Here is a 72,089-nt window from a genome sequence, read left to right as displayed (position 1 = left end):
ATCCTGAATTCGAAGTAGCCTAAATGATTTGCTGTTAGGTCGATGGTGGCCTTGATAACCTAGCAAAATTCGTGTAGAAAATGAATCATTTTTTTCCCATTTAAATATAATTATAGGAATAAGAATTTAAGAAAAGCGTTCATATAAATTAATTGAAATAGTAGAAGACAGAAATTAGAATCAGATTCATTATTCATCACAAATTTTATTTTAATTAAATCCTCTGTCCCTTCCTTCCTCTAAAGTTTTTTTGATGTTTTCATGATAAAAAGTTCTCTTAAAACGATGTATTTTTATGGAAAAGCTGAAATTTCTATAATTTGACTTTTAATTTCGTTATTTTTTTTCTAATCTCATTTTTTCAAGCACAAAGGGAACTGAAAAACAAAGCAAGGGTTCATTTATCGGTATCATAGGTAACCAATATAAATTTTTATAATATCTACTAATTACAAAGAAGAGCATTTGCTCCTAATTTTTGTTTTTTGGCGCTCTACATGGTAAAGGAATCGATCTAAAACTGCACAGTTTTTATGATACTTTTTATATATATTTTGAAAAGAAATGGACAACTTTTAAAATTTTATTTAAAAAATAAGCTAGATTTTATCATCTTTTTACAAAAGATTCCAAAAATATTATTTCTCAGAATCAATTTTTAAACCGCTTTAAAATTATAAAAAAAACTTCTCAAATATAAAAATATAACTGTCGTATAACTTTTTCTACAATTTTGACGATTTTAAATTTTTTTTCCATGATTTTTAGATTACTTTCCATTGTTGCTATGAAGTTCAAACTGTTTTCAGTGTTCAATTAAATATTTATTATTTTTTTTTCTATTCTTGTAAACTAGAGAAGAAAAAATTTTCTTTAGTGTCTGTGAAGTTTGTATAATGAATAAAAAAATAAATTCACACGATACAAAAATAGATTACTTAAACAGGTACATTTTTACTATGATGATACGGTAAATATTGGTTAAGTTCATGTATATACTAAACAAAACAATAGCAGTTAATAATACAGATTTTATACTAGTTATAATTTGATGTTAAAAAAAGCTTTGATGAGGGAATCATGAACATCAAGCCATTCAGTGTGAGAAGTTGAATTGCAATTAAACACTAGTATTTCCTGAAAAAAAACAACAACTTGTTACCGTGTTTGAGATCTTACTATTTTATCCTTAGGCTTTCCATATTTTATCAATTCCACCGAACATTCGCCATGTAAAAGAATCTGACTGTGGAAAATGCTCTCTCGCAGTTTGCTGAAGGGGTGTCAATGCATCCGGCACCAAAATTATAAGGTAACCCCCCCCCCACGTAGTACCCAAATTCGAAGTATTGCTTTCACGGGACAATAATATATAGAGAGATAACATGACAAATCAGCTCATCGCTAAGTGCAACAACTAAAATAGCCCATATTTTATCTGCGCTCAATCGCAAAATAAAGTCAAAAATAACATATAATAATAAAGATGAATGTATGTGCTGCCGTTCTACAGCCTAGAACGTTTGACCTACAGCTAATAAAATTGGCACACATATACCTTAGATGGAGAAAAAGTGAACATTGGGTGGATTTTTTTTGAAATTTTAATTAGTATTTTAAGTGATTAAAAATTCAACCACATTTTCAGGTTTGCCACCACAATTTCTACACATATTGTTGCATAAAAGTAGTAACTTATACTACTATTATTATTTATAAGTATATTTGCACCATCTCACTCAAAAAGTTTTATAAAATGATATCAATTTAATAGTCGTACAAATTATTCCTTATTTTTGGCAATTTTTTAAAATATTCTTTTTTTGGTCTAATTTCAACAATAGATCAATAGCGTTGCATTGAAATTCAACCCTTTTCCTTATTTCATCAAATATTTAATCGCGAAATTTTCTTCCATTGTCAAAATTTAATTAAAAAGAATTATTAATTAATGTTAATTCCTGTACAGTTTGCAAAGCGAATGAAATAATACTTTCATGATTTGTTGATTACTGATTTTTTTTGCATGAAATCATCGACTTTATGCTGTTTCATACGCTCGATAAATTTCAAAACAGGAATAAATGGCACAAATACATCTTTGTTAATGGCTAGAAGTCTGTATAACAACTGTTAAATTGCTTCTAATAAAAGCTTTTTATTTTCACAAAAAAATTGTTTATTATATGTTTACAGGCTGAAAGAGAGTTTTTAAGACCCAGTTTTTCAATTACATATTAATTTTTTTACAGTTTTTTTATTGGAATTTCCTACCGTTATATGTATGTTTATGATTTTTACCTTCGTATGAGTAATATAAAGAAAGTAAATAAGTCGCCAAAAAATTCGAATGAGAGATTTTGGCGAATATCTACCTTTCAGCTTCATGAGTTTTAAAAACACATTTTTAGAAAATTTCTGTCTGTCTGTAACGAAGATAATTCAAAAACGTTGTGAACTAGACGGCTGCAATTTACTATACGATCTTTAATCCAAATTTCTACGAATTTTGAGTAAAATCTATTCTGAGTAACTCCTTCTATCCGGCTGTACGAATATAATTTAATACAGTAATTACAAAACGGCGAGTGATTGATAAATAAAATTCGGTGCACAGATTTATCATTAATAGTGTAGACACCTGTCAAATTTTCAGCCAAATCTTACAGCGGGTTGATTATCTGTCGGTCGGCACTTTCAGAAACATGTAAGCGCGATAATTCAAAAACGAAACGACTTAAATATACAGGGTGTTCATTAATTATTGTCTTGGTTTCCGTACCTCATAACTTTCGAATAAAAAATATTACGCAAAAACCGATTGCGTATTCGTAAATTACAACTCAAAGAATTTTATTAATGGTATAAAGTGTAAAGCTTGCACAATTTGCACTTTGTAGGCATTCAGCTGAAGGCGATTATGTATTCGTAAATTACAACTCAAAGAATTTTATTAATGGTATAAAGTGTAAAGCTTGCACAATTTGCACTTTGTAGGCATTGAGATGAAGGCAATTATGTATTCGTAAATTACAACTCAAAGAATTTTACTTGGCAACAATGCGATCTTAGCGCATTTGCTTTACACTTGAATATCATTAATAAAATTCTTTGAGTTGTAATTTACGAATACGTAATCGGTTGTAATTTACGAATACATAATCGCCTTCAGCTGAATGCCTACAAAGTGCAAATTGTGAAAGCTTTACACTTTATATCATTAATAAAATTCTTTGAGTTGTAATTTATGAATACGTAATCGGTTTTTGCGTAATATTTTTTATTCGAAAGTTATGAGGTACGGAAACCCCGACAATAATTAATGAACACCCTGTATAACATTTGACATATGATTTTGTGACTACAAGTGCAGTTTTGTGCCAAATTTTTGTTTCAATCGGTTGAGGAAAACTTAGTTAAGACACGAATTCGATTTTTGGTTAATATTAATGAATGCCAGGGATTAATCACCGAATATCTCGCCAAGAATGACACGATAGATTCAGTAAAAATGTGTTGATATTTCGTAATTATGCCGATGCCGAGTAAAAATTCTCTGATATGACGAGTTTATTATCTTTATAAATTTGTTTTACTTTTCAATCAAGATTTTAAAAAATGAATGAAAGAAAATTAGATACCTAAATTCGTACATCTGGCAAAAGCAACTTCAGTTTTTAAAACAAAATTTTTAAAACAAAAATCCTAGAATGCTGGCATTTTTGTAAAAAGGAATCAGAAACAATTTTGTTTCTTATTGTATTATCTCTTCATTTATAATAAACTAGCTAAATGACAAAACATTTAGTTATTCAATGAATTTCATAATTTAGCATATTTGATGAAATGTAATATTTAACAAACAGGCAGCTTAATGAAACATATGCTTAATAGGCAAAAGCACTCACTTGTCCAACTGTGTAATTTCTCACAATGATCCCAAGTCCATATTCGCCGCCTGCCTCGTTAGGTCTCGGTTGTTTTAAATGGTAAGCATCTCCACAGACACCGCATTTTCCTCTGTTAATAACGGTTTGCACCTAGTGCGAAAAATAAATATATTTTAAGCAGCAGAAAAGAAATAATCAAAATCAGTATTTCTCATTAGTTATTTTCAAAGCTGTGTTCAGAAAACCATTTTTTTTTGGGGGGGGGGCGTTAAATACACACAATTTTCGATATAATAAAAATAGTTATAGTTAAAATTCAGAAAGTAAAACATTTTAGATTAATTTAGTTATTGTTAAGTGCCGTTTCAAAACAGCGCAAGAGTTATTGTGGGAAGGATCTTAAAATTTTGTATCTAGGTTAGAAGACAAAAAAGACATCTGAATCGACACCTTCTTTCCATATTTCTTTGCAACACCAGCGAGAGGATATCTGACCCCGATCGATTTAACAAGTAACCAAATCCTTTTATTTTGGGATAGTTTCATGGATGTATATTCCGAATGTGGAACCCTCTCGTCTCGAAGGCGAAGCCTTATGTACTCCCATGGCACCACGGACTTAGGGGATCGAAAATCAGTATTGGTAATAACTACAGATTTTAATATCAGCATAAATACTACAACAGACTAAATTAATTGCAAGTTAGTAATCATCAATAAAATAAAAAATGTATTATGCTAAATAACAGATTATTTTTAAAAAAATTTGACAAAGAGTTATCCAGGAAAATTAAAATAATAAATAATGAGACTACAAATAAATCTATCAGCAAGAATGAAAATCTTTAGGTACAGATTCTAATTTAATTAAAGATAAAGGAATTTTGCAGCGAAATTCAGTAGGATAGCATATTTATGTAATCATCAAAAATGAATAAAATTGCTTTCAATACTTTTTAGAAATTATTTCCTGATTACATACATATAAAGTAAATTTTAATAACTTATCTTGGCGGCTATTTTCAAAGCGAATTTTATGCATCTCTCAATAAATCTGTTATTGATTCGCCGATCGTAAAATCGTTAAGAATTGGACAAAAATAAAAATGTATTAAAATCTTTTAAAAAAACTCATTTCAAATTTTAAACGTTTTTATTTAATATGATTTATTTCATTTTTTGTAATCGAATCATTCATACTTTGGAATCGAATTTTTATACATTTTCTGATGCATTAAAATTTTCAAATTCCATACAGGTGAATGTTTTTGGTGATAATACTCTGTTTCAATATTTTTCATATTTAATTAATAATTAATAAACTAACTTAAATCGATTTTAATTCCTTATGATTGTCTCTATCTATTAGTGAATTCGAGAAAATAATCATTACAAGATTCTATAATAATTATGAATGATGCAAACAATGATTAGGTTGAAAAATTCTGTTTTTAATACAATAATAAAAAATATCTTAAAAAAAAATTCATTTCGTGTGAAAATAGTAAGGAAAATTAGTATTAAACATAATTTTTTCTTAAAATTAGTATTAAACATAATTCTTTTCTATCTTGGTAACATTATTTTACTTCCAATTAATTAAAAATCTTATATCTAACCTTTCTTCGTTTCCAATGTTATTGGCAATTATAATATTAAGCGAAAGTGGGTTTAAAAAATCTTTATTAACATAGAATTCTATACCTAATAGATATAATTTATTTTAGATAGAAAATAATTATTTTCATTGCATAGTTAGAAACTTTCATTGCACAGAGATAACTTGAAAACTGTGGAGTGAAAAACAGATTAAAAATCAGTTTCCATTTTATAAGTTATTTTGAGACTTCTAATTTTCACGTGTAAACCAATAATGCATGCACTTAAATTGCGAACATATTCTTTTGAATCTGAATTTAGTACTTAAATGAAGTATGATTAAAAAAAAATTTATAATTTTGATGATGCTGCAGCAATTATTTGGCTTTCAATATATTTATCATTGAAAAAGTACTCTTTTTTTGTTCTTATTTTCTTAGACATATTCAAAATAATTTTAGAATCGACAAGTTTGAATATTCCGCATTATTTTCTAATCAAGACTGAATCATTAGTCAGAATCTTGGAAAATAATTACAATTATTTCAAATACGCTAGATTTGTTTCAAGAAAAGATATCAATAATTTTGATTTTTTTGAAGTAAATAATTATGTTTTCAACAATTTTATAATTAGTTCAACAAATGATGAAAATTTTAATGGGGGATTTTGATGTTAATAAAAATAATCTTTTCAAGATCCTGGCTTTCCTACGATCTTGGAAAATAATTACAATAATTACTGCAAATTTATTGCAGTATTTTCAGATTGCACTTTTTATATTTCGAACATTTATATTTAATTTCACAACTCACTCTATATATGTTATTATAAAAATAGGATTTATTTCTAATATTTTAAATAAATTTGTTCGTAATTCGATACCAAATAAGTAGTAAGTAATAAAGAAATTAATAGGATTTAAATAATATTTCAATCATTTAATTAATTTAGGTATTTAGTGTTTTTCTATAGTAGCTTTCAAATTTGTAAAAGTTTTCTTACTAAAGGTAAATGATTTGCGAACCATAACTTAACATTGGAAAAGAATGAACAAATAATTTTTAAAAATAAAAAAATAGGGAAGTCTGTTTACTAAATTCACCGAAGAAAACAAGCATATCCTTGACCTGAAACGTCCTATTGATGTGAGTACTTACAAATAATCCACCACAGAAGAGTTCATTATCGTTGTAATTAGGAGGGGTGTCGTAACCAAAGCGCCACATGGAGGACCTAGAGGGTGGTTCAAGTAACCTACCATGGCCTTGAACTTGTACCGTTAACCAACAGCATAAAATGAAATAAGTCAAATACCGCATGACAAGGAATTTCTTATACTTCACAGTTTTTAATGTACGGAATGAGCTTTTTGAAAGAAATCGACAGAAAATGATAGAAGCAAGAGAATTCTTAATATTTAAAACTTTATCAGCCAGGTGGATTAAGGCAGGATGTATTGAAAATCGTAATTCGACGATGCGTATGTTCTGTATTATGATAAAAATGATATTTTTAGAGAATGACGTTTTTTTCTTTCTTTTTGACTGATAAAATACTTCGTTGCGATCAGTAATTAACTAGAGAGTGAAAGCAGAAGTTAAGATCATAACGTTGAGAATAAAATAAAATAATTTTCAATAACTCTACTTCTACTAAATTTATCATTACATTAAATAATTAAAAATTATTTTTTGGAAATAATAGATTTTTTCCGTGAAACTTTTAGATTTACCTATAGTTATTTTTTAAAATTGGTATCTTCTTATCCTGGACTGTTGCCTGTAGAGAGTAAATAGTGCCGAGTATGTGGCATTGGTTCCTCCTTCCAGATAAATAGTCAATTTCTGCTTTGAAGAGTTCTAAATATACGAAAAAATATTGCTTTTGAAGCGCTTTTCTAGACTAACACAAAATGAATAGATTCAACTTTCTTCTTTTCCTACGCTACTGATACTCTCTTTCTGAAAAATGCGCATATGATGTATTTTTTTCAACGATGGACTTTTCTGATACATAAAAGCATAGTTTTCTTTACCTTTAAAGTCATTTTACTCTTTTACGATTTCAGCTTTACCTTTTACTCTTATACAATTTCAGTTTTACCTTTAAAGCCATTTTACTCTTTTACAACTTCAGCTTTACCTTTTACTCTTATACAATTTCAGCTTTACCTTTTACTCTTATACAATTTCAGCTTTACCTTTTACTCTTATGCAATTTCAGCTTTACCTTTTACTCTTATGCAATTTCAGCTTTACCTTTTACTCTTATGCAATTTCAGCTTTACCTTTTACTCTTATGCAATTTCAGCTTTACCTTTTACTCTTATATAATTTCAGCTTTACCTTTTACTCTTATATAATTTCAGCTTTAAGTTTTACTTTTATATAATTTCAGCTTTATCTTTTACTCTTTTACAGTTTCAACTTTAACTCTTATACAATTTAAATTTTAATTCGAACTCGAACATATCGTTTCAGTTAAAATAGCAAAGGAATTAACAACCTTTACATTTGGTTACCGCCAATACGATACTATCATTATCGGGAACTGAGAATAAAATGTCGCCATGCATCCTAAAATACAACTGTACACAAACCAAAAGACTTAACTTATGTTCGGACAGACAGACTTCTTATAAATTAATCTGGTTGAAATTTTGATAGAAATCAATCGATTCGGGAAAGAGATTGAAAGATATCGTTCCATCGTTCTATCTCAAAACATTTAAGAGCTATCTTGTTCACAGACAAGTATTAATTTTAAAAATGTGTTTTTCGGATTCAAGGAGATCTGACACGTGGGGATCGGATTTTTTTGACGATTCTAATATTTTATTTTTTGTATACGAGATTGTGAAAATACTCATCCACAGATTGTTTGAATATTTTTTTTAATATTTATAATGTAAACGTTAAAATTAAATATACATGTAATAAGGACAGATAGAAGTTAGTTTGAAAAATTTTATTTTGAAAAGGCATCTTTTTGCAAAATTGTAAGAAACTAATCAGTATAAGGCAAGTATTTCTTTCTCCTCAATTATTTTATTCGGCAGACAATTTTACTGGATCATAAACACCCAGATTCCTAGTTTCGATTCTTAAGGGGCGTTAAATTCCTCCTGCCAGGGCTGTCGGATTTGTTAAGACAACCCTGCTCTGTGGTTGGGAAATATATTGCATTTTTCTTAAAAGAAGAAAATTATCCTCTTATTACATAGATCAGAAAATTTAATTAAAATTAATTAAATTTTAATTTAATTAAAACTAATTAAATTTAAATTTAATTAAAATTGTTAATTTAATTAAAATGAAAATTTATCATTTATTATTTAAAAATGTATAATAAGAAACATTTTACTTAAACAATCATATTATTTTTGAAAAATTCAAAAGAAGTTTTATAACATCTGACAGAAATTGTAAATTTTGAATAGGAGGCAATGAACTATATCATTTGGGTGCATATCATTTACTCCCAATAAATAGAATATTATTTATCAAACGGATCTTCTTTATCAGTATCCGTAAGAAAATTCTTCAGAGAAAAGAGATAAAAATTTTGCATTCATCTTTTTGTTCATATAGACACATTACTGATAAATGACTCCATGAAATATGACAAACAAGTTCAAATGACACATTTATGACATTAGGTAAATACATTGAGGAGTTGTCAAAAATGAAATAATTTTATATAACGACGTATTATTAGAATATTTTTTTTTAAGAATGTGAAAGATTTAACTGGTTAAATATTCTTAATTTTTTTTTCAAGCATAAGCATGTTGAATATTTTAATTAAGAGAATCGGAAAGTTATATCTACAAATTAATTTTATGTTTGTTTCAAGAATTAGCTTCGAGTTGGATAATTAAAATGAAAACATTTGAAAAATCAATTTAAAAACATTATGTTTATATTTTTCAATAAAATGTATTTTATAAGGTATTTTTTTGGATTCGAAGAGAAATTTTATTATAGATAAAGATGAATTTGTGAAAATAATTTTACAAGCTTTAGTGATTCTATTATCTGATTTCAATATGCCAAAAAAAACAACAACAATAATCTACATAAGAAATATTATAATAAAAACAGGAGAAATTAGAATATGTTCCTTCCTAAAAGGTTTTTAAAATGTTGCAAATTATTACAATCGGAATACACTAAGTTAAAAGTTACTTTGATTTACTAGTTGAAGCGTACATATAATTCAAAATTATAAATGTGAACTTCAAAATTTGTATCCTTTATATGGAATTCCTCCTTTCCGTTTAGATTCAAATAGATTCAAATAAATTCATTGGGCCATGAAAAGAGAATATAAGCAAAACAGAATCTTGAAAACTTTTTGAGTTTAACGGTTTAATATATAGATAAGAAATGCAATTATTTTTGCACTTACACTATAAATAAAAAAAAATGCCTAAACCTATTTTTGAATAAATAAATGAAAAACAAATAAATAAAGGAAATATTAATATATATTATAAAACACTCATTTCTTTTTGATCTAGAATATAATTATAAATCAAAAATGCTATCAATTATGCAGCACTTAAGTTGTTATAATAATCTGTTAATTGTGTAAAAATCATTTGATATTAACTTATTTAGTAAAATATTAAAAATAAATTTAAAAAAATTTATTTTTAAAATCAGTTTTATGAAATAATTAATTTAATTTAAAATTAAACTTTAAATACATTTCTTAAATGCTGTTTATTTAAAAATTAATCTTATTTTCCAAGTGGGTAGATTAGTAACATTTTTTATTTTATAAAATAATTAATTTAATTTAAAATTACAATTTAAATACATTTCTTAAATGCTGTTTATTTAAAAATTAATCTTATTTTCAAGTGAGTAGATTAGTAACATTTTTAGATTTCATAAACAATGATGTATTCTCGGAAATTTTCTACTAATAATAAAAGAGAACATTTGTGTATGTGTGTATGTGTTGGCTCCCCACTAGGCAAACTATTTGTCCTAGAGCTGTCAAATTTGGCCCAAATATATTATGAAGAGTGGAAATGTATATTTTTAATCGATTTTTTTAAACGGTAATTAAAATTTAATTAAAAATTAAGCTAGAAATCGGAGTGTTTTCTTTATAATTATCATAAATATCACTGACAAAACTGATTTTTTTTATAAAATTGTGCTTTTTTTTGTTAGAAAATATTTAGATACAAATCACATACTAACTGATTACATAGGAATATTTTTCAATCTTACATACATTCTAAGTAGCCATTTAAATAAAAAAAAAATCATGAATGCATATTTAACATTTTATTTGAAACAATTATAGTATTAGTTTTACAGTTTATCCATCATTACTTATATTTTTGAAGTTAAGCTCAGATTTTACCATGGTGAAATCGGGTCCGAGATGGCGCTATATGACATTGTCAACATGATAGCAAATCAATAAAGACTCTAATTAATAAAATGTGTTTTTTTTTGTGTGTGAAATCACATTTTTAAAGGAAATATACCTATATAAATAAACACTAAAAAGCAAATATATTCAGTATAAATACATAAGTAAAACAAATAAAGCAAAATGCGAGACTTGAAAGAAGGACCTCAAAACATGAGTCATTTATGTTGTTCTGACCATTATACTGCACTGTTCACACTTCGAAACGGAAATTGAATATACTTATTCTAATATAGTTATAAAAAAATGTTTCTTGTGTGGGCAAAATCACGTTTTTTTCTCTCCCAGCTATATAGATAAACTTAAAAAGCAAAACCTTATCTAATTATAAAATTTGATCCGAATCGTTAGAACCAATTCTGAGATGCACGTATAAAATTATATCTGTAAGGGTTGCTCTTTAAGATACATACGATCTGTTTACGATAGCCCTTTCACGACTAGAGTGTCATATATGCATTATCAGCGAACATCTCTCACAGCCGGGCGTACTGTGGTGGATTGGTATGGGCGAGGATACAACCTTGGACATTGTGGTTCGCAGCCTAGTAACATGACCACAATACAAAATTAATTGTTCGTGTTTCGTAGTTGTTATCTGGCTTATAAGCTTTTCACCACAGTACTCTCCCTCCAGTGAGTCGGAGGTGAGACGAACGATATGGCTGTTGAGTGGCTTATAAGCTTTCACTACAGACTGTCCCTCCAGTGAGTCGGAGGTGATACGAACGATATGACTGTTGAGTAGTGATGTATTAGCTGTTGATTCTAATGCGCCTGTAGCCAGTTGAGTTGCGCCAAGAGTTATGGCGAGCGTGTGTGGGTGAGTGGTTGCTGATGCTGCGTCAAGTGAGTCTGACGACTTTGGTTGCGGATAGATGGCACCACAACAGCTGTACGAAGGTTGAAGGTTCATCGTCCGAGGTCACCACTGTGGCAAATTTATATGAGCGAAGATAGAACCTGGGACCTTGTGGTGCGCAGCCGAGTAACATGACCACAATACAAAAGCAACTGCCAGTATAGCGTAGCTGTTAACTGGCTTATATGCTTTCATCATAGTACTATCCGTGCATTTCTGGATATCGAGCTCATGGGACGATGATGCATATGCGCATTTTACACTGGGACAACTTTTAAACGCCACTAAATGGCTCCCTGTGTCCATTACTTTTGAAATAAATATAGTTTTAGTATCCTGACTTTCAGTTAGCTCATATTCTGCCATCGGTATTTCAATCATCAGCTGTTACGAGAGGGGGAGGGGTAAAGTGATGTAAATAAACAGATCTGGGTTGCGTAACTTTCCACTTGATAGAATCATTCTCGTTTTGATCTCTCTCCGAATTCTTTTCTCCTTTTTTTCTTATTACTGTGTAACCGTAACTAGTCTTTTTGGGTTTTACTGTCAGTCACATTTCGCACACTTCTGTTTATATTACGGAAAGCCTTGGTTTCGGTTTATTACGGCAAGGAAACCCGATTTGTCAGAGGAAGTATGTGCTCATATTATGAATGAACTAATAATCTAAAAAGGTAGAATAAATGACGGCGTTAGGACATTAACTTTATTTTTTGGGAGTTTTTTTCAAAGTTAGGCTTAGCGATGCAAAACAACCATCCTGTGGGATTCCTTTCGCGTTCGCTCCGTTCCAAGCGTGCGTCTGGGATAGAAGCCTCCCGTCCCGAAACGGTTAGACATACGAGATATAATTGGAAATAACACAAAAAATATTCCAGGCTAACCAGCTAGTAGCCGAAGGCGGCTGATAATAAGTAAAAAAATTGCTCCAATAATAGGATATATGTATGAATAAATAACAGATATGCTATTCATAAAAAACACCTTATTTTTCAAATTTTATTCTAAATAACAGGCGACTGAAAGAGAAAAATTTAATAAAATATTCGCCTGATTTATTTACATGTAGGAGGTCTAGTGACATTTCAGATTTCCAGATGAATTATGAAACATTTTTTTTTCTTCGAAGGCAGTTTTCCTTTGCGTGAAATCGCCAGGTTCAGTCTGAAGAAGGGAAAGTTATGCTTTTAATTCTGGAAACAAAATAAAAAGGAAATAAGAAACTTGCGTGCCTTTAAATTTATTTCTACCTCCCATGCGTTTACCATTAATGTCTTGGCGACAAATAAAGTTCTCAAAAGAGGGAAAAATTCTAATGTAATTTGTCTGCTCTATTATTGCTCCGTTAACTATTATCTTGAGAAGTTCGGGTTATTCAAACAAATAATAAAATTGATTTAACCCAAGTAAAGGAATTAAAATTTCATATTGTTCTTTTGATTGTTTTTCGGGAGGTTTATTTTAAGAAAAACAGAAAGTAAATAGTATATTTATCAAAAAGTATTTATGATAGTTGTTAAAATAGGTAAAAACACTGTTTATTGGTTTTGAAAGTGTTTATTGAAAAAAAAAATGTGTATTCAGTTTATTTTCTGTTGATACTGACATTAAAAAGAAAATGGGATTTTTTAAATACGTTTCAAATGTTTCGAATAAATATAAATGCCAAAATGCTTTTTCTTTATTTATGCCATTGATTAGAAATGTTATTGTATAATGGAATTATATTAATGTGAAGAAAATAAATAAAAAGTCATGAATTTTATGGAGGAAATTGTGATTTTATCTAAAACAGACTATTAGAATATAAATCAATGCTTATTGGTTTAAGACCCATGTTTGATTATATTGTGTCAAATATATGATGGATGTAAGGCATACAGTAGCACATAAAATTGTGGAAATTCTAAAATATTTGGAATTATTATTAAGGATGATAAAATTTAATGATAATAATTCCGGATGAATTCTTACAACTGCCAAAATGTCTTGAAATTTTATAACAGATACAGAATGCCTCCTGAAAAATCTTCTCAGATCTCTTCTAATAGAGTTATTTTAAAGCATTTTTGAATAGATTTAAATATTTTTAAAAAGTTAGCCAACGCTCTTTATTATACAAACTAAAAACAAAACGTATCGTACTAAGCGTATCGTAAGCGTTTTCGTAAGAAAATAACCTATTCGTATGAAAATATTCGATGTGTATGTGAAAGCGGTGTTTTAAAAATACCAGAAGATATGAGAATGAAATTTTGTAAATTGTTTTATCACAAGAATTGTATATGACTGTAAAATTTAGATTTTGTAAATTGTTTTTATCACAAGAATTGTATATGACTGTAAAATTTAGATTTTGTAAATTGTTTTTATCACAAGAATTGTATATAAGTAAAATTTAGATTTTGTAAATTGTTTTTATCACAAGAATTGTATATGACTGTAAAATTTAGATTTTGTAAATTGTTTTTATCACAAGAATTGTATATGACTGTAAAATTTAGCAGCAAGCATATGCGCCAAAAAATTCACTTCTTATCAATTTTTTCATCCACTTTTACTTTCCAAAATTTGTAGATTTCTTACAAATTTTGAACTAAATCTATTTAAAGCAAGTGTGTCTGTCTGACTGTTATATTACAAATAGACATGGTAGTTATAAAACATAGAGAGCTAGACAGATTAAATTTGGTATACAGATTTAGCATCTAAACTGCAGATCTTCATCAAATTTTGAAACAAATCAGTCTAACGGTTAACCTGTTTATCGGCCTGTACATTCTCATATATGTAAATTCTATGACTCATAAGCGGAATGACTAAAATCAGTGAAATTGGGTTTGTTATCTTGCGGCTGAACTATGGTTCCTTCAATTTTGGTTTCATTCGATTAGCAAAAAGGCATTTCAAAGCATTTTCGCACGGTAGATTTAGTAAAAACGTTAGATTCACGTCAAACATCTATATTTCACAATTATTGTTCGCTAATGCTATGCAAGGCATTTATGGCCGGTATCTATAATTTTATGCGGAGGTAAGAGATAAAACTTTATTTGGAACTTATACGAGAAAGTTTTAGGGAGACAATTCACACTTATTTAGATGAGATTGCAATAATTTAGAAACACGGTGATTTAAGATTAATTTTAATATAGAATCTTTAAGCCAATCTATTGATTAGTATCAAAATTTGGATCAAATCTATCAACCTGTAGATTGTCTACATTTCTGTCCGTGCGCATGCAAGCTTGATAACTCAAAACTGCTACAAGCAAGACAGATGATGGTTTAGAGTTATATTTGAGATTTATATCAAATTTTGGATTAATTCAATAAGAGTGATATAAAATGCACTCTGAATTCTCTTGTTTATATGACAAAGTGGAACATAAAAACTTTTGTAAACCATAATTTGTAAATATAGGGAAAAATCAAAAAAGAATACTCCCTCTGGCTAAAAATTAAAAACATTTTTTACTTACGTAAATTCGAAACATTTCTTATTTTTTTTTTAATACGAGTCCACTTTAAGCATTAAAAGAGTTCTTTATAGATATATGAAGTATTTTAAAATGACATTTATTCATCAACATGTATTTTTAACTTAGATCTTTTAATACTTATAAATCTTTATTCCGGTTTTTATTGCTAAGCTCAAAAATATACCTCAAGTCTTCACGCTCTATTTGTATAACAGCTATAACTGTAACAAATTATTACATGAATTTTAACAAGCTAATATTATTAGAAGTTTCATCTATTTTAAAATAGCTCAAAATGTCAAGGAAAAGATTGTATGCGAATCCTATTATTTTTGAAGCATGAAATGGAGAACTTCAGAATTATTTACCATTCAAACTGCTTTTCGGTTTTTTACCAAGGTGATTTTAAATCAAGTGAATTTCTTTTTGATTATTTATAAATAAACCGGATTTATTTGTTGTTAGCAAATGATTGTAAAGCCCGTCAATTATTTTGAAGTAAGAGTTTCACTTCTTTCCCAGGGTTTGTTTTATATCTCCATAGTTTATTGAGAATTTGTTATTACATGAGACGAATTGTTTCTTTTTTGTAGTTAAGATTATTTTTCTGACTGTGACATTGAGAAATCTGACATTATGTACCAGAAAAAAATAAAACAGAAAAAAATAAACCCCATTGGAATCAACAGTCTGTCTAACTATTGATTCCAATGGGGTTTCTTTTAAAATATATGCAGACTTTTAAAGATTTTTTTTATCAATTTAGAATAAGCTCTCGGTGCTGTTCTTGAATTTAAATTTTTGAAATTTAAATAACTTAGAATAAAGTAAAATTATAAAAGAGAGTTAAGATGCGTAAAATTAGCATTAAATGAAAGCAGTTTTCATGTTAATTAATACTCACAATATCTAGATTTAATCTGTATTCTGAGAGTGTTAGATTTAGATCTAATACTTAAAAAATCAATCACACAGTCATCAAATGACAAATGGCATTTAGTTCTGGAATTTATTGTGCACTTTAAGACGGAGAGAGAGAGAAATAATAATAATAAAAAGACATTACGTCACAATCCAATCATTTAAAACTGTTACTATGATGCTACGTTAAATTAACTTTGTTGCGATTGGCACAATAATTTAATGTTTGTCTACAAAATGATAGCTAAATTAAAAAGAAAAATTCAGTGTTAATTTTACCTTGGTGTTATTTCATTAGGAATAATCTGCTGAATTAATTAAATAAAAAAATAATTAGATCAACAAAATTTACATTCTTACAATGGTAAAGTAATTTTTAAAAAATGATCATTTTCTTTCTTTGAAGAATAGACAATATTGTATTTGGGATTAATACATTCAAAACAATTAATCATATATTTGTTTGTATTATTTCGTAAAATATTATCCAATTTGTGTAGAAAGCAACAATTATTAACACATATCCGATATTTGTATGACATTAATTTTGATATTAATTAAAACTAAGCTATTAAAACTGAGTTTATTTAAAAAATTGCTTCATTAAAAATTAATGAAATAAAACTTATTTGTGTGCCAATATTTGTGCTCCAATATTTTAAGTATATAGCAAAGATTCTGCAGTTTTGTGCACTTTGAATTGCATAGCATGAACCATTGGAATTAATGCCACCAAAATAACTGTTCACATGTTTAGATAATACTCAACAAAATAATACAAACAATTCGTGATGAGAACAACAAACGTTATGACATGTTTACTATCCGTATGACATCATTTTTGCCAACATTTACATGGTTTTATAGTTACAAATAAAAAGATAATCTACATCATCACTAAAATTTGTTTTAGCACTAGAATTCTAAATAACTGCATTAAAAGAAAAATTCTTTCCAGTAGCTCTATGAAACAACGTTGTTGACCTCAACAAAAATCCATAGATTTCCCAACCTTAATTTGCATAAATACAAACGGAAGTCATTCCGAACACTTCTGAAGAAAATCTGGAATATTTATTCGAAGTAGGCATTTTTTTTTTCTTCTTTCAGAATATTTCACTTTCGTAGAACGCTATTACTTTTCCCCCAACAACTTGTTGAATATTCGGCAGCTTTGACGAGAAATTCCACCGCTGTAATACCGCACCCTATATTTTTATTTCCTAGCATTGTGATGCTTCTTCCTTATTGCGGTGAATTTTTTTTTTATTTGTTCTCTTCCCCTAAGGAGGAAATAAAACAATCTTTCGGTCACCTGAATTTATTTATATTCATATTCCACAGAAAATAACGGATTGAAAAGTCCTTTTTTCGGTTGTGCCTGTTCTCATGAAAATTGTTTTTACTTGTTTTTCTTCCACAAAAACGAATCTCGGATTTTTTTTTCTTCTTTTATTTATAAGTTTTACCCCATTTGGTGGTGGCACTTGCCATGCTTACTGAAGCGTCGAGTGTTCGAAATTTATGGGGTCCCTTCGGATGATTCTTCGTGCACTGGATATGCCAGGTGATCGACCAGTCGAATCGCCGAATGGGAAAAGGGTGAGCTACTATAAATACGAATTTAACATATCCTTCACTTCGTCAATGCGATTAGTTGATCACAGCTGAAAACATGTGTCTGATCCCTTGGAGTGCGATAAATTTGCTCAGGTAATAACGGTGTTTGTTTCTGGATTAGATGATACGAGGTGAGTGACATCGGGATTTAGCTGCAGAATATCGGATCCGGCAGTTTTAAGTTGAAATATATATATATATAAAGCAAGGAAAGAGGGGGTGTATTTTACTTCCGTATTTGTTATGGTAAAGAGAGTTACTTGAATTGGAAGAAATATCGGATCAATAAATGTTATTTATTAATCAAGAGTATAGACAATGCTATTTTCAATGGTTTTTCATAATTAAAATCTAAAATTAAAAAATATATATTAGGATTTAAATTTTTAGTTTTAGGGATAAAACTAATTAGTTGTTGATAAATTAAAAATAGCTCTATTTTTGGGAAAATTTACTTAAAAACAGGATATTGCAAATAGTATTTTAATGATCTTAAACGAGCTGGTTTGATTTTTTAAAAAAAAATTTGGAGGCAATGACGATTCAATAGTCAAGACGGCGCATCATTTTGACGTTTTATTTATTTATCTTTCAATTTTGATTGTTAAAAATATCTACAGAATGATAAAAAGATGAAAATTAACTTTTCCGGGAAATTCAACTTGAAACATTTATATATATATATATATATATATATATATATATATATATATATATATATATATATATATATATATATATATATATATATATATATATATATATATATATATATATATATATATATATATATTGGAGCAATAAACAAGCCCTAGTATTAGTTGAATAATTTTACATCGAATTACTTTTCTGAGTGCAAAGGGAAAATTGTAAAATATTAGTTGTTCTGCCACTTTGGTTTGAAATCTATATATAAAGCAAGGAAATGGGCGTGCTGTATTTTACTGAATTTTATTTCGTATTCTTATTGCTAAGTGCTTAAAATGAAAGAAATATCAAATTCAGTATATATTACTCTTTTTCAAAAACTAGGAGAGAAAATATGAAATGTATTTTGATCATTAAAAGTTAATTATCTTTAAACATTATTTTATCAAAAGATAACATATATTAACGAATTCTAAAAAAATTTGGGCCTTTTTAATAACCATTTTGAAAAAAAAAATTAAATAAAAAATTTCAGCTTAGCAAAAATTGGTTCAAATTTTTTCTATGAAAGGAAGAATTCATTATTCGTAAAATTTTATTCAAAACTTTCTCTTAAAAGTAAATGCATGGCTCAGAGCAAGAGCAAAATGAATGTGCGACTCAAAAAAGATTTTTTGCAATATTTAAAGTATGTATTTTTCTGATATTTGTAGATAAATGCGATATTGTTGATGATCTTATGATTTGTACTTCATCGTTGTTAAATCTCTGCTTAATAAATAGTATTTTTAGCTTAAACATATCAGATTAGACACATTGAAAATCAAAAAAATTGTACCAAACATTTTTTTTTTTTGCCTAAATACATTTGATGTTCAAATAAAGATAATTTGAAGAAAAACAATTCTACTTGTCGGTAAATAAATGTACTTTCTGGGTAACAATTCAGATCAAACAGAAAAATATAAACTTTTATGCCAAAAGCATCTTTACAACAATTCTTTTCAGAACGGAACTCATTAGATATAACACGGTAACATTTTTTTTTTGTTTAATTGAAATAAATAAATATATATTTGACTGTAAACTTTATCAATATTTTTCAAAATATTTGTCATATATTTTTTGTAAAATAATAAAATAATTTTGGATATTACAATGTTAGATATTTTTTTACTAAGTATATCTGAATATTTTCTAATTATTATATGAATTATAAATTTGCTGCCTAAAAAATTCTAAAAAATTCAAATTTATTTTAATAACATCAATTTTTTTTTAATTTACTAATCTCAAAACTTTTGTATCATTATTATACTGCTCAGAAAATACAAAATTTCTGCTTTTATTTCAAGGATATCCAAAACAAATTTTCATCTAGTAAAAATACTTAATCCTAAGCGGTATCTTTTCCGAATGTATATGTTTTGTATCTTATGTGAGCTTTAAATCTCAATCAGTATTCAAAATGACAAAAGTCGATGATCATCAAGCATTGATTATTGTGTATTTTCTAGATTTATGTACAAATCTAATTTTATATGAGTGGTTTATTTTTACTTTTCTATAAAATTTATTAACATACTTAGACTCAAAATAAAAGTAATGTTTTTATTATATTACTTTTATCATTATTTATTAATTTCAAACGCTTTTTTTTAAATAAAAAAAATACATGTAAGTGAAAAAAAATAAGGTAATAGAAAAAATATTTTATTATAACAATTAAGGATATTTAAACTTAAAAGGTATAAATAACTAAGAAAAAAAAGCGAAATTTCCATTTTGATATTATAAGTTCATGACAGGTGTTTTAAATATGAATAAAATATCATGCGCTATGAAATAAAATAGTTAATGAATAGTTACTATATTTTATAGGCTATATACTTCATACGCTATACTTTAATGAATTTCTCAAAATTATTCTTTCTTCAGCCTTATCTGTCTCTGCATTACTGGATGCGTCTTCAATTCTGAGGAAATTAAATAAAATTTATAATAATGATTTTCTTATATTTTAAAATATTTAAAACATTTTTTTATAAAATTACCAAATAATATTCAAAATTGTTCAGAGAAATGCTTCAAATCATTTTAATATAAACTTGAATGAAAAATTAAAAACTAAAATATATCGAGTATTACATTTAAAAAAAATGATGTCTTAAAAATTTAAAAATCTTATTTAGCTTCTTAGTGATTAAAAATTTTTTTAAATCAATTTTAATATTCTCATTTTATAGAAGATTTTAAATAGCGTTTAAATATATAGTTTTATTTATGTATATACGTACACAAAGATTCATAGATGTAAACTAATAATTGACGAAAATGCTCAATAGACCTTACAGCCCCCTTAAATAGTGACTCAAAAATAAAATAAAAATAACATGTCTTAAATTTTTTACAGTAAAGAATAATATATAATTTCTTTACAGAGTGCACAGCCCCTTTAAAGAATGATTCAGAGATAAAATTGTTTAATATTTCTTTTTTAAAAATAAAAATAAATGCATAATTATCATTAATTACTTCCATATCTCTCTGTGCATGTATTTCATGAGCGACGTGCAATACAAATATCGTATACTACAGGAAATTGACATTCTAAAAATTATTTTTCCTTTCTCAAATATTCCCTAATGACCCCTAAAGTGTCAGAAAGAAAAGAGCCATCATTGAGTCATTGGTCCCTCCTAAGTCACAGACCTACCTAACAAACTGTAACCGCAAAATCAAGATCGCCGTCGGGGGTGGGATCGTCTAACGGAAACTCTATATTGATGTTCTTTTTTAATATATTTGTGAGAATAGGATGCCGCTGATAGTAGAAAAAATTTTCCAGGCATGTGTCACGCTTACTCATTCATCAAGTTCAAAGCCCTTTCTTGAAAATTTCGTGTTTAAGGTGATTTTAAGTTTTGTGTTGAGATTCATGGAAGACAACAAGAGAGGAAATACCAATGAGTTATAGTTGCTATATAAAGTGTTTTCTGAAATAAATGCATGTATGTTTACAAATAAAACTGCTAGGTGAAACTGCTTTGTGCAAGGACAGGCTTGTAAAGTTTCAGTAGTGCTTTTTAGGTAAGTTCTACAAATGTAAGTGACTTGAAAAGTAGATAGTTTTAAATAAATATTTTGATACATTTCTTTTATTTTAGAGTTTAATATATTTATATTTTACTGAGATCTAAGCTAATCGAAGCAAATAAAACCTGTTATATATGAACTGATTTTGTTTCAGCTTGCTAAATTAAAAAAAAAGATTTGTGGCAACAATTATGATTTGAATTTAGATTTTAAAATAAGTTCAATAACACTCTATATTTTAAGGCTTAATCAAGGGAAAATATTTATTGTTTAGACTTTGTTTCGTAAAGTGTGTTGAATTTTCAAAAATAAGGATAATATAATATAAAATGAAAAAAAAAATCTGTGTATAGTTAAAGAATTATGTTAAAACATATAGATGAAAGGGATTCTTCGAAATTTACCATAAAGTCAATACTATATCATCATCATCAATTACCAACAAAAATAAAATTCATTTAACATATATTTAATTTTGATAAGTAATTTATTATAAGTAATAAGTTTTTGATAAGTATATTTCAATAAGTTATTGCAATTCATTCCTTTCTTATATATTTAAAAGATGTGGTTGTAGTACATGATATTATAAGAACAAATGACTAATTATTGAAACTAACTGAAATGAAATTTACATCTTTAAATTACTTTTCTGGATAAAAATTTAAATATTTTTATTCTGACTTTATTTCATCTGCAAATTCATTTAATTATAATTTGCAATGTCCGAAATACTTTAAACTCATCACTTTAAAATTCTTAACTTTAAAGGCTTAAGATTTTTTACAAAAATTTTTAACCTAAACAGAAGCAAGAATAAAGCTTAAAGCAAAAAATAAAAAAAATTCTTTGCAATAATAGAATTAATAATGATAAGTAAAACTGAGAATAACGATAAATGGTGTTTATTTTTTAGAATATCACTATTTTCTTTGTACAGAAATTTTATGTTAAATCTCCATTGAAAAAAGCTTACAGATTCTACTGAATTATTTTAAGATTAATTAGTAATTCTAAGATGTTCACTATTAATTCAATGATTTTTTTTATTTTTAACAGACCAGCACCATTTTAAGAACGAAATACCTGCTTCACAATGCAGATGGTTTTGTGGACCATTATTTCCATATGGCTGCAATTACCGATCTTAGTGTGGAGCCATGCTCGCTTGATGATACCCCCATCAAGATCCAGCATGTGGAGGTTGGGCTTTCCAACTAAAAGAAATTTCAATGACAATGCTCTTTACTGTGGAGGGATACAGGTAAGAACTCATTTATTACTCTCAGGTAAACGCATGAATTACTTATGATAAATCACTTTTAAAAAAAGCTCCATATGTTGTGAGATAAAGTGAAAACATATATTTGAGGTCATGAAATTTATTTCGGACGTTTTTAAATCCATATTTGTAAACAAAAATAATATCTTGATTTCAAAGATTTTATTCAAGTTGTCGATTCTTTTGTTATAGAATCTCCTGTGACAATGGTTAATTAATCCTTAATTTTCATATCTAATTGAATCTTAGGGTCACAGGAAGAGATTTTTGAATGAAATGTAGTCTGGAAAAATTTTTATACTCAAAAAGGAAATCGTATGAAGAAGAAGGGGAAAAAATGATAAATATCTCGTGAAGTTAATACTGGAATTTCCCAAGTTTAATATTTTTACAAGATATTAAAAATATCAAATATATTATAAATATAAACCTTTAGAACATTTCCTTGTAACCTAAGTGAAGGAAGTTTCTAGATTATCTTACCTATTAATTATAAAAACTATTTTTACAAATGAAAATTAATATGAGTATTCGACATTTTGTTTTACGAACAAAGAATACGCGATGCATAAGAATGGATTCAAATACATAGTAACTCAATTGAATCTCCCCACAGACTGTGGGAGACAGTAAACAATGCTAATTGAAATTTTGCCAGAATTAAAATTATTAATACACAGATAAAATATATCAATACATATTTTTATATATGAAAATTGTTATGAATATTCTTTTGAAGATAAAAGAAATGAATAAAAAATTCATAATATTTGTATCGTACATATTATTTGCATCGTTCTTATCGTCTGTGGAAGACACTAAAATAGATAAAACAAATGATTCTTTTTTATATAAATAATCAAAATTTCTAAATATATTTTTTTTTTACAAAAATTTAATTTTTAAAGCATTTTGATGAATTAGGATCAAATACTACAGAATGAATTCTGTCACTGGAAATTAGTCTCGAGGAGCTTAAATATGATAAATTATAGCAGCATTAAAATATAAAAATGGCATGCATCTTAAGATTTTTCCCTCAAAATTTCTATCTCAATTATAAAATGATGCTGATGTTATACTTTTATAGCACTTTTACTAACAAAGCAAGTTCAGGCTTGCTTTGTTGATTGTGATTTTAACAAAATATATAATGTATATATTTTGTTGTAATCGCAAAATATGGCTCTTTTGTATCCTCCGTATTGCTTGCGAGAAGCATTAAACAATGTATTTGAAAAAAAATTTCATGTCGATGAATCTTTTTTTAGATTTTAAATTATATGGATGAAATAAGTTTAAGATTCAAATATAAAGGATTAAAATTCCTATTCATCCCTCCTGCCCCCCCCAAACCTATATTTCTTTTGTTGTGCGAATAAACATGAATTCTCTCCCTTTTAAGTTATAAAAAAGACACTTGTTATAAAAATTAAAGACCCATACATTCAAAATGTTTCCTCGCAGAATCTACTATATTTACTAAACCTTCGAGCAGCAAACAATTTAAGAGAAGAAAGATGTGATTCAGTTATCTGGGCAGTTTTTGATGTCTAAATGGAATAGATCTGTGGCGAAGTTGCGATACGCGAGGATAGAACCTGGGACCCTGTGGTTCGCAGCCGAGTAACATGACCACAATACAAAAGCAATTACTCGTGTAGCGTAGTTGTTAACTGGCTTATAAGCTTTCACCACAGAACCTTTAGCCACTTAGGTTCTTTCTACAAGGATCATTCTACATGGAATGAAACAAATAATTTGAATGAATAGAGCAGGGCAAAACATTCAAGCGAAGTGATTCTAAAATTACTTTCGCAGATTTCTTAACCAGTGAGCGAGCATTCTTGTGTTAGGAAACAATCTTGCTATGTTTTCACATATTCTGGGCGTTTTTCCTTCAATGTCTTGTTAAATAGATAAACTATTATTTGTATCGTTCATTATTGGTGGTTTAATTGGATTTCAATGTCTTGGATTTTTTTTTGTACTTTACAATTTTTCTTTTGTGTATTGGAATCATTATTTTTAAACCACCAAAACCACTTTTTGCAAATTGGACTCAATAAAGTATGTTCAAAATAAATATTTAATAGTAATGAATGTGTTTCTGCTACAGTTTTCTTGAAAGTAACTTTTTCGCAAATGTGGTTTGTTTGGCATAAAACTCAACATGTTTTCTAAGCCAAAAATACATTTTAAATATAAACCAGAGGTTTCACTAATTTATAAAGATTGTTGTCAATCTTTCCAAATACTACTTTCCCAGTTTATCAGCAATCTACAGAGCCTCAATAATATTTTTCATGTGTGTTGATGAAATTGGAACCCAATATTCTAAAAATTAATGAAATTCGGATTTAAAGTTGGAATCAGGATTAAGGAAATTGAATGCCATAAATCAAAAACATATTAAAATATTAAAAAGACATGAATGTTTTGATTAAAAAGAATCCTATCCTACTTTCAAAATGATGCTGATTCTTTTATTTATTTTCCGTTAAGTAAAACATTTGCTTTATTTCCTTTGGCAATTGTAATTAAAAAAAAATGTACAGTAAAGTATGGTAGTAACAGCCAGGATCATAGTTACTTTATGTAAATCTTTTTTATACCATTGTGAAAAAGTATTATGGCATTATATTGATAAAAGTTATTTATTTATTATTTTTAAGATTCAGTGGCAAAGAAATGGCGGCAAGTGTGGTATTTGTGGAGATCCTTACAATATGCCCCACCCAAGAGAAAATGAAGCTGGGGGAAAATACGGCGAAGGTATAATTTCCGGACATTATTCACCGGGGCAGGTAAGTGACATTTAAAGACATAATTTTTATCTTTTAAAATATACGAAAACAGATTGAAATTAATTTTATAAGACGAATATTATAAATACTTAGAATTGTTTCTTAATGAGATATTTATGTATATTGCAAATGTTATTAAAAACCAAATTAGAATGGCACTGAAACGAAAATTTTTAAAAAATAATTACAACAATTAAAATCAGGAATTTGAATTTGTAGATATCACCATTTTAGATAAATTTGTTAAATTTCAGAACTTTCAAATCCAAAGAGCCTTTTTTTCTTTCTGAAAGCCTTTTAAATAAAATTAAAGGTGCAAGATCTCAAGGTTTAACAATAATACAAATAAAAAATAACCTTGTTAAATAAATTAATTTTTTAAAGAAATTTTCATCATCTTCAATACAATTATTCCTAAAACAATGGTCATTTTCGTTCTTTCAGATTATGGACGCAGTCGTTGATGTCACTACAAACCATAGAGGCTACTTCGAATTCAAGATCTGCCCCAACAATAATCCAAAGAAGGAAGCAACGCAAGAATGCCTGGATAAATATCCTTTGAAACTGGCTAATGGCGGAGGAACAAAATATTATATTGGAAATAAAGGAAATGGAGGCATAACTGTGAAACTACAACTTCCCAAAGGACTTTCGTGTTCACAATGCGTTTTTCAGTGGACATATGTAGCAGGTATTTGATACAGAATTGATCTCTTACGTAATTAAGATTTATTAATATCAGTGACATTAATATGAAATAAATTTTTTTACATGTTTATCATATTTATGTAATGATATCTCTTAATTTAAATCCAAATTAATTCCCTAATTTTTAAATTAACCCATGTTAATTTCATTCTAAAATGTTATATTATTTACTGATTCAATTTCCACTTTTTTTTATTTATATATTTCTAATACGCGCTTAACAAAATTGATGACCTCGTGATTCCCGCACTGGGAACGACGGGATAAAAATCTTTAACATCTGCACATCTTTTTAAAAAGATACCTAAGATTCCCTTGCCTAAATCGACATGTGACAAAGAAATGCCTATCAAAATCTTATAGTAAAATCACTTAAATTTCTATCTCGTTTGTGCATGTGTCACGATGTAAACTGACGCAATGTCTTTTCCCTTCTTCCTAGTGCTTAATATACCTATCATGTTTCCATTTCATATAAATGCCATTTAATTAGTCTGAAATTAATAAATCTTAATTTGCAATATAAGATTATATATTATATATATATATATATATATATATATATATATATATATATATATATATATATATATATATATATATATATATATATATATATATATATATATATATATATATATATATATATATATATATATATATATATATATATATATATATATATTGTTTTAGCTTCGTTTTCAAAATATTTCTTACTTTAGATTGGTTATATATAACCTTATATTTGAAAGTGAAGAATTTCTGATTTTTTTTTAGTTCACATAATTTAATTATTTTAAAAAACAATATGAAAAGTGAAGAATTTACAAAAAAGGAATGAAGCTGTTAATTAAAAATAGTATTAAGAAAAAAAAGGAGGAAAAAATCAGTATTGAGATACATTAATTTATTTAGAGAAACAGTACAAACAAAATTTGAACAACGAAACAATAAAAGTTTTTCATTGCTACGAATGAAAAAAAAACATTTCATATCTTATCCTATATATTTATTTAAACCTCCTTCAGTTTGAAAGAATTTATTAAGCATAAATTGAATCAATTGATTTTATTACAGTTCGAAGTAAAGGGTAAAATATAGTTAATAATTTACCTCTTAAGTGTAGCTGTTTCGTTGTTGCCACTACTTGTGAAGTGAATCCAAAGAAGTGAATTCGTCTTTAATTTAGTTTTGCTAAACCGTTAACATTTTTCAAGCGATTTTTTAAAGAACATTTTGTTCCTTTATTTTTAAAGTTTGTATCAAATGGTAGATATGACAGTTAAATTTTGTTCTTTGAAAGTTAAATAAAAAAAATACTTTTCATGACGAAACTGTTTTCCACGTTAAAAAAAAGCTAAATTCCATATAAGATGGATTTTCATGCATTTGTGAAGGAACATACAAAAGATATAAATTAATCTTAAGATTATTTCTAATGTTTCTTTTACTTTATTTTACGATAATCTTTCTTTAATCATTTTATTTCATTTAGTACATTTTTTGACTTGATTTAATAAATGTGAAAGTTACTTTTTGTTTTCTAAGATTTAAACCAAAATCAAAAGGAAAAAGAGATTAAAAAAAGCTGCTTCTGAGAAATAGGTCATTTAAATATTCTTCTTTAAAGAAAATTCTAAGTAAGTTTTTGTTCCATGGGTATATATAATTATTAAAAATGGTTACGCTGTGGGTATATTTAAAAAAGTAAAAATTCTTTCATAAAATATAAAATAATTTAATCTTACATTTTTAAGAAACGGAACATTATCAATTTGAGCAAGTATTTCTATATTATTCGACATCAAATTCTCTTTGTAAAAAATTTAATAAAAACTTTACCATATAAATCTATTATTATTTATGCAGATTAGTAAATTTCAGGTAAAAATAAAATAATATATTTTTTCAGGCAATAACTGGGGCCGATGCGAAGATGGCCAGTCAAGACTTGGATGTGGACCCCAAGAGACATTTAGAGGTTGCGCAGACATCGCCATTGGAAAGAGCTACAACAGCTTTCCTTACTCGCCAAATCAAAATGACATTAGGAACAAATACTTTGACTTTTCTCCTTTTTCCAAAAGTACAAAGCAAAAGTACTCGAAAGACACTTCCATTACAAAATACCCTAAGTATGCCTTGGAAATTTCAAAACAAAGCCAAAGAAATAAAAGCACAAATACCATCAAAAGCAAATATAGCAATGCAAAAATTCCAACACATCCATCATCATGGCTGAATCTTCAGTTTGGCGAGAAACCAACAACATCGCCAAAATTGCAAAATGGAACAAGCCAAAAACCAGCATTTTTGTGGAAGTATCAGCAACCTCAAGCTTATTTTAATACTTATAGAGAAACACATTTTTCATCAATCCAAAATACTGCTACTTTGAAACCGGATGAAATCTTTTTCTCAGGTTTGTCTAATTCAGACACTCATTTCAAAGAATCGGATTTGAGTAAACTACTTCAACAAGAAGATAAAGAGATTCGTCTTTTAAAGTTTTACTTGCAGAATCCGAGAGCGTCGAACAGCCACAATGTTACTAGAGGATTTACTTTGAATGGAAGGAGTTACAAGGATTTTTGGTTTTTGTAGATTAATTTAGATTGGGAAGGAGGGGTTTTTGCATAGGGTTTTAAGCCTGTCAGGAGGATTATTGTTAAATGAGTGTAAAATATCAATTTCAGCTTCTATGATAAAGCAAATGAAAGATCACAATTAATATTTCACAACGGCAACAAATATCTGCAACTTCTGGAAGAAGAATTTCATAAATCGAGAAAATAGGATCAAAATATTAAGTACAATGATTTTATGGCATTGAAAGGTAATTTTATAATAAATATTGAAGTTATGTTACTTAAGATTGAAATCATATAAAAAAATTTATATACACAATATTTGAAAATAAGTTGTGTTTACATATAAGTACATAATTAACTATTTTCTATATTTTTTTATTTTAAATCCTAATAATTTATATGATTTAGGGCTGTTTCTGTTTATTTTAGCATCAATGCAATATGCACAAAGAATTAACGAATGTGCCGAAAATGTATATCGTCTTTTATAATGAGTATATATTATTGTATATAATTTGTGAAATAAAATATGAAACTAAATCATTTGTCGATTTTTTTTATATAATAAACTTACACCCTGCTTTTCTTAGCAGATATCTCCCAATCTCTACATCTTTAAAGCAATTTATATAAATCCCCTATCAAAAATATCTCTCATTATGATGTTTTTTCTTCTAAAATGGCTTAATTCATTTTCTTATTTTTTTGTATTGTAGATATAGTAAACAAAAAACAAAGAAAAAAAGTAGCGATTTATGTTTGTATTAACTTACTGACATAACATCGTCATGACATATTGACATGGCGATTTGTATTTGTATTGACATATAACATGACAATGAAAATAAAACTAATAAAATCTAAGTAAATGAATAATTCAAGACTTCTTATCTTTAAAATATTTTAATGAAATATATTTTATGAACGAGAATAATGCAAAAGTAATTAAGACAAAAAAATTAGAATCTTTAAAATTATTAAATTCTAAAACTGCAATTTCCTGAGATTTTTTTGGGTCACATGGGTTCAGTTTTTGAAAGATTGTCAGGCTCCTCATAGAAAAAAAAATCCTAGTTTGAATTTCTTCCCGACGATGGCTTCTCATAGATTTCGGGCAGAATTCATTTCATTTCTTCTTTTTTATTCCTATTTTTTATACTATTTTTATTCCTTATAATCTTCATGCTTTTGTAGGAACAAATTATGAATTCACAAGTATATATAGCAGATCTTTACTGAATCAAATATTGCACCCGAGTCCCGGGAATATTTTTATTGAGTAAACGAGAGTTTAAGTTCAGTTTTTATTTGCATCTGTGTTTTCATTTGTTTTTATTGAACTAAAATTTTGAAAATGTTTTTTAAAACTAAAATTTAAATATCGAAATTCAAAAACTAGTATTCAGATTAAAAAAAAACCCAATATTTTTTAAAAAATTATTTATAGAGAAAAAAATTATTGAAAATTCAAATTTGCATCACTTTGCTCCAAAAGATTATTTTAAGATATTTATAAATGCATTCTTTTTAATATTGGTGGTGATATAAATGACATATTCTTGATAAATGTCGAAAGAAAGATTTTGAAGAAAAGAAATTATGATTCTAACTTAAGTGACGTTTTAAAAACTGTCTATGAATGAACATTACTGAAAAAATATTTTGATACTGTATAACAGAAAGTTAAATGTATTTTTCCCATTACATAATGAGATTGTTTTAGAAATAAAATTCTTTCAAGAAGTCAAACAAAAATAGCCAGTGCTAAAACAAACTTCAGATTTACGATATTAAAAATGATAAAGCGACGAGTGCCATTATTATTTTTGGTTAGGAAAGCAAAACATTTAATACTTTGAAATACTGAATCAAACTTTGTATGAATAGAGGATTTTTAATAAACTCCAATGAAATCTATTTTTTAAAAGTTTTCCAACCCATCCCTTGCATGATATTTGTGAAAATTTTTGGTTTCATTCCTTGTGCATGTAGTTAGCATAGTACCATGCAAAATATAAAAAATAACAATTCACTTCTTACAGTAATTATCAATGCGTCAACTTATTAATTTATTTTAGGTTTGAAGTATTCATAGATAGGGCTTCAACGATAAATTGGATTCGAGATTAAAATTCAGAATCATTCTGGTTGGCTGAGCCAACTTATTGCCATTTGCGAGATGCTTTCGTTTTTAACGAATCTGAAATAATTAAAAAAAGGAATCTTCGCATAAGAGATAAATGATATTTTCCAGTGCGATATGCATTAATTACATTTTTATCTACTACAATTTACATTTCTACATCAAAACTATGATCACGCAGTTGATAAAATTCTTTAAATTTTTATGATCTCGTGCAGCCATACCCACAGTTCGTTGCACTTGAATGTATATCTCAGCCTGTATATTCCTAATTTTTTTTTTGAGATTTCTGTAGCAGCATTCTTACTATGCTGTATTATTATTTCGCTTCAGCTTTTTTCGGTTTACATTAAGGCATTCAAGTTAAAACGTAAGAAATGAGATTTGCCATCAGTGAACAATTCACTCTTAGTTCCTTCGAGTTGTGGTGATCAATAAAGGTGCTCAAATATCAGGTAATTTTCGATTTAAATATATACATACAAAATATAAAATTTTGTATTTTAAAATTTAACGTTTATTAAAATATATCATTTTAATATGTCAGTATATTGTATTCTGGATTAATTAATTCGGTGGAATGATAACATCACTTATCTTTTCTCATATCGCAATTAGATTAACTTTTGTCTGTAATGTTCTTAAGGTCTTAGGATGCAAAAAATCCTTAACTCACTATGGTACTTAAGATAGAGCCTAAAAAAATAACTTATGGAATATCACTATAAATTCTGATTTAGGGTGATGGGAATTTGTAAATGAAATCGATTTTGAAATAATTTGTTCTATTTTACAGTATACTGCGTTGTATCTTTAGAAAAATAATCTATCAGATTTAGAGCTTTTTCGTATTTAAAATTTTATATCCATTGTACCATTTCCTTCATATTTTTATATACCTATTTAAAATTTTTATAGTGAAACTCTAAGCTGAGATTCAATTTTTATCCTTAATTACAATGATGATTTACTTATATCATACTTGAAGAACATTACAGTAAAAAACAACTCAAACTTGATGCTAATTGCCTTTGGAGATTATCCGGTTCGCCGAGGATTTTGGGTATATTTTAGCTAAATCTTTTTAATATAACTTTAGGACCACGATTCCACCCAGTTGTTAGAAATTAATGCAGTGTTAATTTAATTATTTTATATATGCTCTATTGATTGTGAATATTCACTTTAGAAGTCAGTGATTTTATGCCAAGGGTGCATCTCTTGCTTTTTCAGTAGCGACATCTAGGGCCAAAAGTACGACTTAGCTAAAACACGTCACAACCCTTTTTACGGGGCGGACTTCATTCATGCATTTCATTCACTCAGCCCCAGATCGTAATTTAGACCTGAATCAGAGAATGATCACCCCTGATACAGTACCCCCAGTGGTATTACTCTCGACATGGAGGACTTTGTGACCACGTCAAATTTATACGTGCGCCAGCCACCACACTCACGGAGAGTCTTCGGTATGTACAGGATTCACACCGAATTCATTGTGTAAATGAGCCTTTCAAACAGTTACCAGTCCCATGATATCTGAGACATTAAAAACGTAATTCTATCTTTATGCTGCTCGTCTATCTTCCAAATTTTGCAATATTGTAATTTCACTTTTTTTTATTTGCTTTGTGAACTATACAAATGCTAAATATCCATCTTCTATAGCTTTCAACAATAGAAAATCATGCTATTAGATAAATGATGCCACAAAAAATTGAATTTCAAAGCAACAATGTATCTATTGTTAAAAATTAGCCATTTTTTTTTACTAATTGTCAAAATTCAGACAAAAATGTGCATGTATGCGCAAAAAAATTGCTGTTAAGTGATTTTATTTGTTGTTTGCTGTAAGAAGTTTACTATTTCTTCTTCCCCTTTTGGATTAAATGGTGTTTGCAAATACTAAATTTAGCAGAATTGCAAAAATGTATGAAAATGCAAAAATTCCTAAATACTTTTACAGTTACTAATATAACTTCTGGATATATAATATATAATAATAATATTATAAGATATATAATAATAATATGATAAGATATATAATAATAATATAAGATATATAGTAACTTCTGGATTATATTCTATAAGAGAGGTTTTTAGTGATGGTTCTGTGAGAATAAATTATATTATTAGGGTTTTTTTTATTAATAAGAGACTTTAAACTATTTTTTTTTCCGGGCTATATTAGACACACCAATATTTATATTTTAATGGGAAATGCAAATTTAAAATAATTCATCTTTATTGCATTAGATTCCAGTTATTTTTCTCTTTAAACCTACGCTTATTGCAATTCCAACTTCATATGCAATATCAATATAAATTCAAGAGCCGCAGTATATCCAAATTTTTATCAAAAGAAAAAAATTGTTTACATCATATAAATATAAGGTTCGTTGAATAATATCGTTTGCATTTTTCTTTTCTATGCATATGGGGAATTTAAAATCGCTTTTCTTCAAAATATAGATATATAACTTGAGTTTCGTTATTAGAACCTCTGTTCAAGGACAATTATTAAACACCTTTATCATTGGAAAGAAAGATATATAACAGAAATTTTTGAAAATAACTGTTAGTGCTTATTTATTACAATTTCATCATTTATTTGCATTTTTTCTGGGAAATTCAAATGATTTCGAAAAATGACAACTCTTATATACTTAGAAAAAATACTTGGTTCTGATTTAAAAAATCAGTGAAAGAAAGACTGATTTTTTAATAAAATGCTTATTTATGAAAAGCAACCAAATAAATTTTATTTCAAGATAAATTCAAATAAATATAAAAGAATTTGGTGCAATATCCACTTAATACCAGAGCTACACGCATTTGTTAACCGGAAAAATTCTTGGTTTCTGACATGGAAATTTGATGTTTCACCATACGAAATTTTTTTTAGCAATTATATTTTATCGCGTAGCATTTCTAAGTAGCGTACGAAATGAAAAGATTTCTTGGAGCTCTTCAATTTATGAGCTGAGTTTACAGCTAGTTCAAGGCTGTTTATGCGTTTTTCTCGCAAAAATAAGAAGAAAAAAATAAATACAAGCTCACAGAATGAAGTCAAGTAAGTCAATGAGCTTCGATAATTTTTTAGAATGGAATTCTCATCTAACTAAAGAGGAAAAAAAAGACTTATGATTACAGTTGCATTAAAAATGCACATCTGAAACATTGTGCAATTACTTATATCATTGATTATGTTATCTTATGATTTAACTTCAATGTAAAGGTTTTTTAACAGATATATTATTTTTTCTTTCCAAATTATTAAATATTGTTTTTTAATGATATTTTAATATCTATAGAATGTTTCTAAATGGCTAAAACAATTTTCTTAATAAACTATTGACTATCACCAGCTCAGAAACAATGATGGATTTAGGCATTTTGAATCATAGGAAGTGTGACTTTATGAGGCCTCTGTTCTAAACAAAATGGTCAGTTTCTGTTCAAATTTTTAATTTAAATAGCATGTAAATGATTTATTTTAGGTTAATTATTTTTTATTTTAGAAGTTTGTGAAAATGAATGCTTTTAATTATTTACCATGATTCATGAAAATGTGCATCTCGAAGAGGTCTTTATAATTTTTTAAAATGAGATTTAGGCATTTATTCCCTAGTTATTTCTAAAAATATTGCTAGAAAAAACGTTTTATTTTGCGACATTTTGAAATTCAATAATATATATGTAACATTATTTTGGTTGAAACAGAGTGCAAGTTTGAAGACATAGACGAGGCGTTGTATTTTTAATTTCATTTTATTCTCTCTTTAATATCCATCTCGGGAAAGCAATTCATTTACAAGCAGACGCAGCGCGGCACAAAAGCAGAAGTAAGAAAGAAGGCGAAAAGATCCGAACAAATGATCACTAGTCTTATATCAGATGGGATTTCCGGCCACGTGCCAATGGAATACATGTGTTGACGTCTGTCAAGGTAACACTTCCATTTGATATGTAGTACTGATGGCGCATTATTTTTTACAAAGGAATTAATTAAACCGAAAGTGGAATTGGATCACGAAATAAGAGAATATTTTAGAATGAAATTACGATGGGCTAAATTAAGATAAAATCTTTGAAATTAATTAAATTAAAATTAGAATTAAAATATCATTACACACACATATTTATATATATATTGATATCAATTTAGTAGTAAAGGAATTTTTGCTTGAATTTCAGCAATTTTTCTAAAAGTACTATTTAAATTTAGTTTTAAATAATTCTTTTCATAGTTACAAAGAAATTTAAACTAATTTCATTATTTCTTTAAATATTTGACCAAGTGTGCTCTTACCATATTACAAACCAAGGAAGGAAAATTCTCTTCGAATTTTCATCTTCTTTGGCAATGACATGTTGAATTTTTACTTCCTGATTTTTATTTCCTACCATTGATTTGTTAACTATAATTAAAACTCAGTAAAATATTAAGAATGCTACGAGTTAAATTGGGCATGCTAATATTTTAATTTTTTAAATCAATTTAATCTTTTAAAATTTTTTATCAATCCATCCAATATGACATTGAATGCGTTAACGTATTTGAATTGTACCGAATCAATTTAATACTGGAATTAACAGGCGCAAGAAAATAATTAGGAAAATTATTACACTGCATAAGGCAGCGCGCTACAAGGTATTAGATACTGCTGGCAGTTATTATTCTCCTGAGATTTTGACATATGGAAAGATAAGAAGGTTCATGCACACACACACACACAAAAAAAATAGAACATGTGTAAGGCAACTGGTATAAATTTATTTTTCAATCTGAAATTTAAAAATTACCTGCGGTTGGAACAATGAGCACCAAATTATTGATAAAAATTCAGTTGAAATCGTATGCAGTTAATATTCCAGATAAAATAGTTGGTTTCGGTGGCGGATAGTAATTGAACAGTGTTCTTAAAATATTAAAGAGAAAAGACAGGCCTCGTGTTTCCATGGATCCTTTTTTCTATGAATTTTTCCTCTTTTATTGTTTTTATTGCGTCATTATTTCATTCATTCATAAGACCATTCGCGAGTCTTTCGCAAGTAATTACTGAATTCGATTCAGGAGAACAATTTCATTTTCGCTTTTCTTGGATTATTGAGCACTCTTCACTTTCAATAGTGAAATTTTCATTAGTGTAACCTAGTTTTAGATCCGGGCTTCTTTGAATAGGTTTTCATTTTATAATTATTACTTTTACTTTTTTTGGTTTCTGTTATGTTGTTATCCCTTTGTATTTGGGTTTGTTTGGTGAAGGAGGGGTGTTCACGGATCTCCGTCTCAAGATTGATTCATCGGCAACTCCCTTTGAATATTCAGATGCGCGATATAAGGTCAGAGGCAGGTCGTCGACCGACATTTGGCTGCAGCGATTCTTGAGAGTATCTTTTCATTTGAGAGGAAAAGTGGTATGGTGCTTGTGCATGCTTTCTGATGCGATAATTAGTTTTCGCATGTCCGCTGATTCTACTATTATAAACGTGAAAAATATGAGAGAATAAAAAGCAGAAAATCAGTTTCACATTAGAATTCAGAAATATAAAATTATTATATCTTAATTTAAATAGCTTGATTCCGATAATTATCATTGAATAGAAAAAATGGGTTTGGATCCTTGGTGAAAGTTGTTCTCGATGCTTAGATATTTTTTTTTTATTTCGCATGGAAATAACGAAAATGCTATGTATTGAAATGCTTTGTTTTGATTAATGTGCTACAAAAAGTAAAATTTTTACTTTAAATCTGAAGATTAATGCAAAAATGAATGAATAGTTTCAAATTTTACTGTAGATATTATTCACATTATTGTACTCTGAATAATTTTAATTTTATTCATATTATATTTTACAATTCATTGTCATAAATGCGAGAAAATTTTGGAATAATTTTTTCCCGAATTTGCTTCTAAATGTGCCCCTCATGAAATAAAAACTTAAAATCAAAAATCGATTAGAAAATTTAATTTTTTCAATCAAGAAAGGAAACATTTAAAAGCTTATACGAAATCAAGAAGATATATTATTTATTATATTATCAAATAATATAGCTGGATATGAAATAAGGCTACATTTTGAATTTTGATGACATTCCTTCAGCAAAGATTTTAAATTGAACTGAAATTAAAATCGTTGATTGGATTTTGTTTTACTTAAAAAAAAATCAAGCTATATTAATTCGTAAAATTATTTTTGTTTCCTAATCAAAATTAAAAGTGATAATTTTTATCACAACATCTTTATAATTTCTTACACAATCGTGAATATAGTTCAGTTCAATTTATATTAAGAAAATCAAAATATACGAATCAGAATTTTAAAATTAATGATCTTTTTGTTGATTTAATAAATAATATCTTATGATTTAAAAAACACACACACCATAAATCAAATTAAATTTGATGAAAAACGATTATTAGTTAAAGAAAGCAAAATCAATATTTTAATTTTGATTTGACATTAAAATGTGCAGATAATTCATATATGAAATTAGAAAAGGCTGAAGCGTATTATGCAAAAGTCTGAAATATTCATTTAAAATATGTGGGACAATCGGAATGGAAATTTCATTGAATATGCTTTTTCATAAGAAAATAATACATATTAAATAATTTAACAATTTCATCATAATTAATCAGATTATTAAATATTAAACATCAATAAATTTAAGATCATTTATATTGAAATTTGTCGCTGAAAATCAATAAAAAAATTTATTATCTTCTGGGTAAAATCGTAACAAAGAAATATAATTAAGTGATCTTAGGTTTGACTATTTTTTTTAAAATATTAATTGAAAATTAAATAAATAAATGAACCAATGAAATTAATGCCGAAAGTAAACACTCCTTAAATTTTAACTTCAAAGTAATTTTATAGATAATCAGAAGAAACATATATTTTTAAATTTATACCATGCACTTAACTCCCTCTTATTATAAATTGGAATTTTACAGCGTAGTATGAAAAATATTATCCATAATTCTTATGTTTACATGGAACTTAAAATAATAGAACTAAAAATAAATTTAAAAGCGATTAAAATAATTGCGCAACCAACTGAAAACAACACTAGAGTATCAAACATCTAAAAACAAAACTTCCTCGTTCATCTGTTATCCTAAGCAGTTAGAGAAATTGCCTACAAGTGTTACAACTTGCTTTAAAAAGGAACAAAAATTTATGTCAGACTTAAACCATTTTACTTCCAAACTGAAGCATCAGCAGTCACACCGATGCCACTAACGACGTACAAATAGCAGAAATAAACAAAAAACAAACCCTTTCCCCAGGTAACAGGAAGAAAATTAATTAGGGTTCCGTTCTTCCAAAAAGAAAAACCTGCTAAGAACGGAACTTTCAGAATTCTTGAGCTGTGAGTGATTAAGGCTGTCGAGAAGAGACCTCCTTCCACTTTAAAAGGTGTTTGGGACCCTTTCATCTTTCAGTGTCCGCTCATCTTCATCATCCATTGTTGTGCAAGGTAAGGGTTCTAATATATTATACTGAATGGCATAATCATACATATCAATCTCTGAAGTTCTTTTTTAAATACTTTTTCGCATCAATTTAAATAAAACTCATCGTTTGCAATATTTAATTGATGAATTCTAAATGAAACATGATTTCGGTTTTTATTGTTTCGATTATGCGCTTTATTTCAAAAGAAATTTGAAAAAATTAATAAATGAATTTAAGTATTTATTTTCAATAACCTTTGTTTTAAAATGAATCGTATTTTGAATCTGAATTTCCAAAACAATTTTTCAGAGTTACCACATTTCAATTATTTATTCGATAGAAAAGTCTAATCTTTAATAACTTTGAAAAAATTTCGATTTTTTTTAAGTAAACAAAAATTTCAATATTTTACAATTTTTTTCTTTTTATTTATGGAAATAATTGACTTTAGTTTGGCTATTAGACAACGATTACGTAATTATTTATTTATATTTTGAGAATTCTTTTATTAACATATGAAAAAAAATTTCCAAATTATTTTATTTTCTTGGAAGTATATTATCACCAGCTATTTATAATTGCTTGAAAGTATATTATTATTATCAAGAGAGATGTTGATGTTGTTTTTGCTTGAGGTTTTGAAGTGATTTGAAGGCAACAAATTGTTGAAGCCTCAAAATGCGTAGGCATCAAATTATCCCTTTTTTTAAAATTTTTTTTAGAAATACTGATTAATTTCCCAAAATTTCGTTTCACATAGTGCATTGAGTAAAAATGGATGATCAGCAATTTTTTTGTAAAAAATTCTTATTCGATAATTTTATACTAAATTTGAATAAATATGAATTTTTTGATTATTCATTATATTTATTTATTGATTTTAAAAAAAAATAAAATGAGTAATTTTTCTATGTTTTTTTATATAATATTATTTATGTTGTTTGCTATTGATTATAAAGTTGAATTTTCTAAGACTAATCTTCAAATTACGAAAACGTTTGAAATCCTTGTAATAAATTATAAAATTAAAAATGTGTTTCACTTAATTACTTATTCAAAAACAAATTAGCTAATTTTATGATAAATCGACTGAAATTGAAAAGATTTTAGAAAGTAATTAATTTTATTCATTGATTTAAAGTAAGTATAAATAAGAAAATAAACCGGCAAGAGTGGGTTCCTTCCACTTTCTCTTATCCCTGCTAATAATAAAGGAAAATACATATGTGTTGGCGTAGTAGAGGTTACGTTATTTCATATGGTGCGAATGAGTATCTCGGGAGTGATGATAGTAAAATAATAATTAAACAAAATTTAAGAGAGATTTTATCGTTTCCCCCATTTTTAATCCCATTTCCGAACATATTATTTCACTATAAGGAATTTTATATTATTTTAAAATGAAAAAATTGTCTTTTTAGTAGAAAAAAGTTTTTAGTTTTAAAAATTGTAGGAAGTCGGTCTTTTTTCAGAAATGTGAAGTATTTATATTTCAATATACATGCATAAAAATTTCATAAACCATAATGAATAATTCGCAAAAGTGCCTAAATAGAATCCTTCTAACTCGTAAGAATGTTCATGTGCACATTAAACTGTACAAATGTAAATTTAATTAAATAAAGCGCTTTTAATGCCTAATACAATTTGATGCTTAAAATTACTTTGCTGAGTGAAGCATAATATCTAGTTATATATATGAGATTTTAGTGAAATTAAATGTAACTAAAATTCCAGCAAATTAAATGGTCATCAAATATTTCCCTAGGTTGTACTTCGTGTTCACATTTATCTTGTAATAAAGAGAATCCTGTATGTATTTTGAATATCTTCCCATTAATTGACTGGTTTGCCTACTGCGTATTCCAAAACGAACAAATTACTCATCAGTGGCTCGGCAAACTGAATGGAAAGAACTCTGTCATTCAGGCAGAGCTGCTGGCAATTAAGGAAGCATGTAAATGGGCTAGCAAATTCGATCATAACCCTAAAATATGGAGTGATAGCGAGTCCAGCTTAAAAGCGATCAGCTCATTTTCCACCTCAAGCCCAATTGTTCAGGAAATTCAAGCCATCCTGCTCCCCCAACCTTCTATTAAGTTAGGATGGGTTAAAGCACATGTGGGACACAACGGAAACGAGGTTGCAGATTCCCTAGCCAAACAAGCCATTTCTGCAGGTACGCCCTTTCAATACCCAGCTCCTAAAAGCCATCTGAAAAGTATTCTAAATGAATTGAGCCTACAGCAATGGCAAGAAGAATGGGACAATGGCTCAACTGGCAGAAACATCCATCAAATCATCTCGAAAGTGTCCTTTAACCCATCATCTTGGAATAGGCTTGACATTATCTTTGCAACTGGCCATGGCCCTTTTCCTTCATATTTCAAGAGATTCCATATTAAAGGATCTGATCAATGTGGCTGCGGCGAAGTAGGCGATCCCCTTCATTATGCCACTAGCTGCCCTCTCACCACATCTTTTCATCTCAAAAAAACCCACCCCCGACCTAGAAAATATCTGGTAGACCAACGTTATGAGAAACAAGATGTCCAAGGTTAAAATTAGAAATCCTGTGCGGTTCCTACAAGAGAACGAGGAATTGATTTCTCCAGACCCAAGCCCAGTATAAATTTTCGCTTCATTTCTCAACCAAGCTCTTCTCCGGAATATATTAACTTCAATAGATTTCATCTATTCATACTCCCCACCGAACACCTCCTTCATCATTATAATATTGTATATAGTTACTTTTTAAGTGTATTGATGGTATTTTATGTCTTTTTATGTGCATTAATTATATTTTATGTCTTTTTATGTGTATATTGATATTTTATGTCTTTATTTTGTGTATTTTTTTATCTTAATAAATACTTCCACGTATATCCTTTCAACCGACAGGGAATCCTAGAGATTCCAAGTTCGGGGATATTCTGTGGCGAAAGAAAGTTAATTGACTGGAATTCAAAGAAAGATAGAAATCTAGAATAATGATGTAAAAGATAATAAAAGTTTATCTATCTTATTGCACTTTTGAGTATCAAATGTAAACACACACAGAAAAATAAACAGATAGACAGCTTGTATTAGTATAAAATTTATGTCTTACAATGCATCTAAGTAATTCCTTGTGGTTTAGGATTATCGGATTCAAGAAATGCGTGCCGGCCTCGTTATACGTCCACGATTCAAAATTTCGAGACCCAACCTTAAATAGCCCTCATGTTGCTTCGAAAATAAACACCACTAAACTGTCAAATTTATATAGAAAGATATGGCAACAGACTACGTATATTTTCGTTTACATTTTGTCACAGCTATGCAATTTGAAGGAAAAAAATCGCATGAAAATTTCATTCATCAAATTCGTTTGATGCTCTAGCTATTAATTGACAGCATTTCATAAATTTTATTGAATTTTTCTTTATAGCATAAGAGTGATGTAATAAATTGTTTATGCAAATACTAGATCAAAAGTTAAAAGTTCCGAAGTTTCGTTTTGACTTCTATTGCATTTTTATATCTAATTTAGATGATATTTTTTTACAGAATAATGATTACAGAAACAAATGGGATGATGTTTAAAATCCTGCTCCTACTTGGTTGCGTGCATTGCATATGGGGCCATGCTCGTTTGATGGAGCCACCATCGCGTTCAAGTATGTGGAGACATGGATATGACACTCCTAAAAACTACGACGACGATGGCTTGTATTGTGGTGGAATGCATGTAAGTTATGTACTTTCCGTCACCAAAAATAAAACCCCAGAAAAAAAAATCAAATTATTCGTTAAAAATACATTACACAGTATTTTCATACCTATACACGGTGATTTTTCCTGATATACAAACACTTTTACTCGCATCAGACTTTTTAGGTTCTTAATGTATTAAAAATTCTTTACATTTATTGAATTTTACGTTTTCGATTGTTTATAGCATTCCAATTATTCCGAACAGGAAATAACTTAAGTGTCTTCGTAACAAACCAGAAACAGGGTGTTATACATAGAATGACGTTAAAGGCACAAAAAGATAATTTTGATAATACTTATATACTATAATCCTTTATTATAAACATTTGCTTGGCGCAGCATGGCTTTTGCGCCAAAAAAAACAACCAACAACCAACAAACCAACCAACTTTTATTATAAACAACATTAAGAATAAGAGATGCAAGCAAAAATCCGAACCATGTGACGCGGATAATTATATATTCGAATGCATATTTGCAAAGAATTATCATCTTATAAGCCCAGCTCCTAAAAACAGATGCGCATAATTTGGGAATTTATTAAAAAAACTCTTTGGTTATCAACAGAATAATGGACTTTTTTTAAATTAATGGAGTAATCTGTAATGCTATGACCTGTTAAATTTGAGTTCTATTCTCATCGAGGAAATGATTATTTTTATATATTTTAATGTTTAGACTCCATTTAAAACTAGATTGTTCATCATGTAAAATTTTTGAATCATTATATTGTTACTGTATGTAACGTTTATTACATTTTATTAGTAATACTGTGTATGTAAGTACTATCGATGCTAAGTGGTTGAGCAATATAGTCACCTTTTCTTTCCATTGTTATAGGTCAAGCAGAGGCAGTGCTTCATTTTTTAAAATTACTTCCATTTTGGAACAATGATTGTAAATGCTGCTCACCGTTCTATGCTAGGCCTTACACTCTTATAAGGGTAGGCGTGCATTATAAAAAACAGCAGGAACTTGTTTACGATAACATATTGTGGCAAAAAGCAATATAAGTTTTTAAAATCTGCAGTAAGTGTCAAATAATTTAAATATAATGCTGATTTTTAATGTTTGTTTCATACAAAATAAAAGAACATTTACAGTATCTCACATAAGTCCGTACTCATTCTATGAAATATAATCAAATTCATATATGTGCTACATAATATTTAAATACTGTTGCATAATGTTTTAATAGCTTTTCTAATAAGTGGAGAGGAGGAATTACAAAAATAGAGTCGTGCAATTAATTTGTATTAAATGTTTCAGACAAATGCAAGAAATAAGAACAAAATATTCTTCATATCAATAACATCATCTATGAAATGTTTACTCCACCCCTCGTTCGAGTATAGCACTTTTATTTCACTATTTATGCTTTCCCTCCATTTACACCATTACTCTTGCCTCTTCAAAAAGTTAAAGCGAGAAATGCTGTTATAAGAAAATATCATGTTTTATGTAAATAATAAAAATAAATCAAAATTCTGATTTTTCTCTTAATTATTTATTAGTTAAAATATTTCCGTAGTAATAGGGAACCATTCTCTACAACCTTGTTACTTAAAATATAGATCGGTCAGAAGAAAATTCTCCGCTGAAATACCTCTTACAATAATTATGAGCATTCCCTTTTCAGTATTTTTTTGTGAAGTTATGTCCTTAAAAAAGGATTTTGTTTTTAAAAAGTTGATAGATAGTTATACAATAGTAATCGATTTTTATATGTGATAGTCATTAATTAGAATTTGGTTCTTGAGTAAATTTAATAGCTGAATCTGTTATAGTGGAATTTCTTTCAACTACGATAAAAAAAAAACATTGCAACTTCCTCAACTTTCAATAAAACAGAATTTTCAAAGAAAACACAGCTTCTAACAAAATTCAAAATTAATGAATAAATAAAACGAGAATAGAATAATAAGTAGAATTAAAAAAAATATGAAAAGGTAATATGCATTCTTGAAAATTGTATTAATGCATGCTATTAATGAAAAAGTATATCGTTTGAAATTTGAATAATTTGAAAAATTTAAGACAACATTGATACATTTTTTTAAATAATTGATTAATTTCTGAAATTCATAGACCCTGTTAAATTGAAAATTTAATTGCCGTAGTATTTACTAAAAATATGTAGAAATATGACGTCTTACTTCATAGAATAATACTTTATACCTTCACGTGTTTCATCTGTAAATGTTAGATTAATACTACATACTTTTTAGCCTAATCATGAATATATAAGTATATATTTCTATTGGTAGAAATATCACCTTGATATTATTCACCTTCAACCTCACTGTAGTTAAATAAAATATTATTGCCCAATTAAAAAATTAATAGTTGAAAATTTTTTCAAAACAGAATGCAATGATTCCTGATCACGCATATTTAATACGATATATAAACAATTTTGTAGAAATGAATAAATTTTAATAATTTCTCATTTGTTTGAAATAAAATAGAACCAAATAAAAATGTTTGGGTCAAAAATATTACTACGGCAAGATAAATACTACTATCATTAAATGTTTAAAAAATTTTTACTTTTTTTATCTACAATGGATTATTTTTATTATCGAATAAAATTTCTTAAATTTTACTTTCAAACCACTTTTCGCATTTCTTGAGAATTTCGTCTGAACTAATAAAAAAGTGTTAAATTACCATTCTGCCACGACAGTCATTAACTGTTATTCCTTGTTGTGATTAGTCTTTGATGGATTAGTGAAGGAGTCTTGGTTTCGAGTTAAAGGAAGTCTTAAAGCCAAAGCTCTATTCTATTTATGGTGCAGGTTTAATCTACTTGAAAACTAATTTCTTTCTTTAAATTTCTCTCTAAAATGTTTCTCTAAAACTCTACTTGGATCTACTTAAAGTCTATTTTAAAAATCTACTTAATTTATTTAAAAGTAGAGAAACATTTAATACTCTAAATACCAAAGGATTGATTTGACTCACCTGGGTGTTTAATGAATCTTATTAAAGGTTCCTGGTGCAGGGTTGATTTTTTAGAGAAAGCATCCTTTCGCTGATGTGGTGCAGAAATTTGTAGAGCAGAATGCTTGCTTCTGTACCAACCTCATCTTCTAATGAAAATTAAGAAATCGGTCCAAAAATAGTCCAAGAGTAGTTTCAAAACAAAGGGTTAGTCTAATCAATTAATCTTTTGAGTACACATTTAGTTATAAATATTTTTGTATTTGGAACACAATTTTTTCAGGCTTAAAGTAATTGATAAGAGCAGTAGATCTTATGCAATAATTCATTTATTTCATAGTATTATTAATATATGTATGATATTCAGATAAATTTAAGTAACTAGTATTACAAAAAAATAAAATAAATAAATTCAAGTCATGATAAAAAGCAAATTATTAATAATTTTGAAAAGTAAGGTATTCTTCAAAACAAGTGGGTAAATGCAGTGGTACTTTGTATTCTTCGCCCTGCCATGTAGTGTCCTTCCTAATTTGTTTCTTAACCCTTTGACCGTATATGATGTATCAGGATGTCATGTGTGGCCAAATGAATGCATGACGTTCAGATACGTCGAATGCGACCAAAGGGTTAATCAACTTAATATAATTAATGATGAGTATCTAATCAATTTATTATACTTTAATTAATGAAATGAGATGACTTTTTATTTCCAGACTCAGTGGAAGATGAATGGAGGTAAATGCGGAGTTTGCGGTGATCCTTGGCACCTCGATGTTCCACGTCCAAATGAAAATGGAGGGAAGTTTGGCAACGGGATCATCGTAAGACATTACAAGCCTGGACAGGTAAATGAAAAATATATTCTAATAAATTCCATAAACCATTTTTTATTCCATTCTTATGATTGTCGAAAATTTTTTTATAAAATTTTGGCTGAGAGTTTGATGCTCGAATCAATTCGAAATCTTTGTCATTCTGAGCCTTCTATCGTTGCTAATTAGTCACCAAACATCTTAAACTTAAAACGAATTCTGCTTTTAAATCTTTCTCCGAAATTCATAACATTAAATTACCAAATTTCGTTAAATTTTTATTCATTATTAAATTTTTTGACGTTTACTAATAACAGTGCTTAAATTTTTTTTTGTGTGCTCTACATTATTTCTGCCCTGACATTTAGTAAAACAATGAAGAGAAAACAAATAAATTTAGTTATAATAATAAATATAAAATAAATATAATTATATTTTAATAGATAGCTATAAAGACTTCATTTCTCTTAAAGGATAAAGATTTTACTGAAAAATTACTGTGGATCTCTGTCTAGACAATGCAGATAAATATAAATGATAAATATAACTTTTATTAAAATGCATTATCTTGATAAATATTTTACAATTAACATTTTTAACTCAAGCAAGAAATTTCTTCAGAAGGATTTAAAGATATTTATTATATTAAAACATTAGAAGGAAAAAAGCTTTTTTTATGATATTATTAATAAATATTTATTTTAAAAGCTTTTTATAATATAATTTTTATATTAGATTCCCTGAAATACCAACTAATAAGCATTAAAAATAATATATACTCAATTCCAGTATTATAATTCATTTTAATAGATAGCTATAAAGACTTCATTTCTCTTAAAGGATAAAGATTTTACTGAAAAATTACTGTGGATCTCTGTCTAGACAATGCAATTGAAATGAGGTAAATTAAAATAAAGTATATTATAATGAATTAAAAAATGATACGAATATTAGTAATGCTATAAGGCTTATTTTGTTCTTTTGTTTTCCAAGGGAATGAAAATATTAGCAAATAATTAAACGCGTAATCAAATGTTTTTTAAAAAAATCAATCAAATCAATGAAAATATCAATTAGCATTTTTAGCCTTATTACCCAGACTTTTGAAATACATATTCTAAAATATAAATAGTACTACTACAAACAAGATGTATTTTTAAAGTCATATTGGAAATGAGTGAAATTATGCCTATATAAACTTTTAAGCAACTCAATTATGAATGTATACAAATATACAAAAGATTTAAAATGATTTTCATCGATTCCAAAGCATTTCCATTTATTCCATATGGTGTATATTCTTCAGATATAGATTATCTCCGAAAAATTCAATGTAATATATTCTAATACATTTCTAATAACGAAGAGCAATCAAAAGCATTTTTATTTGTACTTTTATCAGCATCGCACTGTATTGTGACGTATTTTTTCTATTTTAAAAAAAAATTATTTCGAATGATTTAAGTATTTATTCATAAAATTACTTATTATTTGTTTGGGTCGTAAGTTTTTTATAAAGATATAATGAATGCGTATAATTAAGTAACTTTGATTTAAAAATGAATCTCAGTATTATGTTTTGGAATTATTTTTCTTTAATATATCTTTACTTGTTTTTAATTACTTTTCTTAAAATATCTTAAAATATTTTTACGTTTTGTCGAAAAAAAAGTGCAGTCTTAGGTTGTGTTTCAACTAAAATTTAATAAAACTAACAATCAAAGGAATGATGATTTTTCTATCAAACTAAGTGAAAAAAATATTTAAAAATTAAATAAATTTAAGTAATTTCTCCTGTCATGAATTCTCCTGGCGAGGTAATTTAGGATACAGCTTCAAACTACCTTTTTATGAAGGGAAAAGGGCAAAGAACCTCCTGCGCTTGTTTGTTTCTCTGGCTGGTAACTTTAAGAATGTTATCCTCATGAATCTACATGACTGATGGAGTCATTTCCAAATCAACAGATATGCAATGTAATGTGTCTTTACACACACATTACATACGTATCTGAAGATCTGTTAAATAATTCAGAGCTTCTGCAGAAGGCAGGTCACAAGTTCAATGCCAGTTCATGTTGAATGGAATAGATTTTATCAGATAGGGCTTGTCGGAAAATTCTTCTCTCCAGAAACCACAGTAAATTACAGTGAAAAAAGAGCCAATTAATTTTATCTATAAAGTAGGAAATAATTATTCACTTACATCTTATACACACATAACTGCGAGATTAAATTTTGCATTCTTCGGCGTCTTGGCTATTTTATGAAAATATATAATCTTTGGTTTTCTTTTTTCATTAGGAAGAAGTGTAGAGATCCTGCTTTAGTGTGAGGATTGCGAAAATAATTTAAAGGGGTGCAACGCAATTAAAAATTTATTTTTTAAAAACATGATATTTTAGTAATGCATATCAGTTATGCAAAATTTGGAATAATATTTAAAAGAATAGATTAAGATAACTTAAAACAACTCTAATTTTCTGGGAAAAAGAGAAAAAAAAAATACTTAGAAGTTTGTGTCTGTTTTTCGTTGAACATTACGATAAGACTGCAATTTTTGCTTTTTACAAATTTCTTTAAAAGGTTTAAGGGCCATAAAGTATTTAACAATTTTTTTCCCATTTTTGTGAAGTAATTAAGGTTAGTGTTTAATTAAAGTAATTGCTCGCATTAATTAATTAACTTAATCTTAAGTATGTTAGTATTCTTCTTAAGGTTTAATTTTTGTGGAGTTATGAGCGCTGGCATTGAAGTTTTCTTATGGACACATTAAAATGGGTATGAAAATTAAGAAATTCTCAAGGAGATTTATCATCCCCTTGGAGCTTTTAAAGCAGAAAGAATTACTTTATGATGAAATTACAGTAATTAAGAGGCTTTGCAAATGAATATTAAAACGATAGAATTTATTAGCATTTATAATTATAACACAATAATAATTATTAAATGTCAATGATTTTTTTTATGTTTTAAAATACTTGAACTCTTTTTGTATTTAGGTTATTCCAGCAGTTGTAGATATTACAGCTAATCATAGGGGCTACTTTGAGTTTCGAATCTGTGCAAACAAAAACAGAAAAAAGGAAGTCACCCAAGAATGTCTGGACCAAAATGTCTTGACTATTATTAATAGTACAAGTACACAGTACCATGTAGGTGAGCATGGTAGATCCCGAGTGACTTTAGCTTTACAATTGCCAAAAGGATTTACTTGCAAATATTGCGTCTTTCAATGGACTTATATAGCAGGTAAGGTAGATTTAAATTTATTTTGAGATTGTTTTCTAAATTTCAATCTCTGTCTGTGTCTGTATTTTTACAAATAAAGCAAAATGTGATTGTGATTGTTAGAGCTTTACAGATCTTTTGATCTAGTGTTACCAAATTTGGTACATTCCCTCGAAGGATGGGAATACACATCTGGATGCAAATTTTTCAAGGATTTAATTAGAATTTTAATGGTATAAAAGTTATTTAGAATTTTTTGGCACATATATACCTTGAAAAATGGGAATGTATAACTTGGGGCCAGTTTTTCTGAGATTTTAATTAGGTTTTTAATGAACTAAAAATTAATAGAAATTGAACTAAAAATTAATAGAAATTGAACTAAAAATAAATTGGTATTTTCTGCGAAAATTCTCGAAAATCTTATTTCAAGAAATTGATTTTGATAATGTTTTAGAATTTAGAAAACTGTAGTTGAAGCACAAATTTTTCTTCAAAAATCATAATTTTTAAGATAATTTTAAGCAATAAATTTTATTGTTACAATGAAATTCAAACCTTTTTGTTTCATCAAATGTTTAATTGCGTGCTCTTTTTCCATTAATGAAAATTAAAGAAGAAAGATTCTGTTTATTATCTGCTCAGCTTATATAAAAAAAATCAGAAAGTGAAATTAAATTATTTCAAAAGACAATCTGCAGTTTGAAATATATTATCCAAACATTTATAATTTTTAATGATATTATAATCTCCTAGGAATCGATTTTGTAAGAAATGTTCATATACAGAGTAAAGAGGAAAGTGCAAATTTATTAAAAGAACAAGATTTGAACATATGTCCAGATTTGACAGTTAAAAATTTTAGTTGAGGAAATTATAAGCTTCAAGTTACACTAGCGATTTAATTGAAATTAATTAATACCCATTTTATCGGCGAATTAATTGGTAGCCAAAAGCAACAGGTTATATTATTAATCTTAATTATTAGCAATTCTTGAATATTATAAATAGTGATTCTGTGAAAAAAAGAATAGGGAAAAAAGTTATATCAAGAATATTTGCACCAAAATATCTTGTTTATTCTTCATGCTCTAAAATATCTTTTATAAAAGTATTAAGAATAAGTTTTTGATAACTGTTTTTTCTTAATATTCTCAATAATCAAAAAGTATTGAATATATATATAAGTATTGAATTATAAGAAATTTTATGGTATGCAATGAATTTCTTACCTAGGAATTAAATTTTTCACGTCTGCTTTTTGTTGGTGTGCCAAAATCTGGAGCGAAATATTCAATTGATCTCATCACGCAAATCCACTATCTCATCCTTCAAGGATTGTATTACTTATTTGAAGCAACATAACATAACGCCATCCTGTGCCCCCGGTGCCTATAACACTAAGTTATCTAACCAGTTGGATGAGCACAAGATGGAAGGGAAAAAAAAAGAAAGAAAGAAGATAAAAAGAAAGAGACGACAGACCATCCAGGGTTCTCCAGAGAGAATCACATTGGTGTCAAATCCTACATGACTATATTCAATATTTTGGTGATGTAATAACTGGATAGAGGGGAAAAGAATACTTAAACAAATGGTGACTTTGAGTTGAACTTACAGGGAAATGAGATTACTAACTGAAAAATTGATAATTTACATTGAGAATATCTGTATGACATATATTAGCATATAAGTAATCACTAAAGAGTCAGAAATCTGTGGCGTCCGTCTGAATCCTGTGGTTTTGATTTCCTTCTCGAGAACTGCACTTTTGAGGGACTTTTGAAGTTATAATTTCGGCTGATTTTGACATGTGGCATTTTGGTCTCAGCTAATGTGTAGTCTTGAATAGGTCTTGGTATTTGTGAATATGGTTTACTATGGAGTGGATCTTGCCACGTGATAGGGTATTCGATGCAACTCTCCTGTACCATTCTTCTTCGAGACTTGTTTCTGGCTTTCTCATGTGCCATGACAGAGTCAGTAGGCATTCGGTGGCATAGTGAATTGGGGATCCTATCTCCCCACAGCTACAGTAAGGAGAGTTGGCCAGATGGAATCTGTGTAGGTATGTCGGGAATGGACCGTGTCCAGTGAAGAAAAGGACATCCGTTCTGTTCCAGTTGGCAGCGTATAGAGAAACTTTCGGTATTATATTGAATGTGGAGCGGCCTGTTTCGCCTTCTTCCCATTCCTTTTGCCATATTGTCATCATATCGGTTTGGAGGATGTTCTTCAGATGACATCTTGGGAGCTTCATTATATTCCGATCTTGATTAGCATTAGCCGCTGTTTTGGCTAGTTTGTCAGCCGCTTCATTCCCTTCATAGCCTACATGTGCCTTGATCCATGAGATTTTAATGTGAGGGTATTTTATCATAATCCATTATAAGACAAAATGAAGCTTAATGTTATTTGGTATACGAGCTTATTTTCGCCAAGTGAACGTATCCATACTGGAATTTATTCTATTGTTAAATCATTTGTAAAATATACTTACTTGTTTGAATCTATAATTTTTTAGGTTTATTTCGGACAGTTTTTCAATAAGTTTTGAAAAATTTCGATTACTTAGTTTCATAATTTTTTCTAGTCGAAAATATATTTATAAAAATTGTTTTTTAAAGATACGAATTTTTTTTCGTGGGAGTTACAACTGTTGCAAAATGAAATGCATGCATTATTTCAAATAATTGCTACAACATATAATTTGCATGCATTATTTAAAATGATTGCAATAGATGTAATGTAATTAACCTACATTATTTTTTTAAAAAAGTCATGAAAAAATTGATAGCTAGAAAATTTTTATGTATTATTAATTTCAATTTCTGCAAAAAATTTTGTTTTCAGTTTAATTAACCATCAAATTACTATATTTGTTAATATTACTTTATGAAGGCTATGTTAAAGCATTAAAAATGAACAAGAGACTACCATTACAAAAGGATTTGCTTTTTGCTGAATCTGAAAATATTAGTACAAAAACAATTTTATTGTATTTCTGCTATTCAAAGTTCAAGCAGTTGTTATATCCTTATGATGCACGATTAGAATGAATTATTAAGAAGCATTATTTTCCAGGAAACAACTGGGGAAAATGCAAAAATGGATCTTTTGCTTTAGGATGTGGAGCTCAAGAAACCTTTAAAGCATGTGCAGATATCTCCATCAGCGAACGAACAATAACCCTTCCCAACCCAACGAAAACGATCGGAGAACCGAGTAATGTAAAACCAGTCACCGTTAATCACCCAACGACTGTCACCAAACCGAATCATGCGAACCGACGCAAGACCACTGCCAGTATTAAACCAACCAGCACAGCTTCACCAAGTGTTAATAAAAATAAAAATAAGAAATACCCTCCGCTTCCGAGGCCTACGATTATAAAAGGTGAAACTTTCCAAGAGGCTTTGGATCGAATCAGAAAAGATCCAAGACTCAGATGGATGCTGCAAGGAAGAAAACCTAGCTAATGGTTAGATTTTTAATGATTCGTTAATACATCATTTGACTGAATTTCTATGGATTTTTTTTCGCTTCACATATTTATTGTAAATAATTCTTTTCTTATAATATAATTTATGACTGTGGTTTTAAATCGGGAGGTTTTGGTACAATATACAAGGTAATATTATGTCTAAAAATATGAATGGAAACGCCATCCAGATGAGTTAGATGGCACTTTTCGCCATCATTGTAATAGGATTTCAGCACTAGTCATTAAACGTTTCGATTTCTTGCGGAGTATAGGCATCATTTTGCCAATACTGAGCATTCATAAACTATTCTATGCTAGCGTCTGCATAGATTAGTTGATAACAATAAAATTGCAGTAGCAAACTCCAATGAAATACCAATACTTTTGAAAGAGTGCCAGTTCATGCTTCTTTGCTGTGAACTGGGAATAATTGTGAACGATAAAAACTAAAAACAACTATTGTGGAACTCGAAATGTGTATGTTTCGAGTGAAAAACATCTTTTTACACTTTATTGGCTTGATATTTTCTAGCTTTTTTGGACGACATTTCGTGGCGGGCATATATTGTTCCGGTTAGTTTTTTTTTCTTTCTTATTTTACCAAAAAGTTTCTACAATGAATTTTGCATCTCCGCATAAAAGGCATATTATCTGAATGAAATGAATATGAAAAATATTGTGTTTTTTATTATTGTGTTATTGTTTAGCATCTTCTAGAATAAATAAGGTGAATATATATACATATATATTCAATGTATCTTAATCTTATTTCTCCATCGACCATATAGTGTATGAAAAATCAATTAAAGTTTAAAAGAAATTTTATAAAGATGATGTCTAGATTTTTAGTGGTAGGCTTCGATTGGTGAATATAGAAAAAAAATCTAATATATATATCTATAATAGAAAATCTGTATTATTATCTATATTTTCTATATCTATAATAGAAAATCTGTTAAGAATATAGAAGAAAAAAAAATTCCAATATCTTATTTCTATTTCTCACCATATTTCTTATTCCGTTAGTGAAAAAGATGAGACTGTTTTCGATAATCAATGAGATTTATTCAACAAATGCAAAATAGAACATAAAAGTTATATAATCATTTGAGTGGCTATCGTTAAAACTTCAAGATGTAATCTAATACTGGAGAATAAATATTAATAAAAGTAATTTCTAGCTTTAAAAATATAATAACCTTGATAATGAGATTTTTTTTTGGAGCAGTCCATCTCGTTGGAGCAGTATAAAGTTCATCATCATGTTAGAAACAATTTACGCATTAAATAACATAACAAAATGAATTTTTATAATGAATATTTCAGAATATTCAAATAATTATATAACTCTATTGATGAGTTCATTATATAATCATTTGAATATTTCAGAATATTCAAATGATTATATAACTCTATTGATGATAACTCTAAATGATTATTAACTCTATTGCTTAAAGTAAAAATGTGTATTAAATTTCCTGCAATAGTCTTTGTTTTATTCTGTATAATGTCCCTTATTTTATACGAGCGGAAAGTTTTGTATAGAAACTTGGTTTAATTCTAAGAAGAGCATATTTTTTTTGTTTCGTTCTAAAGAAAAGTAAAAGAAAATATTTATATTTATATATCTACGGCGTGTGTAGCTATCTCTAAAATGTGACCAAATCAGATAAAAAAAATGAAGACAACTGTTTTACTTTTTTAGACTTTGTCTACTTTACTAGCGCCGTTTACAAAATATGTGTTTTAAAAAATATATCTTCTGTATTCATTGTCATCAACCTTACTCCCTTTTTCCTATAAAATTTGCACTTAACAGAATATTTATACTTGGTATTTAATGAAACAAATATACATACAGTTGTCATTGCCCTTGTTTATCATGAAATATTAAAAGAAGATTTAACATTGTCTTGAAGGAATTGTTATGAAATTATTTTCATTATTTGTAATAATTTGTTCGACATACGTTGAATCAAACTTTGATTTCAAAAATATGTCATTGTTTTTGGTGTGTCACTTTTGTAAATATTTATTTTCATGGAAATATGTCAGTTATATTTTTAAATAAAGAAAATTCTTTAATTTTTCTTTGTGCAGTGTCATTTATTAATAAAAGTATCAAAACAATATAAAGGTCATGAAATCAAATATTTGAAAATAACTGTACATTCATAATTATTTAATAAAATCACTGGAATGGCTTTTATTTATTGAATCCCTTGCTTTTTATTCATTCATTCATTTAATTCAAATTATTAATAAAAGTAAAAAATAAATGATGTCTCAAGTATTGATAAAGGAGAATATGTGTGTGTGTGTTGGCTCTCCATAGGTCAGGCCTTTTGACCTTGGGTTACTGTAAGACCCACTCCTCCGCTCCCAACGACGAAGCTTGCAAGACCAGTCAGGAGGGGAAAGGTCACATGGTATCCGAGGGGGTGAAAACCAGGAGAGACGTACAGGAAGTGTACTAGACAGATAACGACGAGGGACGACGAGCGAAGGTGGCGTGGTTCGCCATGAACGAGATGCTTGATTCACTTTTATGTTTTACATTTTTAAACCGTTACTGTAAATATGTAAATAATATAATAACCTAGAATATGATGGGTTCCTGTATTTATTTCTATTCAATCAACATGATTGAACCGGGCGATTATTAAGATTGAACTGGATTTAAAATAATCACTCAGGCCTAGACGTTAAGTAGGCGCCAGCCGTTGTTGGAACAGCCACAAGAAATACACGTAGGATGTGTAAGGAAACGTTACTGGCGTAGTCGGCAGGATCCTACCAAGGAAATGTTGGAATATCTACTGGAGTGTTGCCTACAAAAGGTTAGAGGTGAGAGCTTATTTTTATTATTGTAAATGCTTTTCCCATTGAATTGAAAATATTTATCGTTTGTCTCAGAAACGTGCACATCAGCGCCATTTTTTTTTGTTGTGAACACATCAGTGTTACTTTTCAGAGCACATCAGTGTTAATTTTCAGAACACATCAGTGTTAAATTCGTGAACACATCATTGTTAAATTTGTGAACTCATCAGAGTTAAATTTTTGAACACATCAGTGTTAGTTTGAGAGAACACATCAGTGTTAAATGTGAGAACACATCAGTGTTAGTTTGAGAGAACACGTCAGTGTTAAATGTGAGAACACATCAGTGTTAATTTTCTGAACACATCAACGTTCAATTTGTGAACGCCTCAGCGTTAATTTTTAAAACACGTCAGTGTTACATTTGTTCGAATATTTATCGCAACAGCGTCAAATACTGGTTAAGGAGCTTTTGTGGCAGTGCGTTTCGAGACAATGATAATATAATATTATAGAATTGTATTTTATAATTGGAAAGACATTGTAGAAAGAAGCAGTGCTCTTTGAATAAATTAAAAGTAGTTAAAAGATAGCACATCAAGTGTATCTGTGAACCTATTCTTACACCTCGTGTATTTCTGATATATCTAGTATTATATTTGCTATTATAATCATTATTGGATTATTATTATATTTAAGCAACAAGCTTAAAAAGTATAGCAGGAAATTCTGTTTAATCAAATATTATTTTGAATGTTGGACATTAAATTTTGATTGTTCCATTCATTTCTATATTATTGTGTTTTATTTAGTAAGATAACTGAATGTTAATTGTTTCCGTCTGTTTGATTGATGAATTGTGCTGTGATTTTAGTACGTAATTAATCTGCAGAAATACTTGTATGCAGCAATATTATCATTAAGTGCTAAAGTTAACTGAATGTTTTGTTAAATGTTATTAATTTCATTATTAGTTAAATTTCAGTATTTAACCACTCTTTGTTGTAACTTAGTATTTTAATTTGAGTCTGATAGTAGTCATATAAGTATTTAAGCTATATCTCTCAGGAAACAAAAAGGAGAATTCTTTTAATGAATCTAAAAATTGCTGTTTTATTTTCTGCTTTAACTTATAGGCGAAATCTTTTACCTTTTAACTTAATATAAGCCAGTATTTTGATTTGTGTTATCTTATTTGTATACCATTCATTTTTATGCAGAATTCTTTATTTTGTTGAATTGGAATAATGGCATTCATAGCTAAAGCTAGGAAGTGTGATCTTCAGGAATTAGCTAGTGAGTTAGGTGAAGAGATTGATGGGAATCTCACGATTGCTAATCTTAGAAAATTGATTTTAAATTCCAACGAATACGAGGAAGAATTTGTAAAGGGCGTTTTAGAAGGCATTGTGGAGAAGAGACAAGAAAAAGAAAATTTGGAAAGACAGGAAAAAGAGAGGCAATTTGAGTTAGAAAAAATTAAATTACAAACCTCGATCGAAACTCAATCCATAATATCAGAAAATAATGAAATGAGTAATAAACATAATTCCTTAGAGTTACAAAAGATACTTCAGAAGTTTGATTCCAAAAATGATGATATAAGTCTTTACTTAGTCATATTTGAGCGCCAAGCTAAGCGACTAAAGATTGATAAGACAGATTGGGTCACCCAATTAATGCCACTTCTTCCATCAGAGGTTGTTCAAATAATAGCAAGGGAACCTGAAGAGGAATCTAACGTTTACGAGTACGTAAAGGAATTACTCTTACGACGATTTAAATTGAGTGCAGAAACCTTTCGATTGCGGTTTGTGCAACATCAAAAGAGAATGGAAAGTTCATGGAGGGATCTGGCCTTTGAGTTGAGAAGCTTCTTGGAGGAGTGGTTGGATGGTGTTAACGTAACGGATTTCGACTCGTTGAAGGATCTGATGGTTGTAGATCAGATGAAAAGAAGAGTTGGAAATGAAGTTCGGGAACATTTTGTTGACACATGGACAAAAATCTCGTCTTCATCTAAGTTAGCCGATCTCCTCGATGATTATGACGGTGTAAGGAGAAGCTCAAAAACTGGACATATTCCTAGTAATGGCAGGACACGAGTAAACGGGAATTTTGAAAAGAGAAATCCTATTGTCCATGACAAAAATGCAATGAACACTGATTATAAAAGACCGAGTAGTCCTCGGAATTGGAAGCAAGAACGCTCCGATCGGCGTCAATGTTTCGAGTGCGGATCATCGCAACATTTAAGAGCCCAGTGCCCAAATCTAGCTAAGATGAAGAATTTCTCAAGGATTAACCGCGTGACAAGACGTTTGGTAGAAACGACAAGCGAGAAAAGTGGACCACAGAGACTTCCAGAGAATGTTGCTGAAAATCAGACTGATGAAGGTACGATTCTCACAACACAGTTAAAGGCACCAGAAAAAGAAATAACACGCATTAGCCCTTTACAGAAAATACCAGTGAAAATTGAAGACAATACATTTGAAGGTATCGTGGATACAGGTGCTGAAATCACCGTCATCAGACAGGATATAATTGATTCTTGCTCTAAACAAGGAGAGGGCAGCATAAAAATTATATCAGCCTTTGGGGAAGAAGAACTTGCCCCATTAGTTACTATCAATGTAAAAATTAATGATGGGAAGCATGGCAATGTTCCTGTTACTTGTGCAGCATCGAAGAAACTAATAAGCGACATGCTGATCTCCTCGACTACATACGAAGCATTATGTAAGAAAATAGAGGCACATACCTTATTACCCGTGATAAAGAATGTAGATTCGGAGCAACCTGTCCATGAAGAGCCAAATCAAGAAGATAATGAAGAAAGTCCATTGGAGGAGAAAATTTGTTTCTCGAAGTTACAAAAAGAAGATAACTCTCTGAAGACGGCATGGGCATTTGGCAGTTCCCAACAGAATGGTTATTCAGTTGAAGATGGCATCTTATCGCACTCTGAATGGGTATGTGGAGAAAAGGTGCAACAGGTAGTGTTGCCAGAATGTAAACGGAAGTGTGTGCTTAAGGCAGCACACGAGTTACCATTGGCAGGTCATCTGGGAGAGAGAAAGACGAAGGAAAGAATAAAGTACTCATTCTACTGGCCAGGAATAAAGAAAGATGTCAAAGAATTTTGTCAGTCTTGCAAACAGTGCCAAGTTAGGAGGGCAATTACATACAGAGATAGGATCCCAATACAGCCTATCGTCAGACCAGAAAATCCTTTTGAAGTTTGGAGCATTGATTGCATAGGTCCACTGGAGCCTCCGTCCAGGAGAGGACACAAATTCATCATTTGCGCTATTGACCTGTGTACACGTTGGGCAGAAGCTATCCCAGTAAGAAATATTACTGCGAAAACTACGTGTGACGTGCTCATGAAAATTTTTACAGCTACAGGATTTCCTGAAGTCGTTTGCACTGACCAAGGTACTAACTTTACATCGACTTTAACTAAAGAATTCCTGAAAGTGATCGGCACCGCACCAAGATTTGCTACTCCCGGGCATCCAGAAAGTATGGGTGCAGTTGAGCGATGGAATAAAACCTTAAAGGAAATGCTCAGCAAGAATATCCAGGAAAATGGAAAAGATTGGGACATACATCTGCCATATCTGTTATTCGCGTATAGGGAAGTACCACACAGTACAACAGGACTGTCACCATTTCAAATGGTCTATGGAAGGTTACCCAGAGGGCCCTTGTCTCTGATGAAAGATTTCTGGACAGGAAAAAGAAGAATCCCCGTAGGTGTTTCCAGATCCATTGAGAGTTATTTAGAAAATTTGCAGGAAAATTTAGGAAAGGCTCATGGCATTGCCATGGAGAATGCCGAAAAAACCCAGGCAGAATATGCAAGAAGATATAACTTGCGAGCTCGTGAGAAGACCTTTCAAGTAGGAGAAAAGGTTCTGATTTTGGATTCAGCTTCTTCTCATAAGCTGTTAAAGAAATGGATCGGGCCAGTGAGTATTGTTGCTTTTACAAGACCCCATTCAGTACTCGTCAAGATGGAAGATGGTACGAATAAAGAGATTCATGTCAATAAAATTCGACCATACATAGCACGACTTGAGCAAGTCGGAGTGATATATGACCAAGACAATGAATTTGGAGAAATATTTCCTGCCCCAACCAATTGCAATCAGAAAAGCAAAATCAGTCGTGATATAAGAACGCAAATTTATAATCAAGGAAAGGAGTTATCATTACAACAAAAAGCTGAGCTGATTGATATCTTATCTAAGTACACAGACAGTTTCAGTAAGTTTCCAGGGAAAGCCAAGGTGCCAGGACATAACATTAAGGTAACCGATGACTGTGTCCCCAAGCGACTAGCTCCATATCGTGTCCCAATTGTTTTGCAAGGGGAAGTTGAACGCCAAGTTCAAGAACTTTTAGAAGCAGGACTCATTGAACATAGCGAGAGTGACTGGGCACATCCCGTAGTGTGCGTTGCTAAGAAAAACGGTAGTATCAGACTGTGCGTAGACTACCGTCAGCTGAATAAATATACGATTGCAGACGCCTACCCAATAAAACTGGTTACTGAATTATTGTATGAAATTGGAAAAGCTAATTTTATATCCATATTAGATCTCACCAAAGGATATTGGCAAATTCCCATGAAGCCGGAAGCGAAGCATTATACCGCTTTTATCACTCATTCTGGGTTGTACCAATGGAATGTGATGCCCTTTGGTATGAAAAATGCAGGAAGCACATTCCAAAGAAGCATGGATAAGATCCTCTCAAAGCATCGAGAGTATTGTCGTGCATATATTGATGATGTCGCCATTTTCTCCAAAAGCTGGGAAGAACATAAAAAGCACATTATGGAAGTATTCTGTACGCTTCAAGAGTCCAACCTTACCATAAATCTAGAGAAGTGTGAGTTTGGCAAAAAGGAAGTGAAGTTTCTTGGCCATATCGTCGGATCAGGAAGGCACTCTCCAGATCCCGAGAAAATTGAAGCCATAAAGAAGTTATTGAGATCCACAAATAAGAAAGAAGTCCGTAGTTTGCTAGGACTTGCAAATTATTACAGGGACTATATCCCAAACTTTTCTTCATTAGTATTACCACTAACAAATCTCACCAAGAAAAATGTACCCAACAAAATTCCATGGGCCAAAGAACAAGAGCAAGCATTCCAAATCTTAAAAGAAGAATTAGTCAAGATGCCTTCATTATATACCCCACAACAGGATAAACCATTCCAGTTATACACGGATGCCTCGGCAACAGCCGTTGGAGCCTGCTTAGCTCAGATAGGTGATGATGGGAAGGAAAAACCCATTGCATTTTTCAGCAAGAAATTGACTGCAACTCAAACACGGTGGGCTACTATCGAGAGAGAAGCCTACGCCGTACTGGAGGCCTTGAAGAAATACGACACATGGATATTTGGTGCTCGTGTTCAAGTTATCTCCGACCACAACCCTTTGACGTATCTCACTCAACAAACGCCTCACAGCGCAAAACTTACACGATGGTCGTTAGCCTTACAGAGATACGATGTGACAATATCATATCGAAAGGGGAGTAAACATTGCAATGCAGACTCTCTATCTAGATTGCCGTTGCAGCAGAAAGAGAGAAAGGCTTTCCAGAAATGTACGAAAACATTTGTGCATCTGTTCTGTTACTTTTATCACCAATTTTGTGCATATTTGATATTTTTTAATACATATTTGTTTGCCTTTATATTTTGAATTTGGGTATGTGTTATTTCTTTTCTTTGGGAATTGCATATCAGTTGCTCTCCCACCTCTTTCCTGCTCCTTTCCTAGTTATAGCGACAAATACTGCTTGGAACTATGTTTCATTTCAGGATCAACCTTTTACCGTGAAAGATGATCAGTGATAAACAACCCGTCCAGTTCTCAAGACTCAGCATTGTCTCTAAGGTGACAATGTGCTTCTCCAAGGGGGGGCGTGTAAGACCCACTCCTCCGCTCCCAACGACGAAGCTTGCAAGACCAGTCAGGAGGGGAAAGGTCACATGGTATCCGAGGGGGTGAAAACCAGGAGAGACGTACAGGAAGTGTACTAGACAGATAACGACGAGGGACGACGAGCGAAGGTGGCGTGGTTCGCCATGAACGAGATGCTTGATTCACTTTTATGTTTTACATTTTTAAACCGTTACTGTAAATATGTAAATAATATAATAACCTAGAATATGATGGGTTCCTGTATTTATTTCTATTCAATCAACATGATTGAACCGGGCGATTATTAAGATTGAACTGGATTTAAAATAATCACTCAGGCCTAGACGTTAAGTAGGCGCCAGCCGTTGTTGGAACAGCCACAAGAAATACACGTAGGATGTGTAAGGAAATCTTACTGTTACTAAATTTGGCATGTATATATTTCTATCTCTCTATATATGTACATACATACTTTGAAGGTTGAAAACACCTCGAAGATATATATATATATATATATATATATATATATATATATATATATATATATATATATATATATATATTTAATTTAAGTAATCAAAATTTAAGCAACAATTTAACGTTTTTTCACGTATGCTTGCGAAAATATAACTGCATGATGAAAATGAGTCCTACATTGTTTGAAAATTTAAATAATCCTCTTTTTACTGATGCTAATTTAAAGATCGCATAGATTTTGCAGTTTTTTATATTAAAATTAAATTTTTATATTAAAATTATATTAATTTATATTAAATTATATTGAACAAAATTAATTTTGTTCAATTTCCAATTATAGATTATGTTGTCGCCCTGAAATTCAAATTGCTTTTCAATGTTTCTTCAAATGCGATTATTTAGTAGCGTGTTTTTCTTCCATCGTTGAAACTTAGGGAAGAAGAATTTTGTTTTATATCTATGTAGTTTTCTTGACAAAATAACAAAATTTTATTACAGGTGAAAGTTAGAAGACATAATGAACAGGATTATTACTATTTTAAGCATTATGATGTTATGAAATCTTACTTTATAAGAATGGTTCATATATATAATATACAGAACAGATGCTATTTTTTTACACTAAGTCTATTAAATGAATGAAGCAAAATTATCTATCACAATTTTGACTTAAAAATGTTTTTTGTAGAAAATCATGAATATTAAATTTTCTACAAAAAAATTTAATTGGAAGTAAACTTAATCAAAAATTCCAATGAACCAGCTGATCAGCAAAAGCGATTAATAGTAAATAAAGAAAATAATTTATCCTTTTTTTTTTTTTTTTTTTTTTTGTGTGTGTCGCGTGACTATTTTAAGCCAAGTTTTATTGCACGGTAGATTCTGAGGGTAAAGACCCCTGAGCACCCGAGGGCAGAAGTCTGACGTCTAGCTCATATGAAGTAGAAACACGCACACATTCACTTGCACAACCCCTTTAACAGGGGGGCTCATTCACGCACCTCATAGATAGAACACAGGGTAGAGAACAACCATGCCCGAACTTGGACACCAACCCGGGACACCTAGACCACGGGGAAGTTATCCTTATTTTTCATACTATTAAGTAAAGCAAATAAAATTATTTAAGAGTAAAAACCTATTGTAAATTAAAATGGGAAATATTAAAAGCAGATATTTTTTAAGCTGCTTCCAAAAACACTTCTTCCTGCAATATACAATATCTCTTTGCGAAATCTAATTGTGTCACTGTAGATAATTCTCTTATTCGCAGCTTTATTACTCTGCCAGTTTTAATTTCTAGAAAAGTTGGGTTTTTCTTAAAATACTAGATTTTCAGAATTGTTTAACTAAGTCTGATAAATAGGACAGTGGAACAAATATAAAACATTATAACATTTCAGACTGCGCAATGTTTTCAACTTTATATTTATTCAGCTATATAAGATAAAATATAATTAATTATGACATTTAAACTATTTTTTGAATAGCAAGTTCTATGTATCCATCTACAACAAACTAGAGATTAGATGTTGAGTTACGACCAAAGCATACACTTTTACATATTTAAATATGACTTCCTTAACTCTGTAGAGGAATATTAAAAGGACGAAAAATAATTATTGCTTTTCATTTATTCTTTCTAAAAATTTTTATCGCAGCATCAAAAGAATATGATTAATTTAAAAAATATAACAAAAAATAAAGCTATTTTATGATATATTTATTTTGCAAGTTACGACCATTTCTTTCAGTATTTTAAATATTCTCAAATTGCATTATATTTGTCAAACAAAAGAAAAAAAAAATATCTATTTTAACAATAAAAACATTAAACAATTATTTAACAAAAAGATTTAACAATAAAATCATATAAAATATAATAAAATGATATTGTAACTTAGCGCAGTTACTTCGAATCTGTAATATCGTTTTACTGCTTAATTAGTATTATCTCTAGATAGAGAGGGATTCATAAGAATTTTTAAGGAATGGTAGGCTAGTGACAATTTTGATGACTATTTGGAGATATAACGATGAGTTAGGCGACTTTGATAAGAAAAATAAAGGCTCTGAACGATTCTGGGATTATGGCTAAATTTCGATTGGAAACTGAGATTTGTAGATTCTACTGAAAAATTCCATGTGGAAAACTAAATAAGGTGAGACGGGCAAATGCAGAACCAATTCTTTCTTTGGGGTGTTTATCACTTTGTGAATTGGAGAAATCGAGTTTTACAATTTGATTAGTAATCTGTATATGCTTGTTTATTGCTGATTTCTACAAAAAATCTTGGCTGTATTTTTATTACTTGCAGTTCGTGTTCCCCAGAATATTTACAGAATAAAATGTCTTTTTCATTATCCAGCATGTTTTTTTTTTTTTTTTTTTTGTCGAACACCTACCGGATAATTTCCGCAACACTAGTCTGCAAACAATACTCTCTCTAAAAACTTTTTTGATACTTTACGGTTTTGTGAAAAATGGACAAAATTGTAAAATTATTTTGTAATACTTTTGCGCAACTAAGTGGTTGAAATTTTAATTCGGCAGATTAGACAGCTATATAGGGCTGCTACGTTGAGAAGGACCACAGACAGGTCAACATAAAATACAATATTATTAACATAATTACCAAATACAGATAGTTAAAAAACCATATTCTATGAATTAAAAATATTAAAATTACTTTGTATGTTTTTACATTGAATCAATGAAATCATTATTAAAAAACTGAAATAAAAATATTTGCTTATTTATATAGTATTGAAATACTAATCAGTCATTTAATTCGTTATGTTATATTCTGGATGACAAGTATTGCAAAATGATAATTTTTAATAATATATTTGAAGTTTAATATTTACATATAATCTCTCATAATGTCCATAAACCCTTTAATCCACTTTGTCATAACTGGCTATAAATGTATGGCGACGAATTATGTTATGAATTTGTAAATTTTTGTCACTATAATTTTTCAAATTCAAGTCATTATAAGATTCCTCCATCAGATTTCTGATTGTCAACGCCACTGATTTTCTGTATGTGTGAGTTGTACAACAATTCTTTGTCAAATACATATTTTAAATTATTTATTATTTTTTTAGGATAAAAAATATATAATTCTTACGTATATCTAAAAAAACATTGAAGTTGTGCTACCATAAATACACGTTCTGCATATTCTGAATTTGATGCCTGTAATGAAATTTTGGGGCATTAAAAATCAAAATCAAAAATTAGGTGTGTAGTTTTACCAAACTAAATAAAAAAGTTTATTATTTGTTTCATACTTGAGTAGCCTCTTAGCCGATGCAGTTCCAAAGAACTACACCGTTGCCCAGGGAACACCACGTGGAGGTGGGCTACTTTTGTTCCCCGCCCATCCACCCTCCATCGCTGCATCCGAAGACAGTTCTGATCTGAAAACTGCATCGGGCAGCCGACGACAGTTTTGATGTTAAACCGCGTCCTTCTGCGACCGGTATCTCACTGGAATATCCAAGGCTAAGCAGAACTGGTAGATCGCAAAGGATTCTACAACTGGCACTCCGACAGGAGCCATCCGTGCAGGCAAACCCAAAGCAGAACACAGCTTGTAGACCATATAGGATTCTACAACAGTGATATCAGACTTCTGGATTGCAGATGGAGCCAGTTTCGCTGGAAGTTCTAAAGCCTGGCAAATTCTAAATACCGTGTAAGAGCGAACCACTGGGACGGATTCTACTCTAGTCGCAGGTGGATCAGATGGTTTATCAACATCTTGATCCAAATCGGGATCGAAAAACAGATCTCCGATTGAGGGTAAGTGGGGGAACATGTAATATTTCAACAGTTCCAAGATCGTCCACAAGACGATCCATCCAATGATGGCCGTAGCCTCATTGAAATGTACACAAAACACACCAAGCATAGCTCAGCAAAAAAAGTCACACAACGATCAGTTGCAAAAAGAGAAATGATTCTTAACAGAGCAGCAGAAGGTAGATTCATTGTTTCATCTATTATATTGTTTGTATTTTGTGCGTTTGTTTAACATTAAACAGTAAAATTTCTGCTAACAATAATAATACGAGTGATTGTTGAAACCTTCGGCATCCAATAACAACTGAAATATAACCAATGATTATTACTAAGTTAACAATGGAATAAATCTAATAATCAAGCATAGAATATTAGAGGGGGCAAAAAGGGGAGTTAATATTTAATTAAATTATGTGGGTTTTAATTTATATAATTTTTCGAATGTTAACTAGATTTTTCATGTGGGTTTTTAAACGAATACTATCGATCAAGATTGAAAGTGATTAAAATTTTTAAAAAATGTGTTGAGTAAAATTTGAGAACAAATTTCCTTTTTACTTAATATGTTAAGAAATAAGTTTCTACCCTGTGCTGTATTTGAGGTAAATTGCCATCTCATATTAGTGTAGTAATTAGTTAAACAAAGGAAGTGGAAGGTAAAAGAAAAATGAAAGAAAAAGAGAAGAAACGCTCAAAAATATGCTGAAATATAAAATTCATGCGAAACTAATTCAGAAAAAAAATATCAATTCAAGAAGCACCCATTTTCAAAATCCCTTACATGAGCGTTTAGTGCTTCGTAGAATAACGAAGAAAACTGGATATGCATTTTGGACGCTCATTTGTCAACCAAATTAAACTCAAAATTCCATACCAAACTATTTTAATGATAAGATCAATTATCAGATTAAGTCGCTCTGTTTAATACATGAAAAAACTTAATATTTTGAAAAATGATGATATAAATAATTTATATACCTTCTTCCTACATTTATCCTTTAAGCTTTATACATGATTTCAGTCTTAAACCTTTAGAAACCACAAAGACGCCAAAAATATTGAAATTTATCCTGAGAGATTAAGAGCTATTGAAGGTGTTTGCCTTAACTGTGTTAAAAGTTTTCTTTACGCTGCCAGTTACTAGAGCAAGTGCTTAGCGCTCTTTCAGCAAATTAAAATTAAAGAAAGAATTATCTTCGGTTAAGCATGTGTTCAGAACGCTTAAATGCACTAGCTGTATTAAGCGTCGAAAAAGAAATTGCAAAAAAATTGGAATTTTTCTGAAGTAATTGATATATTAGCGAAAAAAAAACGCATTAAACAAATATGCATTAATATTATATGCAGAAAAAAAAATTAGAGCCCCAAATGACTTCTTGTACCCAGGCCCCTTTGAAGAGAAGGCCGGCTCTGGTCATAATAATGAATTATGACAAATTATACGTGTTTTTATTTAAAAGTAAGAAATTCGTTAAAAAATTGCTGTTAATTTTTTTTAATATTTTATGTATTTTTTATGTTGTATAAATATTGAAATATAAATGAATAATTAAAAACATATACTTTCCACATAGTTGTAAATATAAAAAAAATTAAATAAATCACTAATAAATTGATTAAGTTAAAATTGTGTTTAATAGGAAAACTAATTTGGCCTATTATTAAAAAAGAGGGCGCTTTGGCCGCAAAATGAAGAAATTCATTATATTCACTTCATTCAAATATGCTCAATCAAATTCCACTTTATTACAACAAATTAGTACTGAATCTTAATAAGAGATGGCACCACGACAAAAAGAGGTACTAAAATGGCAATTTGAGAAATTTTTCATCACACAAGGCTTGAAAAGTTCATTCATATTAAAAAAAAAATGATACTTGAGATGAATCCATAAATATTGCTGATAGTGTAATAACTATGCAATATAGAGCAGTAGAGCAGCATTTCAAATGAACTTTGGGGAGTTATTTCACATGGCATTTTTATAAAAAATGATTATATTCGGAAACTTATGTTTATTTTTAAATTTTAGAAATATGACTAAAACTGAGCAAAACTGGAAGCATTCGAAATATTCTACAAAAATTTAATCTTTATTAAATGCTTCTCTTACTTCCTTATTAAAAAAAAAAAAAGAAAAAAAAAGAAAAAAAGAAAGTTAAGAATATACGAAAATGTTTAACTTTAATCTTTTTAAAAAAATGAGCTGTGATATCACATTAAAATGACATTCCAAGAATCGAAATTATTTTATGTATAATTGAAGTAGGAAAGTCAATTTTACTCTGTCTATATGTTTTTCTTAGTAAATCCTTTTTTGCATCATTTAATAGATTTGTTTACCACAGGTTAAATTTTAGAATTTAAAAACTTCTAAGAGAATATTACAGAATTCAAAAATAAATCAATTTCAAATTATTTTTGAATTTTTATCAAAAAGTTCGCCATTGATTTGAATCACCTGAATCTTTTGTTTTTTCTTAAAATTCTTTTTTCTTCCAAGATTTACGACAAATAAGTATTTAACATTATTTTACCGACAAATAAGCTTTTAATAATCCCTCCTTTTCACATTTTCATTCAAAGCATGAAAACACACACTTTAAAATGTATCTGAAACGTTCAGCAGAAACAAAAGAATAAAATATTATTCATTATGTCTTTGATTTTCTCATTATTAATTTTTTTCGAAAGCTGTTAAAATCGTAAAAAATAAAAAGTAGGCAATGAATGAAATGAATTTCACAATGTAGGATGTACTCAAGCGATAAATAAAACGTGTTTCATCAAAGAACTAATAATCAGCAGCAAACTTCAATAAATAAAATAAAATCTTTTGAATTTTAATATTTTTACTAAAAATGCTGGCATAAATATTTAAACCATTATGCTGATGTCTTTACTTTCGTTCTATTGCGGAGAACTGAGATTTTGAATATTAAAATCGTCTATGAGTAAAATCGTAATCGTCATTCGTTTTCAAAAAGTAAGATAACCCTGAACACCGTCGTACACAAATTTTAGATATAGACTAATGATTATAAAAAATGCCGCTAGATGACGCCACGAAACAAATCAATCTTATAAGCTTTGAGAATTCATATCCACGAACGTAATCTTTCTATAGTTTGGATAGTCCAAAGAAAAAGTTTTAAGATTTCAATAATAGCACAAAATAATCTTTAATATTATTTCAATATTTTCAATATCATTCAATATCTTCAAGTGAAGAGAGCTTCCTCTATTTTCTCACCAACTTATATTCAGGATTTAATGAACTTTTACAACAAACTGTGCCTGATCGGAGACTTATCGCTTCCTGGAGCTGATGTCAAAAACTTTTTTATTCTGGGGGAGCATGAAGTTATAAGTGTATAAGATTTTATGGACTCCATTAATAATAAAGATGAAGAGAGTGTGTGTTTTTGTGCTCTATAGGTCAAATCATTCCACCAAACTTGGTACAAATATACTTTTGAAGATATTAATGTACGTCTCAATTTTTTGAAATTTTAATTCGAAGTACAATCAATTAAAAACTAAGCGAAATTTGACGTTTCCTTCGATAATCTCAAAAAATATTAAAGCACAAAAATTATTTTTACCTTGTCTGAAAATTCAAATTACACATGTTTATAAGTTTCCAATATACAATTTTTCATAGTATAGTTTTTTTTTTTTTTTTACTCAATTTTTTTAAAAAAAATATTTAACGCTCATTTTATAACAATATATTTCCTCATTGAAATAAGATTAAAATCGTCTTCACTGTTGCCAATAATATTTTAAACTGGCATTTTTTTCCCAATTGCTAATTATCATGATACGGAGATTCAATCCTTCTCCCCCTCTGCACGTTGAGCAGATTTCTGTAAAGATGTGTTTTTTATGAAATTTTGTACAATTAAGGTTTAACTTCAAAATCATGCTATAATTTATTTTTAAACAATGCTGCTCTCTTCTTGATACTATTTGATATGTATAGAAAGTTAACTAGGAAAAAACATAATGCAATGAATTGAACAAGTTAACTTTGCCGGCGTTCTGCCATAGGTGTAGCGCGTCTTCCCCGTGATATGGGCGTCCTGGGTTCGAGCATTGCTGTTCTTCCTCTGTTCTATCTGTGGGATGTGTGAATGTGCCCTCCTGTGAAAAGGGGTTGTGCAAGCGAAAGAGTGATGCGTGAATAGCAAAGTCGCACTCTTGGCCCTAGTTGGCGCTACTAAAAATAAGGGACGCTTCCCCACCGGCTTAAAATCGCTGTCTATGTAACAGCAGGCTTGTCCATGGCAATTGCCATAAGAAACAACAAGATAACTTTTACTGTAATATGAGTTACATGTCTATGAAAATCTGGAGTAAAAATATTTTAGAGAGAAAGCCATTAAGATATAATCACACAAAATATTAATTAAAAATTTTAGCACACATTACTCCCGGCGAACCGATTGGTTAGTTTCTAAGCTCACTCATTTCTATCATTATGAGTTTCTTGCGAATGGGAAAATATTGATTGACTTAGTGCTCACTATTGACCTTTTTTCATACATAGTAAGAGAAAAGGTATTCCGCATATTTAAAAATAATTTCGATGATTTGAAATCCATGGTGGTTATAATTAAATTTCCCCTTTGAAGTAGTCCTAAAAGGAAAACTGGACCAAATATTATCAAACTTAGTAAAAATTTAAAGAAGGAAATAGGAAGTTCTTTTCTGCCTAAAAGGTTCAAAAACTCACCACCAGGTGTGCAATATTGTCAAGCAAAATAGAACATGAACACATCGGTTTAAAATATGATTAATCGTTTCTGAGACGTGCTGCAAAGCATGTTCAATGTGTGCTATCTCAAAAGCACTGTTTATGGTGATAATTTAAACAATTTGGCGGAACTGAAAGAAGCGATACACCGACGTATGTAATTTTCCTCCCGATATGCTACGAGCTACTGGTGAGAATGCAGTAATGCGATTTAACTTGCTTTCAGAAAATGGTGGGCCCCACATTGAACATGCTTTGTGTTTCAGAACCGATTAAACACATTTTAAACTGATGTCATCATGTCCGATTTTGCTTAAGAATATTGCATACAGCGCCATTTCTCCCCCGGTGCCGAGTTTTTGAACTGTTTTTTTTTGTCGGAAGAAATTCCCATGACCTCCTTTAAACTATTACCAAGTTTGTTAACATTTGGTCTAGCAGTTTTCCCATTGATGACCATTTCAAAGTAGAACTTTAATTATAACCATCTTCTATATTAAAATAATAATTGCAAATAATCGTAAACATTTCTTCTCAAAACATGCAATATATTATGGGAATGGTATCTATGGATTTATTACGTTAAAAAGGATAACACTACACGAGTTGCTTTTGAAAGATGGGGTATTAACTATTTTCATTAAAAATGTTAGTCAATCTTAGTATTGTTGCATAGACTATTTTTTTTTTTTAGTTGCTTCACGAGTCCTTCGAATCGATTAAAGGAATACTAAAACAAGTTCAAGTCAAATAGTTTTAGGGTGCAGATTGAACACTAATTCAATTCAACCTGTGATCTTTTTATGACATTTCGAAAGATGTTCAAATTTTGAAATCTTACCAATTCATCTATTTGGTTTCAATAACTTAACTCCAAAATTTTTATAAAAATTTCGAATGAAAGTTCTCATCTTTCATGGATTTTAAAGCAAGCCAAAGAGTTGCTTTTGATCTTCTCTACCCCAATTACTAATGCTTTTACCCCTCATTAAAATGAGGATTTCGACTCAAAGTAATCGTTTCCAGATTTCACATAATCTTCAAACACTAAGTTCCAAGTTGAATCAATACGCTTCCACTATTCAACATGCTGTTATCTATCCAATTTGAAAATTTCAAGCATTCATTTACATGTAGGAGACCGAATTTGCATTAACACAAGAGTAATTGAGGGAGTAATTAGCACTAATTACTACAACATTGAACATGGTTCGAAGACTTTTAGATGCGAGCATATTCTTTCCAATCATCCTTTTTTTGGAATTTGGACCTGCAATATATCCAAGTATCCATAATGGGGTCCTAATACATTACCAAGAGAAACGTTTTAAATATAGAAGTTAATTGAAGCAACAAGAAATTAAATCTAAAGAATTTCAATTATGATAATTTGAGTTTACTTATTCTTTCTCTTCTGCAGCGCACTGAAGATAGGCGAGATGAGAAATATTTGAAAATTTGTATC

At 29.1% G+C, this 72,089-nt stretch overlaps 4 protein-coding genes across 5 annotated transcripts in view; 3 read left to right on the top strand and 1 right to left on the bottom strand.

Moving 5' to 3' along the window:
• LOC129966955 (uncharacterized) overlaps positions 1–6,860 on the bottom strand; it is an 11,886-nt gene extending 5,026 nt beyond the window's left edge. The window contains exons 1-3 of the mRNA XM_056081578.1: positions 6,650–6,860; positions 3,909–4,040; positions 1–59 (exon numbers count right to left, since the gene is read on the bottom strand). The exon at positions 1–59 is cut by the window's left edge and continues 191 nt beyond it. Coding sequence (XP_055937553.1) covers positions 1–59; positions 3,909–4,040; positions 6,650–6,811 — 353 coding nt within the window. The 5' untranslated portion in view covers positions 6,812–6,860. The remainder of the gene's footprint in view (positions 60–3,908; positions 4,041–6,649) is intronic.
• An 11,006-nt stretch (positions 6,861–17,866) lies between these two features.
• On the top strand, positions 17,867–29,050 carry LOC129966943 (uncharacterized). 2 transcript variants are annotated; one of them, XM_056081567.1, is made up of 5 exons: positions 17,867–17,924; positions 22,635–22,839; positions 25,533–25,664; positions 26,109–26,358; positions 28,288–29,050. In XM_056081567.1, the coding sequence occupies exons 2-5, from the start codon at positions 22,672–22,674 to the stop codon at positions 28,977–28,979; spliced, it is 1,242 nt and encodes a 413-aa protein (XP_055937542.1). In that variant the 5' UTR covers positions 17,867–17,924; positions 22,635–22,671; the 3' UTR covers positions 28,980–29,050. The 2 variants fall into 2 exon arrangements, with proteins under 2 accessions (XP_055937542.1, XP_055937534.1); XM_056081559.1 differs by lacking the exon at positions 17,867–17,924 and adding an exon at positions 21,520–21,569.
• A 13,082-nt stretch (positions 29,051–42,132) lies between these two features.
• On the top strand, positions 42,133–52,946 carry LOC129969826 (uncharacterized). Its single transcript, XM_056084418.1, has 4 exons — positions 42,133–42,309; positions 45,995–46,126; positions 49,093–49,342; positions 52,406–52,946. The coding sequence occupies exons 1-4, from the start codon at positions 42,133–42,135 to the stop codon at positions 52,798–52,800; spliced, it is 954 nt and encodes a 317-aa protein (XP_055940393.1). The 3' UTR covers positions 52,801–52,946.
• A 3,929-nt stretch (positions 52,947–56,875) lies between these two features.
• On the top strand, positions 56,876–61,506 carry LOC129972793 (uncharacterized). The gene is made up of 2 exons (XM_056087065.1): positions 56,876–61,256; positions 61,433–61,506. Exons 1-2 carry the CDS (start codon positions 56,876–56,878, stop codon positions 61,504–61,506), a joined length of 4,455 nt encoding a protein of 1,484 aa, XP_055943040.1.
• Positions 61,507–72,089: the final 10,583 nt, after the last annotated feature.

Source organism: Argiope bruennichi, chromosome 1, assembly GCF_947563725.1.
Source record: "Argiope bruennichi chromosome 1, qqArgBrue1.1, whole genome shotgun sequence".
NCBI classification, from domain to species: domain Eukaryota; kingdom Metazoa; phylum Arthropoda; class Arachnida; order Araneae; family Araneidae; genus Argiope; species Argiope bruennichi.
The sequence above is the reverse complement of the archived record's forward strand: the minus strand, read 5'-3'. Positions and strand labels throughout refer to the sequence as shown.

Excerpts from the sequence above, each read along its gene's own strand:
- LOC129966943 (XM_056081567.1), top strand. The coding sequence starts at position 22,672 with ATGCAGATGGTTTTGTGGACCATTATTTCCATATGGCTGCAATTACCG. Across the intron at positions 25,665-26,108 it reads GACATTATTCACCGGGGCAG|ATTATGGACGCAGTCGTTGA; the intron begins GTAAGTGACATT and ends TCGTTCTTTCAG. Across the intron at positions 26,359-28,287 it reads TCAGTGGACATATGTAGCAG|GCAATAACTGGGGCCGATGC; the intron begins GTATTTGATACA and ends ATATTTTTTCAG.
- LOC129969826 (XM_056084418.1), top strand. The coding sequence starts at position 42,133 with ATGATTACAGAAACAAATGGGATGATGTTTAAAATCCTGCTCCTACTT. Across the intron at positions 42,310-45,994 it reads TGTATTGTGGTGGAATGCAT|ACTCAGTGGAAGATGAATGG; the intron begins GTAAGTTATGTA and ends TTTTATTTCCAG. Across the intron at positions 46,127-49,092 it reads GACATTACAAGCCTGGACAG|GTTATTCCAGCAGTTGTAGA; the intron begins GTAAATGAAAAA and ends TTTTGTATTTAG.
- LOC129972793 (XM_056087065.1), top strand. The coding sequence starts at position 56,876 with ATGGCATTCATAGCTAAAGCTAGGAAGTGTGATCTTCAGGAATTAGCT. Across the intron at positions 61,257-61,432 it reads GAGAAAGGCTTTCCAGAAAT|TTATAGCGACAAATACTGCT; the intron begins GTACGAAAACAT and ends CTCCTTTCCTAG.